Source organism: Brassica napus, chromosome C7 (assembly GCF_020379485.1).
Source record: "Brassica napus cultivar Da-Ae chromosome C7, Da-Ae, whole genome shotgun sequence".
In the NCBI taxonomy this organism is placed as follows: Eukaryota; Viridiplantae; Streptophyta; class Magnoliopsida; order Brassicales; family Brassicaceae; genus Brassica; species Brassica napus.
Genome location: NC_063450.1, coordinates 30,160,849 through 30,232,937, shown reverse-complemented (window position 1 = coordinate 30,232,937; position 72,089 = coordinate 30,160,849). Strand labels below are relative to the sequence as shown.

At 33.7% G+C, this 72,089-nt stretch overlaps 4 protein-coding genes and 1 long non-coding RNA gene across 7 annotated transcripts; 3 read left to right on the top strand and 2 right to left on the bottom strand.

The window, feature by feature from the left end:
• Positions 1 to 24,154: 24,154 nt before the first annotated feature.
• On the top strand, positions 24,155 to 31,375 carry LOC125590549. Its single transcript, XM_048764146.1, has 4 exons — positions 24,155 to 24,491; positions 25,053 to 25,107; positions 25,221 to 25,289; positions 30,219 to 31,375. Exons 1-4 carry the CDS (start codon positions 24,155 to 24,157, stop codon positions 31,249 to 31,251), a joined length of 1,494 nt encoding a protein of 497 aa, XP_048620103.1. The 3' UTR covers positions 31,252 to 31,375.
• A 346-nt stretch (positions 31,376 to 31,721) lies between these two features.
• LOC106358418 (serine/threonine-protein phosphatase PP1 isozyme 7) lies at positions 31,722 to 34,391 on the top strand. 2 transcript variants are annotated; one of them, XM_013798217.3, is made up of 4 exons: positions 31,722 to 32,293; positions 32,374 to 32,933; positions 33,015 to 33,236; positions 34,104 to 34,391. In XM_013798217.3, exons 1-4 carry the CDS (start codon positions 32,119 to 32,121, stop codon positions 34,122 to 34,124), a joined length of 978 nt encoding a protein of 325 aa, XP_013653671.2. In that variant the 5' UTR covers positions 31,722 to 32,118; the 3' UTR covers positions 34,125 to 34,391. The 2 variants fall into 2 exon arrangements, with proteins under 2 accessions (XP_013653671.2, XP_013653670.2); XM_013798216.3 differs by having other exon boundaries at positions 31,724 to 32,293; positions 34,086 to 34,391.
• A 629-nt stretch (positions 34,392 to 35,020) lies between these two features.
• Positions 35,021 to 43,454, bottom strand: LOC111207768. The gene is made up of 3 exons (XR_002660030.2): positions 41,663 to 43,454; positions 35,795 to 35,835; positions 35,021 to 35,689 (listed from the first exon to the last, which is right to left on the bottom strand). It is a non-coding gene; the product is annotated as an uncharacterized LOC111207768 (long non-coding RNA).
• A 1,884-nt stretch (positions 43,455 to 45,338) lies between these two features.
• On the top strand, positions 45,339 to 51,623 carry LOC106356529 (probable inorganic phosphate transporter 1-3). 2 transcript variants are annotated; one of them, XM_013796267.3, is made up of 3 exons: positions 45,339 to 45,564; positions 46,096 to 46,518; positions 47,005 to 51,623. In XM_013796267.3, exons 2-3 carry the CDS (start codon positions 46,115 to 46,117, stop codon positions 48,206 to 48,208), a joined length of 1,608 nt encoding a protein of 535 aa, XP_013651721.2. In that variant the 5' UTR covers positions 45,339 to 45,564; positions 46,096 to 46,114; the 3' UTR covers positions 48,209 to 51,623. The 2 variants fall into 2 exon arrangements, with proteins under 2 accessions (XP_013651721.2, XP_048618492.1); XM_048762535.1 differs by lacking the exon at positions 45,339 to 45,564 and adding an exon at positions 45,585 to 45,857.
• A 10,482-nt stretch (positions 51,624 to 62,105) lies between these two features.
• LOC106356528 (probable inorganic phosphate transporter 1-3) lies at positions 62,106 to 65,884 on the bottom strand. The gene is made up of 2 exons (XM_022705509.2): positions 63,447 to 65,884; positions 62,106 to 63,339 (listed from the first exon to the last, which is right to left on the bottom strand). Exons 1-2 carry the CDS (start codon positions 63,842 to 63,844, stop codon positions 62,175 to 62,177), a joined length of 1,563 nt encoding a protein of 520 aa, XP_022561230.2. The 5' UTR covers positions 63,845 to 65,884; the 3' UTR covers positions 62,106 to 62,174.
• Between the last annotated feature and the right edge of the window lie 6,205 nt (positions 65,885 to 72,089).

Here is a 72,089-nt window from a genome sequence, read left to right as displayed (position 1 = left end):
AAAAAAACTAGATGCTCACATGAATAAACTAACCTGTCAGAGCAGTTATAAGCTGATGAACTATCACCTTTCTGTGGTCAATTAAGAAAAAATAAAAAAGGGCAAGGAAAAGGGAAGATATTCAGAAAATTGAAGTTGCGACCTTTAGCACCTAAAATGAGTTCTACACCTTGTTCGGAAACTCGCTAGGCGCAACGCGTGCGGTTGGATAGGGCCTAGCGCCGAATCAATAAATCGGATATTGTACGTGGATTAATTGGCGAGGAGTTTTAGGTTAAATATATACTTTATGTAATGTTTTAGCAGGAATTGCTCATAGTCTAGTGGTTACTTGTTTCTTATATTCTTCTCAGCACCCGGGTTCGAATTGCTTAGAAAGCTTTTTTGTCATTTTTCGGATTTTAGGTTAATTAATAGGAAAATGACAAAAATAACCTTGTCTTCATCGTAATCCTGCATTTTCTCTCCCAAAGTTACAGCCGCCATTATTTTTTTTATTTCGATTCAACTGTTTCTTTCTGCTATTCTTGTAGGTTTTAACTATAATTTAACAAGTATAACAAATACGTATGTGATTTCGAACACAAAACGTTCGAAAACGATGATTTAAAAAAATGTCCGATTAATTGACCGTATTGCACCAAATCGCGACGGTGCTATAGCGCAACGCGAGTTTTCGGCGAGTTTCCGGCCGCGGACACCGTGTTTTCGAACAGGGGTTCTACATCACACCAAATAAGTAAAGAATGAATGTGAGGGAAAATAAGAAGGAAAAAAACAAAGCAAAGATTAAACATAAATTGAACCTAATAACTAAAAAAAAAAAAATTCACAAACTAACAAAATTTCATTCTCTATCCTCTTTTCTCGTCCCATCTCTTTCTACCGTCTCTCTAAAAACTAATTTTGTTTTTGGTTATTTAATAACAAGTTTAAACTATATTTCCTGTATTTAGAGTTTTAGTCATATTAGTTATTTTTGGATTAAAAAGTGAAATAAATTTTATAGTAACACATAATCTGTTAAATGAGACAAATATAGATTTCATATTTCAACTACAGATATTTTTATTTTAAAATAATAAACCTGAAAAACTAGATGTCTAAAGTTAGGCTCAACATATATTTTTTAATATAATTTTCAGTTTTAAATATATAAAATATGTACAGATATTTATGAAATTAGATTTGGTTTTAGTTCAACTATTTCTAAATTAATTTCTGGTTTTGAGATTTTTTAGGTAAATTATGATAGTTATACAATATAATTTGAGTTTTCAGATAACATACCAGGTAATTCAAGGTTTTCATATAGAAATGTGGGTAAACTACATTCCCCATATTTAGTGTGGTAGTCGTATCAATGTATGAATTCAAAATTGAAAATCTGTTTTATAATAACACAAAATGTGTGTAAATGGAAAATATTAAAATTTATATTTCAATTTAAATCAAACTAAAACACAAAAAGACTGAAAAATGAGACAAAACAGGTTAAAACAGATATGTGGAACATTTTAAAATTTTAATACGAATTCCAAATAAAACAATTAACATATTGGGACCAAAAATGAAAATTTTAAAACACTAAAAGTATATAATCCGCGCGTAGCGCGGACACGGACCTAGTATGAAATAATGATAACTAGGTGACTCACCCGTGGAAATGAATATTTACGAAAAATTATAATTTTTTATAGGTTGTTAATATTTATTTTTGTTTTGTTTAATTTTATATTATTATAATTAATGCGGTTGTTTATGGGTTATTGATTTGTGATATTTTAGGATACATGATTTTTCAAAATATTCAACTTTGTTATAATATTTATTTCTAAAATTTTAATCTGAGTGTCTTATCGTTTGTATGGTTATTTTAATTATAGTTTTGTATATTATTTAGTTTGGTTTATTATTGGAGTTTGTGATTTTTTGAAAATACACAAATCACTTATACTCCATCTGGATTTTAAAAGATTGATATTTTAAGATCTATACACATATTAACAATAAACAAAATACATACTTTGGTAATTTTGTTAAGTTTATTTGTTTCCCTATAAAGTTCTATCACTCATATTTTTAGTTTTAATTTTATTTACATTTTAGTTTTAAAGCAAAATGTATTAGTTAAAGTTAAAATATCAATTTTTGTATACATAAAGCTAAAGTATCAATCTTTTGTATACGTAAGAAGTAAAATTTATAAACTATCAAAATTCTAAAACTAAAATATTTTTTTAGACCAGTCTAAAATTACATTATCTAAAATATAACACGACATTAAAAGTTACTAACTGAAGTGAAGATTTATCATTTTAATCAAAATTGTTAATCTAAAATACTCAAATGTTTTTTTAAAGACATAAACACAAATTCAACTAAAACAATATAAAATTCAATTAAAACACAATTCTGTCATCATATCATTGGGGTAGGCTCAATTCTACGGAAATGAATGATACTAAGCGTTTACATTCTTCAGAAATCAGTGTTGATAGCAGGCTATCGAAGATTAGGTTGGTATTAACACTGAAAATATTAAATTGTTCAGTGTTCCAATGGGTTGGGAATATTTTGGTGATTATAGTCAGCATAAACACAGGAACTAATTTCTTATGCAATATCGGTTAATATTTTCAAAAGAAAGGGAACCTGAATTCTAATTAGCATCTTCTCGAGATCTCATACTTAATTTTTTGGAGTTCATGGAGGGGAATACAGCTCCTAATGGATCTTCTTCTTCTTGGCTACGATGTTTAGTTAGCCAATTAAACGTATTACTATGGTACCTGTTGGTTCACTGGGAATTGGCAATTAGATGGATATAAAGGTCTACTTTCTTTCTATACATCATTCACAGAACAAGGAACATAAGTATTTTACTGTTGAATTATCTGCTCATTACTCACGTTTGACTGTTCTATACATGTATATTTAGGTTTGTAAATTGGTTCATCATGAGTGGACTCTTCTCAATCCCTATGGTTGTCACTTAGAAGGTGCTGCTGCGACTCGGTTGGTAGACAAAAGGGTTGGAAGTTTATACTTTCAAGAAAATAGAGGTTTAAGAACATTTTAAACGGTTTTATGATGGAGAGAAAATGGTTTATTGTCGATAATATCTCTTATCTCAACCGGGGCTTCTAGCTCTAGTGGTAAATGACTCATGACTGTGAGTTCCGTCAGCCGGGTTCGAATCCCGGCCACTAGGGAATTCATATGCGGAACCCCAGCGCCCGAGACCGAAGACCGTTCACGGTGACCCACATGGTGACCAACTCGCTGGTCCTTGGTCGTTTCGGTCTCTAGTCTGGACCACTTCGGTGGGGTCAGGACACTCGGTTATCAAAAAAAATACATCTCTTATCTCCTCTATAAGAATGGACACATACTGGTTTACTTTGGTATAAATTGAACAGGCTGGTTCTGGAGGTATGCTACTCTTTACGACATGAAGTTTATAAAGGATCTGAAAAATGCAAATTGGGAAGATAATGGAAGATGGTTTTATTATTACAACCATATAGGTGGTGGAAGGTACAATATATTACATATTCTGGACATAATCTATGTATATTTATATTCTGGATGTAAACAAAACAAAAACCAGATGCAAATTAAATGTGCAAAACTATTTAAAACTTTTTTGTGGACAAACACTTCCATTTCGGGTAACATAAAATGTGTATTTGGTTGTTTCAGTAAACATGCAAAACATTTAACAAATACAACTGATTCAGTGATATATTACCTATTTTATATTATAAACATTAAAATGATTATAACAATACAAAATATGTAAAAAAAAATATGGATTGCGTTATTTTATTTTCAAGTCACTAAAATAAAGCTAAATAAGTCATTATCATACTTTGAAGATAGGGTTAAAAAACAAGGACTGGGCAAAAAGAAAATCGAATCCAAAGAACCGTATCCGATCCGAAAAAGTAATACGAACCGGAACCGAAATTAATTAAATAACCGAATGGGTTCAAAATTTTGGTATTAAAGAACTAGAACCGAACCCGATCCGAACTGAAGTATTTCAGGTACCCAAATGTATCCGAAATAAATTTATATATCTAAATATATCCATTATTTTAGATTTAATATATATATTATCCAAAATATATAAGATATTTTGTATTTGTCCAAAATACTTGAAAATATATGCAGTCGTCAAAAGTAAATGTCTAAAATAGCTAAATAATATTCAAAATACCAAAAATATTTGAAATATCTATTGATTCTCTAACTAAATATTCAGGCTAAACCAATTTATATGTTAAGCTTAAGTATTTTGCTTACATTATTCAAATTATTTTGTAATATCTTATTTTGTTTTTATATTTTGAGAAGTTTAAAGCATATAATGAATTTTAGTATTTAAAAATAATATTTTAAAAGCATATAATACATTTACACTCTTGCATTTATATCACAATAGTGAACTATTAGAAATAATAACTACTGTTATGCATTTACAATAAATACATCATATATTTCTTCTCTTGCAAATTTAAAATAATAACCATGATTCATAAACAGTGACGTAATTCAAAGTTATAACTTATAGAATAAAATGTTTACGAAATAAATAATCTCACGCTTTTTGATATCACTCAAATTATCTGAAGCAGTGATTTTTACTCTATCAAATAAGAGGTTCAATTGTACTACTTAGGGATCAAATCCGCAAGGAAATATGACACACAGTAGATCCTAATCAGCAGTGATTAAGTTAGGTAAATTATTTTAAAATAAACAAAGCGAACAAGGTAGTTGTTCAGTTGATTGGTTTGAGGTTTGTAAACAATTAAGGGAAAACGCTAGATCTAGGGTTTCTATTCAGATAATCATGGTTATAGAGGTATAGAATATTTAGGCTGTTAATCCTAGAACTTGACTTCTTATGAGAAAGTACAGCTTTTGTTGTTGAATCAATCCTATTGACTAAGTCTAATATCTCCCTCGTCGCTTGTTGATACGGATCGAACGTCGATCAATGCTATGGTAAGAGCGTTGATCGATGTTCTCCTAGGAAAACTTTAGCGAGTTGATCGATAGGTTCACTAGTAATCTCTAAATCAGCCGTCGTTTGTTTCTACCAATCCTATCTCAAGGGAATCTATTCTGGTGCAGAACCTACCGTAATAGTTGTCCACTATCCTAAGTTCAAGGTTTTAGTTAGCTACTCCAGAACACATGCATTAATAACAATTCCTTGAAGGATATTTATCACCTTAGCAATTCTATATTTGGGCTAACCTTCATAACCTATTTGAACCCTAAATCTAACAGATGAATTACTCAGGCATAACAAAGTAAATCATAACAAATAACTGAATAAAATGCATAAATAAAATAGAGTTAGAAATACTGGAATTCCAATACAAATTTCTAAAGAAGTCTTGGATCTTCTCTCCAAACTACTAAAAACTCTATTTAGGTTTGCTGTGAAAAGTAAGAAAGTATGAAAGCGTGTGTTGCCTAAAACAATGACAGATCACATAAATATAAGGTTAAAGTCGGCCATGGGTATTTCTGTAAATGTGTGTGACTTAGAATTTAAGTCGGCTGGAAACCTAGTTGGGTCTTGCGCGCTTCACTGTCGATCGACGGCACATGACTGATTCGAAGTGCGTCGATTGGTGTATAACTCTGAATGTCGACCTCCAGACTAGTTCGATGGTCAGCTACGAGCTTCCTCTCATTTTATCTCTAAAATGCACCAAAATCACCACATTCCTCAAAAACACTCATGAACATGTAGATATCTAAAACGACTTCAAAACATAATAATTATATCCTAAAAGACTAATATACAATGGCTAAAAATAGGTAAAATTCATGGTATATCACTTTCAAAGAGTGAGTCAAGATCTAGTCTTAACTTACAACTTCAGCTGTCTGCGCGGATGTTGTGTTAGTTTTACTCTTTTTTTTTATAAATTGTTTAAATACATTTCTAAATACATAGCTTATTTGGATATCTTTAGTTACATACACATCATAACAAAACTAACCTGAATACAAGATGACTCGACTCGAACTCCGCTCATTAATTTACAATATCCAAACAGAGCCTAATTTTAAAACCCAAAAATTCTGATATCTGAAGAAACCGATTCATATGACTAACTGATTATCTAAGAAAATAAAAAAAAAAATTGTTAACCGATTTGAATTTTTGTCATAAATGGAAAAATTGAATTCAAATTTGTAGAATTATTATGGTTAACACGTAAAATAAATGATATCAAAATATTTTTTTTAACGCTAGATAATTATGCTATTACAAACTATGAGAAATATTAAATTATAGAGCCATATTTCTACCTTCTTTATGAAAATTCACGTCTGACTGCATTGTCTAAGCCGCCCTATGGAATCCACGCTTGATGGTAGTCCTTGCGTCATGCTGAAGATCTCTTGTAAGCATATTCTCCATTAATTCATATAATTTAGTTTTCTCTAGGGATCGAAACCCAGACTTCCTGGTGTAGAATCATTAATGAACCCTTAGTTAAACTACCGGACCAAGGAGGCTTCCACAAATGATATCAAATTATTATGGTAAAAACAATTAATGAAGTAGTTATGAATAGTGAAAAGAAAGTAAAAGATGAAATAAAACGGTTAAAAATATATAAGTTCTATTTTACACTTCTATAATAAATGTTATCAAATTATTTGGAAAATACAATAAATGAAGTGGTTATGATTAGTTTAAAGAGGAAATGAAAACGATGTAAAAACTACTTAAAGTTAGGTAAGTAATGTTTTGTACTTCAGTTTTAATAGAATAATTTATAATTAATGTGATTCACTATAGAAATTTATGGACTTAAATTTTTTTTTTTGTCCACAGGAGTCAAATATCTATTTTCCTTTTTTGTGGGCAAAATAGGTCTCTTAGATGACTCGTTCAGACGACCAAATGAATGCGCAGACGCTTCTCAAATAAGTAGGTTAAGCTATTTTCTTTTATAAAAAACTAGGGCTGTGACTGAATAACACAACTAGCGCTAAATATTATAGGTGAAAATTATTTACTTCAGCTGAAATTCTACCAATCAGGTGAAACAAAATTTAATAATTTTCAATAGTCTTACGCTGGTTACTATTCAATAAAGAGGAAATCCTTTTGCTTTTGTTCCTCATGGTTTTGTGGAGGAAAAACGTTACGCTCATTTCCAACTTTTATTCATTTTTACTATTACATATTTATCCGTTACCAATTACACCCTAGGATTATGGCCATGGGCATAGTATTGTTTGATATACAATTAAATTCAAAATAATATTCTAAATCAAATTTTGATTAGAATTGTATTAAATCTGAAAATAAATATAAATAGTTGCGAATGAAAATAAAAATTACTGAAATTTGCAATACTTATAGATAAAATATTATAATTAACTAAAACACTTTTTAACAATTGACCTTAATCCAGTGCCCACCGTAGCAGCTATACCATATTCTAATTCCTCAATAGCAAGATGACCTAGTTATTCTTTTGCCATGTAAACATAATAAACCAAAAATTCTAGTAGAAAAAGGCTTAAAAGTTAAAACATAAATTTTATGGTTAACTGAATATAAGTGTCAAGATACTCACGTTTGTATTCTGAATCAAATTAAGGTCAGATGTTTGAATGGTCAGGTTCATAAATAGTCAATTTTTCTTTGTCAAAAAAGAGGAGTAATATATCGAAATTATGCTTTATAGAATGCCCTTTTACAAAAAAAAATGCTTTATATAATAGATCATATATATTTATTGTTACTTGGGTTGTTGACCATGATTTGATTCTCCATTTATTGGGAAGAACTAAGCTCTTAAAGAGGAAGAAAATCCACTGGCATCTTCAATGTGAATTGTGAATCATGCAAAAAAATTAAAAGAGTATCAAGATAAAGAAGAGAACATTTAAGTAACTTGGATAAAAATAATTATAAACATGTATCTATTTTCTTTTGCTATACTCATCACCCGAAAGCAAATCGACAAAGACGACTAAACTGTAGAGAAAAAAAAAAGAGTAAACAGAATAAACAAATTGATTGAAAGTTTAGAAAAATAAACCATTTGAAACTTGCCATGTTTTAGGATTTTTGTAGTTGAAATGAATTTTTTTGAACGTGGTGATAATAATTTGCTTTAATTTAGGTATTTAAGATTTTACATTTTCAGAAAATAAAGGATTGGATTTTTGTTTTTATGATTATGGAGAAACCATTTTCTTTTCTGAAAAATCTGAAAATTTTAATTAATTATTTTCAAACAGAAAAAAAAATTCAGAAATGACACATGTCACCTGGAGAATTGTTAAGTGACTTCTACTTTATAATATAAAAGATAAGGAATCCAAACCTAGCTAACGGTAAAGATCCCTTATATATTAATTAAAGAACAATATAACATTGAGCTGTGCCATGTGCTATCATTGAAATAATTCTTAGAGTTTTAGAGAAACATATTTTAATTATAAAAAAATTACAATACATTTTATTTATTATTTGGTCCATCTAAATATGTACTATACTTTTCATTAATCTATACATAAAATTAATTAGTAATCTACAAAAAAAATATTTTTCATTATTTTCTTAAATAAACTACAGAATTACCTATTATGATTTTACACATATATATGAAAATTAATAATTTTGATTAATAAAGACTTGATAATTTTTTTACATCCTCTATCATTTTGTTTAAATTTATATTATTAATTATGTTTACCATATAATTAAATTTATATTTTTCGTTAATTTTATATTTTTAATTTTTTAAATGATAATAAATTATAAAAACTGGTAAAACTTACACGTTAAATTTTTTGTGATCATTGGTTTCAAAAATTTGTTATAAAAATAAAAAATGTTCATAACATGATATGATTAAGAAGTTTCATTTACTAGATATTCAAGAAATATTATAGATATATATGAAAATTGTTTAAATTAAATTATATACCATATAAAAATATTTAAATTTTAAAATTTTAGAAATATACTAAGTATCATATTTTTAATTGATAAAGTTTAAATAGTTTGACAATTTTAATTTGATCAAATTATTAAAATATATTTTACATATTTTGTTATTATTTTTAAAATATTTAAAGTATTTTTTATTTCATAAATATTTTATGTAATACCTATCTCCTTGCATGGCAGAGATTATTACGTAGTAACATAATAAACTACTTCCACTCGATCTTAATCTTATCCCGTTGGTGTCTAAATCAAGCATCTTCTTCTACCGTATCATTTAATCGCTATTTAAAGAGAATCGTAGTAACATAAGTTATTATATTCTGACATCGAGGAATTTGAATTTTACATTCTTATATCTCTTGTGTTGTTTAATTGATAATTATGTGTTGTATGGGTTTTGTATGATTTTTTTTTTCTAAACTGTTCATGATAACTTTCCTAAATATGTACTAATCCTTCCAAAACAACTCGAATTTTCCAGGTTCTCCGTAATAAAGACTTTGCAGTTTCTTTGCATATGTGAGCTGAAAACAAAAAAAGAGAGCTTTATATATAAGTTTCTCCATATTTCAATTGTTTTATGAAGTGAAGTGATCATGGATATGCAGCTTGAACAAGAACATGAAGATGAGCTTGTAGCCGAGGAAGAGCTTGTAGCTGAGGAGGGCTTGAAACGAAATAAAGAAGCCATTATCAGGAATATGTTAATCACAATCCAAGCTGAACCAATTTCAAGATGATCGACGAATGAGCAAGTTGCTCTTGTGCACTCTTTTTCTGTTGTCCTGTTTTGTTCCAATGGGTTTTCCCCATATGGTTTTTAATGAGGCCATGAGTTTACTTACATATCACTCATTATTTAATCGAACACTATGACCAGCAAGGCACCACTTTTATTTAAAACTATTTTTTTTCTCAAATTTAAACTCAGTCTTTGTTTCTGTTTTTGAGGGAGCCTTATTTTTAACGTTTTTGCTTGTTTTCTAGAGCTTGTGCATGTCAAGCTTCTCCCTCTTTATATTATGGACGGAAATGATGTAATTAGTAACCCTTTTTTCAATCTTTTTTTTTTGTCATCAACATCTACTGACTCATACTGACTCTGTAAACCAAACTGGTAACTCTGCATCCATATGAACGACGAAAGACAGTTGTTTTCTGACACTGCGTGCTAAACTATCCGCCCTCGTATTCTCCGTCCGAGGTATATGAATGATCTATGAGTTTATGAAACTTTCTCTAAAAATCTTTATGTCTTCCAGATACACTTCAAAAGCTGGCCATTCTTCTGGTTCTGAAACCATATTCACCAATTAAGAACAATCCGTTGCAAACGTGATCTGGTACTGACGCAAATTCCTCATACACTCCATTGCCCATATCAGCGCTTCCACCTCCAAATGAAGAGGTGAGAGAGTTCCCTAACATTTCTTGCCCCCATTAATCCATCAAAACCCTCTAAGGTGTTATACAAGCCTTGTCCTGAGTAAGACTCCTTGTCTTTCCACGAGCCATCTGTAAAACACCATCGCCCTGGGATGGATGGTAGATTCCTACTCTCCACTGTTTGTGTTGCTCGATTTATATTCAGTAATTATGCCTCATCCCAGAGTGTTGACTATGTTTCTGCTATTTTAAGTGTTTCGCTGGGATCAATGTCAATATTAATAAACACTATGTTTCTGCCTTGAAAATCTTGAGTCTCTGATTTGCTACTGCAAGGATTATCAACCCAGTTCCAGAGATCTATCCTAGGGAGATTCTCATTAAGTGGTATCAGAGCAATCTCTGGGAGGAAGTATTCTAATCTCTCTTTTTTGTTTCGGTTTTCTCAGATTAGGGTTCATAAGTTTTCAATCTGTTCTAGACTGATTGTTTTGAGTAGAACTGTTCTGATTATTGTTGTGGTCGAATTTTTATGGGTTTTCGAAATGGTTGCAGGTTTATGGTTTGAATTTCGAAATTGATCTAGAAAGTTTAGGGTTGATATTCGATTAAACAAGAGTTCTATATTGATTTGAATCTCAATTTGATCTGTTTCTGTTAAAATTAAGATTGATCAATCTGTTTTCTGTTTTCTAGTTGTAGCTGAGTTGTTTTCGGTCTGATCTGAATTATTAGGGTTTGTGATTCTGTTTTTCGAAATTGAGTTATTTGTTAGGATGATCATTACCTTAATCAATCTGTCTAAGGTTGTTTTGAATCCGTTCTTAGTTTCTTTTTTTTATTATTACTTCTGAAATCTATTTGAGCAAAACTATGAAACTGATTAGTCCACAAGTCTGAATCCCTTATATATTAATTGAGAAATATTACAACATTGTTTTGTAGTCACATGTCACCATGAGAATGAAATTCAGAATTCTTAGAGAAATTAGTTGGTCCATCTTAACTTATAATATACTTTTTATTAAACTAACTATTAAATTGATAAATAGTGTACAAAAGAATATTTTCTCACTTTCCTTAAATAAAAGCTACAGAATTGCCTAATATGATTAACTTATATATGACAATCAATGATTATAAATAATAAATATTTGGTAATAATTTTTGTATCTTAGCTCTTTTTTGTTTAATTTTATATAATTAAAAGATATTAAACAACCACATTAATCATATAATATATTTTTTTATTTATATGTTATATTTTGAATTTTTAAAGCGATTATAAATTACTAAAAACGTTAAATGTGTCACAGTAAAATTTTGTGATCATTGGTTTAATATATTTGGTAATAACAAGATACAAATGATCATAAATCGTATGAATATGAAGTCTCATTTACTAGACTTTCATATTATATATTAATATAATTTAAAATTAAACTATATAACATAGGAAAATACTTAAATATGATAATTTCTAAATTTTTATTGAAAAAGTATTGAAACCTTAATATTTTAATTTTGAAATTTGCATTCAAAAAATCGCACATTATAAATTTTGTGTCATCATATGAGGATGAATTCTCAATAATAAATATGTATATTAAAATATACTATATATTTATGTCCATGTCATTGAAATTTAGTTATATACCATATAAAATAAATAAAATGATTGTTTTGATTAATTTATTTAAAAAGTATCGTAAATAAATAAGATGTATTGTTTTGATTTATGTCTTTACTCTAATTTAATTATATACATAATACATAAATGTATACAAATAAATAATAGTAGATAAAAATTAGTTTTATATATAACTTTCATCCCGCACAATTGCGGGGGTCTTAAACTAGTATTTGTTTATTCTAGAACTAGTAACTAGTTCTAGAATACCACTTACTTCACTTATTCAATATTTGTTTTCTCATTTCATCCATCTTAACGAATCAAAGCTATCTCTTATTAGAATACCATTTACTTTACTGTTAAGACTTTTTACAACAAGGATGAAATGAGGAACAACCTTACAAAGCAAAATATTAACAAAATCGTTTTTTATTTGTTAAGATCACAACCAATTTAAATGTTAAAACTAGACCCTGACCCGCGCGTCAACGCGGATATGAATTTTTAGTTTTTAATTATTTATTTTATTAAATGATGTATTTGTAATATTTGTTCATATTATATTCGTTAAGTAAATATTTTTTTTTGCATCTTAAACTATCTATTTTTTTACGAATGTGTGATATCATATAAAAAAATATTAAAAAATGAGTATATAGAGTTAATTAGATAATTGTAAAAACAGAAATTTTCTTTCGTGTGCGATATCATATAAATAATGATCCACCCAGATTTTTTTTATGTGTAATTTTTATTTATTTTGACCATTTCTTTAAAACTATATTAAATTTTACATAGTTTAATTAGAATATTTTTAATATATTTACCTTTTTATTTGAAATGCAACTCAATATTTTTTTAAAAAATATAAGAAAATATTTAAAAAATATTTTTAGAATTTGTTTGAAAAATATGAAAATCACATTTTAAATTAAAATTATCCTAAAATATGATAAGTTTTGATGTAAACGAAAACTTAAATTATGTCAAAAATAATTATATTCAATGATAATAACAATTTAAATTGATTATTTTTTAAAAAAAAATTCAAATTTCAAAAATATTGTTTGAAACAAAATTCATTTATCTTTCGAATATAAAATGAAAATATTATAATTAAATAATAAAAAATATAAATAAAAACCATAAATTTAGCAAATGACAACTGAGTTATACTATGCTAAATTTTTTTTTCTAACTATTTAGCAAATGACAAATGAGTTATGAGCAAATAATACCACATAATTTTTTAAAACATAGTCATTCTTAAATATTTTTTGAATAAATAATTATTTTTAAATTTAATCAACTGAAAATAATATTCGTACAATTGTGTGAGTCAAATTCTTGTTTTATTGATGCATGTTATATATTAGTGCTGCATGTTTTAGGTAATATTTTAATGATGCACGTTTTTTAATATCTCCATTATTAAAATTATGCACGTAAGGATAACTCATGAGTTTTTTCGTGTATTAAATGACATTATGTCCAAATTTATTTAAAGATATTTTATTAAGGTAACCGAAAAAGACAAACAATAAAATAGAAAGTTTAAATTCATTTAAGTATATTTCATCAATGTAACTGAAAAGACAAGTAATAAATTAGGCAGTTTTATTCGTTTTAGGATATTTCATAAATGCAACTGAAAAAAGACAAGTAAAAAAATATGGAGTTTAATTAATGAAATAAGAACATTTTCAAATGGGTACTTCTCTTTTAATAATATAGATATCTCACCGAATATAGAAACTACCAAATCGAGCATTGGCTATTATACCCTAAATCCACAAAAACAAATGCTAGAAAATATCCCTGATTATAGATACTAAAACATCTCAATATATTCTAGCATTATATGGTAATAATACTATAATCTATTGGTAGCAAATATATAATATCTATAGTTATTCATGTAGACATCAAGGAATAACAATTTTTTAAATGGTAACAAATCAATGTTAATAGTTAATTAGATAGTTCATAATCATTTCAACAAATGAATATCATTATTATAATATCAACACCATTAAAACATAAGCACAATTTTAGACTCAACTTGATTCTAGATGAGATATTTTGTTAAAATTATACACTATTAATTTTTCCAATTTTCTACAAATTATATCTACATATATTAATATTAATATCTATCAAAATATCCTAACAATTTTAAGTTCACGATTCCCCATTTATACATATATCGACAATTATTTACTAAATCTCCACAACAACATTAATAACAATATTCCCCCATATTTTTAATCTTCCAAATTTTAGATATTAGGTCTCATATATGAAACAAGTTTATGAGAGAAATAACTTTACACAATTTCTCAAATATTTTATAAAAATGCATCCTATTATTTAATATAGAAAAACACATTTTAAGATTTTCCATTTTATGTAAATTAGTAATATAGCTAATCCTGTACTATACCATTAGAATTAGAAGAAGACAACAAATAATCTTATATTTCGAGATAGGATTAATGTACAAAGAATCGATTCTATTAAATTAGGAACATGACCAGTTGATATATGTTTAGTCCAACTAACTATTTTTTCATGTTATCTATTTAAAAAATAAACTATAAATATTGTAACTTCTCCTCCTCCCTTAACTCTCGGACACGCACCACCTATTTAGTCAAAATGTAAATTATAAAACCATTCATTTTCTATATAGTAAGTTACATAAAATAATGGTTTTCTATGGTATGTGTTACAATTTAGCATAACTATAACTATATATATATGTATATTATTTATAGTTTGTATTGAAATATATTTTTGACAAACTAACGATATGATTAAAACATATCGATGTATTGATGTATTGAATTGAAATATATTTATAGTTTGTTAGTTCAAACTAACTTCTAAACAACTCAGTTCAAACTAAAGAGATAGTCCTATCCATGTATTGAACTGACGATATGCATTCCTTCATCAATTTGACCCAATGAATATCAAATCCTAATTTCAATAATAATGCCCTAATAAAGTCTCATTCCACTCTATCATACGCTTTACTCATGTCCGTTTTGATTGCCATATACTTTCCTTGACATGCTTTATTGGTCAGTAATCCATAAAACATTTCCTGAGCGATAAGGATATTATCGGAAATCAGCCTTCATGCCACGAAAGCCGATTGAGTTTCTGATATGAGCAATGGAAGATAGATTTTCAATCGCTGGCATAAAACCTTCGAAATATTCTTTAGTTTAATTCTGTGATACTAATTTTTCTTCTTGATAACTATTGATATTAATTTCCATTTTATTTGGAGAATTATAGAAGTTTACCACTAAAAATAATTAAATTACTGCAAATTATTGATTGTTTTAATTCTTATGTGGATCTATTCTATTAAAACAGCAGTGTGACCCATTGATATAAGTGTGGTCCACTATTTTAATACAATTATTAAAACCTCTTATTAATCATTTAAGATAAATATTATACAAAGAAAAACATATATATGACTGAAAATACAAATATAAAAATTTAATTTCAACAAAAAAGTAAAACAAAAAATATACCCGCCTTTTTAAGGGCGGGTCAAAATCTAGTAATTAAATAAAAAGAAAGTGTAATTTTATGGTAAACTAATTAAGACACCTCAGAGGATAATCAGTCCATAAACAACCCTAGAAGCGATCGATTCCACTGAGTTGTTTAGAAGTTATGAAGAACAACTAGGATCATGGATAGGACTATCTATTTTTTTTGTGCGACAAAACGAACAATCCAACAAATCATAAATCCCAATAAGAAAATGAAAACTACTTCGAATTTTCTCCACTTGACGCCAATTAATATTCCCTATGTCCACATAAATACTCCATCATCGTCATATTATCCCCCTCTTCCTCCTCCCCCTCAAGGTGTATCTACCATTGTTGTGTTTTGGTTCATACGTACCCCATCATCAACAAAAATGTATCCAAGGTTTGTATTCTTATTTTGGGGCACGAGCTGAAATCGCGACTAAGGAAAAAAACAAACTAAGTAGAACTATATATATATGTAGAATCTCTAAGCATGAGTCAGTAACACAACGCAGGCATTACCAATCCAACTGATTGCATTTGAACTGCAATTCGTGGCTAAACAGCTTCGGAGAATACCTAGCGCGGGCAAGGTCTAACACTTCTTCAGATTCTACGTCAATCGATTTCCTTACACAATCATAAATAAAGAACATAAGAGTTATATCTTGGTAAAATCGAAACAGAGACGATAGGATAACGGGTGAAGCCAGTAAAGGATGAAGGCAATATCAATCCAAGACTGAGACTTGTAAATTATTTATTAATACAGCTTTGATTGCATTCTCGATATTGATCGGTTATCAAAAGTTAGCGGCGTTTTTTATCTAGTTAGACAATTAGACAAACCCAAATACAATTTAAACTAGTGGAGCCGATGTAGGGATTAGTTTAGGACAATGATTGGAAATGAGAAAGAGAAATTGAAAGGTCTAAAATGTGTCCCACCCGCCATTCTCTTACTAATTAATTCAAACATATACGTTAATAGAAAAATAAAATAAAGATTATAGGATCGCCTTAGTCTAACAGCTCATATTTCCCTCTTGACAATGCACCAAACATCACCACCAATAAATCCCCTCAAATGTTTCAGATTTTAATAAGATATTTTAGTTTCATGTTTTACCGGTTTTAATATTTGAAGAACACTGAAATTAAAAAAAAAAATAGAGTGTGTGTTTCAGTTTGGTTTTGGTTTAAATTTATCAATTTAGGGATGTTAATCGGTATGCAACTTCAATTTTGTTTGAGAATTTGAATCTTGGTATATGTATCCATTAGTAAAAGGTCCATTAGTTAATACAAAACTGGAAACTGTGCTTTTAATTTGATTATTGCAGGAAAAAATTTCAGAAACTAACCGCTGCGTTATTGACATGTTGCTGGCCAGGCAAAAGAAGTAAATGACAACTCATCAGTATGCACCAGGGGCGGTCCCAGTGTATTACAGGGTGTGGCATGTGCCCCACTCTAATTTTTTTTTGTTCATTGACATCTATCGTTAAATTTAGTTAAGTACACTTACATATTAAGCTTTTAGTTATAGAAATGGTCAAGTGCCCCATACTTAAAACCATCTTGGATCCGCCCCTGGTATGCACTGCAAAACAGATTCTTATGTTTTTACTGCTTTTACGTTTTTGGCCGAGGAAAACATGGTCTAGCCGAACAAATGCACTTTGGTAATAACATAAATTTCCTTTTTAGAAATGAATTCACACTCATATATATATAAATGAAATTCAGCATTAAAAATACTCTCCTATATAATTCAACAAGTTGAAGATACCATAGTTAGGAGTAGACTTCTAGTTAACTCAAAAGTCATATAATTTGTGCTGATAGATGTCACCTTTCACTCTTTCTTAAACTTACCATAGTAAAAACAATAATTTGCAAATTGATCTATATATCATTCATCTTAAAGCCTTACGAGTTTATACACCCTAATATGCCGAACGTGATAAAACAAAATACAGCTGCAATAAACTAGAAACATATCTCAAAACTTTTTCAACTAAGTTGTTAGATCCTAAATAAAGACGCACCTTGTGATTTAAAAAGCTATATATTAAGATTTTCATCAGTCTCCTTTAAATAATTGATAAGAATGTCAATGATCCACATTGGATCCTCGATGTCATGGCGGATCTTCTCGAACTCGACGGTCCACACTACGCGGCTACCATTGCCCTCGTCTTCCGCAGGAGTGACCGTGATGGTTGCTTTGAACCTCTTGTAGCTATCCGAGACTAGATTCCCACTCAAACTCAGCGTCACTGTTCTTTTCTCCTTCGCTACGGTGAAAGAACATCAATTAGTTAAGGGGTTTGATCGATGATAAAGAAATATATGTGAATGAATTGTGGAAGAATTAAATGATTTACATATTATGCGAAAAGTGCTACTTATGTCGTCGGCGAAAGATGTAAAGAATTTGTCGGCCGGAGACTTGATGTCAAACTCCCCGGAAGAATCCCCATGGAGTGCCATGCTTCTCTCTCTCTCTACGTATTTATAGCAAGAAAGTATATTTTTATGAGGTAAAACTACACTCCTTTCGGTGACGGTGTTTATATATATAGAGATAAAATTTGCATTTACGCTTTTTGCTTAACCCTACACTTCTCATTTTTTCGCCATATAGAATTTTTATCAATATAAACCGATGTATCTGTCATGAAATAATTAGAAGACACGCTCTAGTCTTTTCCTGCATGTAACTAAGTTTCACAAAATATGCGTGCATATCAGTTTATTAATTGGACGATATCGAATATTTCTATATATAGCCAAATGCTCCAGCATTTACAATTTTAGTCCACCCACCTAATTAATTCATGTAGCACATGGGAAAATAAATAAATTACGAAGACCAAATTAACTGATATCAGCTGCCTAATGTATAAACGAACTCTAACCAAGCGAATTTATGTCGTAATTGATTATCGTTTAGTATCAACAGATTGATGTGTATGTGATGAAACTAAAAATGGTTATGACTAATGAATATCATGATATTACTAGTTACAAATGCTCTAGTAACTTTTTTCCTGTCTGCAACTGCAACACATATGTGCGTTTCACAAAAACGCTTAGTACATCAGTTTATTGGATACTAACCAGTCGTAGTCTTGCTTGATGCGCAAGAAAAGTAATAAACTTTGTCACATACATGGTTTCATTTTTTTTAATATTACTTTGGTTAATTTTTCAGAAATTGTAATAGCAAAAAATAATCGTTTGCAACCTGGGTCCGTGGAACCGACGGGTCTGAAAATGTAAAATTAGCCGGCGCAGGCGAAGTGAGCGGTGGTTCCTGTTGGAAGGCTTCACAGGAGAAAATCCACTACAAGTCATGGTCACGTGTTTATCACCGTCACTTTCCACAACGGTGACCAGGGATTTCTCTCCCAAGATAATATTAGAGGCTTTAGAGCGAACGTCTAGTCAGTTTACTTTATGTAAATTGAAGATTGTGCTACAATTTGACTGTCGCTTGAAAAATGTTTAGGTTTTTGTTTATTTACTTTTAGTTGTGCTTAATTTTTAGTAACATATTAGAACGATGAGTATTTGGAAGAATTAATATATAATTTCTTCCTTTAACTTCAACAAATTAAAGTTGAATTTCTGATAAAATTTACAAATTTTGAGCAATTGCATTTTGATTCTTTATAATTACATTTTAAAGGAAACTACATATATATATATATATATACGCAATGTTTAAAAAAGTACATATATATGCTGTGGGTAAAGAAATTAAAATGGTTTACATTGCTGATTTTTCAGGTGATTTCAATAACCAACTTAGAAATTAGTTATAGAAATTTTTATTTGGCTTGGCTATGAATACCACTACAGATAAGACAAGTTGAAAATACACAAATTGTGTTGATCAAATTGAAGATTGTATGCTCTAATTTGATAGGTACATGAAAAAATACAGAACTTTTTCTAACAAAATTTCAATTGGAAATATATACTAACCTGTTCTTTTAGTTTATCCAAATGACGATTAAGTGATGCTCAGAAAAAAAATTGTATAAAGGAAAATTGGATGGTCCATTGGAAAAGTATGCGAATGTTACATATCTTTTGGTAATATACATATTTTCTTTGGAGTTCTTAAAGCATGATTAATGGGGGTTATTAGAGTGGGTTCTTAGCGGAATATAAGTTAAGAGACGGTTTCTTATATTCCGATAAGAACCTTACTCTAAGTCAAATATAACTTTAGTTAAAAGTTAAGAGACAGTTTTTTATAATGTGCCATTGAAGACGATAGTTTGTGCTCATTTGTTTCTTAACAAGAAAAAACATTAAACAAAAACTAGATTCTGACCCGTCCCTCTAAGGGCGGGTATATTTTTTGATCCACGCTTAAAAAATGCGGGGTTAGTAGTTTTTGTTGAAAAAATTAATTTACGTAATGAAAATTATGATTTTTAATAAATTATAAATTTTCCTTTTTATCAAAATTTATCTTTAATTTATTTCTATGACTTATTTTTGTTATTTTAAATATGACTAAATTTTTGAAAACTCCAAATAATTATGATCCGTATTATAATTTTGTTTATTTAACCCGTTGTTAAACTTATTTCACACTGATTTTATTTTTATTATTTTAGTTTAAATAAAATATTTTATATTTTTAACTCGATCTGTATTGATAAAATTCATTTTTGGGTGTTTTAAACTTTTTCTATAATTTTATTAAATTTAGTTTATATGATTTTTTTAAATGGAACTATTTATTAAGAAATTAAAATAATTCAGACCCGCATTATGGTTTTATTAACTTCATCATTTTTTTATTTCAATTTGATTTTATTTTAGTGATTTAATTTAATAAATATTAAACTTGTATAAATAATATTTGTCGATAAGCTTGTGCTTGTTTGGAAAGAATTTGTTTTTCCCCTTCCTGGCGGTATCAAGAAGCCAAAAAATTAACGAGTCTTGAAATGGTTACATCTTAAAAGTACTATTTATACTTATTATTATTAGAGGAGCTACGGTTTAACATAAAATTATTAATATAGATGATAATTATTAACAAATATTAAATTAACTGTCATTGTTCTACAGTATTTCGTGAATTCAAATTTATATTTATTTTTTTCACTATATATAATATATTCGTGAATTTTAGTTAGTATAAATGAGAGTTATGGGTTCCTAGAATATAGGAAATAAAAAAAGAGATTATAAATTAAACGTAGAAAGTTAGTTATTATTAGTAATAAATAGTTAGACATAACATTTATCAATATTTAAAAAGTGGTTTTGGTTGTTTAGATGCAGTTATAAAATAATTAGTTGGACTAAACCTATATCAATAGGTCATCATCCTAATTTAATAGATTACTAGATTTTAACCCGTCCTTAAAATGGCGGGTATATTTTTTGTTTTACATTTTTGTTAAAATTTAATTTTTATATTTGTGTTTTTATTCATATATATGTTTTTCTTTGTATAATATTTATCTTAAATTATTAATAAGAAGTTTTAATAATTGTATTAAAATAATTAGACCACACTTATATCAATTGGTCATGTTCCTGTTTTAATAGTATTGATTAGATTTAATTGTTCCTCATAACTGCATGAGTCACCAAAAGTAGTTTTTTCTTGAGATGTACCAGTTTTTCTTTTAAATGAACCAGTGGCAGATCCTTGCATTATACGATATAGAAAACGTGCTGTTTTATTTAATCTGCTTAACTTAGAAAGTAATTGGAACCATTTGTTTGTATCTCTAAAACTAATTATGTGGGCTGATACGAATTCCATGAACTGAGAATAGTTTTGACCAGTGAGTATATATAATGAAAAATAAACATCTGCAGATTTTTAAGTCACTCAACTTACTAACTTTAAGCCCTTTTTACAAAAAAAAAAAAAAAACTTACTAACTTTTGTTACTATATGAGTATCCAATCTATCATCATATACTAAAAGGCACATATAGAGTGATTTTAGCATGTCCACGTCGACAAATTTATTTGGCCAACCAAAACATTTCAATAATACACGTTGGATCTCCTCAGTAAGCTGTTGATTTCGTATGGGCTCTGATGTGTTCCGATGGGCTTCATCGGTTAGCATTGGGCTGAGCAATCCAGTTCAATTAAAAAAAAAACCCCGAGATGGATAACACGAGGATCTACGCCTCTCGCCTCTATCTCTTCGTCTTCACTGTTTCTTCTCTATCGTTTCAGTTCTCTCGATCCTCATCTCCACAATCAATACTCCACTACATCTCGATCCATCAATCTCTTCTTTATGATGTTGATTCCGTTTACTCTTTCCCTGCTACTTTATATACTAATTTTCTCTCCTGAGTGCAAACCAAACCCTAAAACTTCTCTAACCTCAATTGGCGATGAAACCGAATGGAAAATCCCCTATCACCTCCGATTATGATGCAAAGGTCATGTTCTTCCGAGATGTCTCACCGGGTCCCCACGAAACCCAGCTGCGTTTCCGCTTGATTCATTTCTGGGAAGCTTGGAACCCTCTAAAGAAGACGCTTATTGGCCTTGAGATGCTTCTAATCGACGAACATGTACTTGATTTCACCAAACATATTTATTTAGATTCGTTGTTATTTAGATCGTTATTTAGATCCCGCTTATATTTAGTAAAATAGGAAGAAAACTAATCGTTGAAATGTGAAATCTCCAATTTTACTTATGTATCTACTAAATTAAAAACAACGATTTGATTGTGAGTGTATTTTCTCGCAGGGCACTGTTATCCAAGGGCTTCATTTCGCCAGGACGTATTGAGAGATATTTGCCTAAAATGAAGCCTGGATTGGTTTACAGACTAAACAATTTCTATGGATCAAGCAACAAATCGGTGTATCGGGTTTTTGATCATGCCGTGACGGTGTCGCTCTCATGGAACTCTGAACTGTCCGTTCTTGAAGACAATCCCACCCCTTTTGATGAAGACAGATTCCGATTTCATTCCTTTGAGGATTTTCAAGCTAACTGCGATCGCAAAGGAGACCTCTACGGTAATCTCTGTTATCCCCCACACCATCTCTTTGTTGCAGTGCTTGATGTGGTACTTGTCTTTCTTGCTGCTCAGACATATAAATCTCGAATTTTGCTTAAAATGTGTTTAGATTTGTGATAAGCATTCTCTGAAACCATTGTCTTTGTCAGTCTCTGAAATCACTCTTTCAGAATATAACGTGACAAATTAAATTCCCTAATTCTGTTTGTAACATTAAGAAGCACATTTTACTACACTCGGGTCTTGAATTGTTTTTTTTTAGGGTTCTATCGTAGCATAGTATGATTAGGATCTGTTAGCTGCTTCAGTATTGTGTGTTTCGGTTTTGTGTGGTCATGAAATAGTAGATTACTTATTTCTACTCTTCTTACTTACACACTTGATGAACAATGGGATAGATGTTGTTGGACACATGAAGCTGGTTAATGGACAGAGTATTATTGAGACCCCAGTCCTTGACGAAGTGGAGATAGCAAGGGCGAGGCATGTCCTGGTTCATGTGCAGTCACACGAGTATGTTTTTTCTTATTTCTTATACACCCCTTCTCTCTACTTCTATTAATCATTCAGTGATGATATTTTGCAGTGGACCTATGATGAAGCTCTACCTTTGGGACCAGGCTGCAAGAGACTTCTGCAAAAAAAAATCAAATCATACGAAAACACCCCCACCGTGTTATTGGTCATGACCGTTAAAACTAAGAGTCTCGGAGGTTGCGCTTTCTATCTTTAGTAAAGCTTTCTTACAGTTACATATCTACTCTTTGCGTTCTTTAAATGGGTTTTTCTAAATACAACAGGTACTCTTGTCCTCACTTCAATGTCCTCCTCACGTGTTTTTATGGACTACGACGTCCAACCTACGATCGACTACTACTGGTAAATATTTAAGGATGTTTACATGTACTCTTTCCCTACATAACGCAATATGAATGACTGGCTTGATCAATGCTTACTACTCTGTCTCAGGTTGGGCCCTAATCCACAGAGTGCTGAGTGGGTTAATGCAGAAGTTGTTACTAAACGTGAGACACTGACCATAGGAGAAATATACTCCTACATCAAGCAGGGGTCTACTAAGGTACAACTGGGTCTAAATAATTCTTAGTCATTGATCCAAAGCTTTGAGGCTTATGTAGCTTTGCGGTGCAGGAGGCTTTTTTTGAGTGCACGGCTACGATTGATGATGTAGTCCATGGCTCAACCTGGTATTACATTTCATGCAGTAGCTACCATACTAAGGCTACGAAAGGCCCAACTTCGTTGATGTGTTCGAAATGTGGGAAAGTCAACATAGCTGGAGTAGCACAGTATTTACTCTACACTTTGTACTCAGTAACGCTTTGAATGGTATTAGCTTCTGATTTTTTCATGACAGGTACCGTGCACAGATATTTGTCTATGACAACAGTGAGCAAGCGGTTTTTGTACTGCTTGGTGATGCTGGTTATGAGTTGACTGGGAAGCATGCATCATAATTGGTCAGCAGCTATTTTGAGGTAACTTTCATCATTCGGTACCCTCAAATGTTGCGAACTGACGTTGTTGAACTTGACTGTCAGGCTAATGGAAACCAAGGAGTTACCCAAGAGGTGTCTGTGCCGGAAGCTTTAATCAGCACCATCTGTCAAAAACATAACTTTTGTGTGAAAGTTACAAAGCACAACTTAGAAGGGAAGTCTCGATCTTTAACTGTGACCAAGATTCTCCCTCTGGACACTCCAGCAGCAACAGAATATTCGGAGGAAACATTTGAGACTGGAATCAACGTGTGTGAAGCTTCCAAAGTCAGTGTGGATTCTGCAGAGGGGATAAAGAGAACTTGTTGCATTGATGAGATGGGGAAAGCTAAATGCCTTAAGGGTGGGAATTAGAGATTCCGTGTGGCGTTTCATAGCTTGCAAGGGATTGCTTTTAAAGTGTTTCTTTCCAGTTTATTATTGACTCATAGTTTCTTTCGGTTTTCTTAAACTTTTTTATCTACTTTGAACGCTTATTCTGCTTCTTAAGGATTACTTTGTTTCTTTAATTGTTTTGAAATCTAGACTTATAAGAAACAGGTCAATCATTTTTGTGTGTCAACATGTTATCATTTTCATATGTGGACGTGAACCTTAATGCATGAGTGCGAGGGAAGTTACTCACCACCACTTCCAAAAACACAAAAAAAAAATGATGATAGAATATTTCAGCAACCAACTTTCATTAAGCAACATAATTACTCCAGCTTTCATGAACGTGTTCAACGCCAAAATTTAGCTGCTGACCAATATATCAAGTGAGAACCAATCAAGTAAATGATATTTCCTTCCAATAACGTAAGAAAATATTTGCATATCTTAGGCCATGATTTCCTTCCGCATACATCCTTACACATTTAAATCATTCTTAGAAATTCTACACTGTCATTCCGTAAACATATAGATTCTTCCAGCCGCCTCAAACGCAGAATAAAGGTTTCCTCTGCTTCACCTCTCAGGTTCGTCTTCTCCGTTCTTTGTGTGCTTCACCTCTCAGGTTCGTCTTCTCCGTTGTTTGTGTACAGTGTTATTCCGTGAAATTTCTAAAACGTTTTCTATTTCCCAATTTCAGAACCGATACTGAAATCACCATTGGAAGTGTCTACGAAGCTTTAATCAACGCTAAACTACAACCAACTGCGTAAGTGTAAGAATTTTTTAAGCAGCCAACAAAATACAAATCTTAGTCCATCTCTCTAACTGACAATCGGTTTGATTCTAAGGATCGAAATATAAAAGGAATGGAGAACCCACCTCCTCCACCCCTTTCACAAACTGCCGGTAAAACAAATCCTTACTTACGTATTATCCTATAGAAATATTTAATAAGTTGTTGTTTTGAGTGATCCTTTAGAAATTTGATAACTCAAACATTAATTTAGCACCAACAATGTTTTATGTTTTAGTAGTTGACTCAATATTTTTTGTTTTATAGTTGGTTATCCACCTAAGAAAAGCACTGTCAAAATTTTACTCTCATCTGAAAATAATATATATATATATATGGAATAATTTGTTAATTTATTCACCTAAGATTTCTTTGAATATTGTTATCTTAACATTTGATTCAATAATTTATATATATCATTTTTTTGAATTTCTAGGTTTTATTTACACTATTAGAATAATTTGGCAGACAATATAGTCACATATTGAGTGATAGAAAAATATATTGTGCTCGCTCCATTAATCTGTGAGAAAATCTATATAACATCATTAAAAGAATTCATAAAATGTATTAATATCTTGAATTTAGCAGTTAATTACATGACAACATCTTATTTTCACACACTTTTCTAATTTTCGATTGTTGCTGGTTCATAAGGTACTAAGATTTTTAAAGCTTTCAAATGTGAGTTTTGATAATAAAAGAACTAAACTAAATAAAATCTAATTGTCATGCTATTATATATGTTGTCCGTGCTACATATATTTTGATGTATATATATTATTAGTTAATTTAAACATAGGTTAATTATTTATAGTTTGCTTAGAAATTTCCGATAATGTTAAACCTTAAAGTAAAATAACATCACCATCACTGTTAAGCCCATTACACCTAAACCCAATATGTAACTTATACTTAGAAATTTCCGATGATGTTAAACCCTCAACGAAACTGTAACACGTTAGGATAAAAGTCAATTCAACAGAAACAAATAACTCTAAAAAATTAACATCCATGAATAAATGATCATTTAAACCAACGTTAAAAGACAATAAAAGCATCTACTTAAACTCACCCTATTTACCACATTTACACAAAGTCTTCAGCCCCCACAAATACCTCAACAATGAGTAATATACCACTTATATCTCATCGGATTTCACATCAAACAAGATCTACAGGTGGAAACCCAAAGCGAACCCTCCAGATCTACATCCTCAGACCCAATACAACACAATCCGTGATTGATTTTCAATTTCTATCAATGATCGACAGCCAAGGTAATTTAGTGACACCATATCTGAAATCATGGAAGATATGTTAACATATCACGACATTGACCACCCCAATTCAACATACCTTATTGAAGAAACCAAACAATACGTGATGAATGAAGCTAGAGCCAACATCAATACCTTCGCTAATGATCTTCAAGTTACTCTTACTATCAAAGATTACAACCCAAATGCAACATCAAGACTAGACGTTGATCTGATCATTACTGATTTAGAGGATACTAATAGGCCTCCAACTACGGAAGAGGAAATCGATATATGTATCGTATGCTTCGGAAATTACAACCAACACAACAATCTTTGCACCCTTGCTTACGGCCATAGTTTCCATTTCGCATGCATTGACCAGTGGCTTCGCAGAAACATAAGTTGTCCGATATGTAGAGAAAGTAATCTATGATGCCAAGCTTCTCTGAAAAAATAAAAAACAATTATTGAATTCTAAATTGCCATATCAGTTTTGTCTTCATGTTAACTTCATCCTCCTAACCTAATGTTACCGATTACTTGGTGGCGTTTATCTATTTAAACTAAAATACCATTTTTAATAAAGATGATGTTTTTTTTAACTTTTTCCTATTGTTAACATATACTTTCAAAACTAAACATTAATCTAATATCATGTATTCAACATTTTTATGTTATTATCAATTTTTATTTAATTATAAAAATCAATTACCTCAATTAATTTCTGAATTATTATTTAATTATAAGATTATAGAAACACACAAAAAAACTTTGTTGAAATTTTTTAGGTATGTGTTGGTTTTGCAGGAAAAAACCTTCGCTTTATCATAATCCTTATTAAATAAAATATATGGTTACGAGTTATATAGATAAACTTAGTGTATTAATTTCGGCAAAATATTATCATTTCCTAACTAATTATTCTACACATTATTATCGTTATTAGTTTATTTAGATCATAGTTACATTGTAAAATGACTCAGATAATATACGAAGACTGGGAGAGATCTATCCTGATATACGAAGACGGGGAGAGATCCAAAGAGAGGAAATAAAACTATACAATTATTTGTTTGCGGTCCCTACTTTTTTAAATAATCTTCTTCCTCCCATCTTAAGCAATTGCACAAGCATTATATAACATATTTGGCAATAATCTTCTACTTTAACGTTTTTCCTTGGTAACAAATCGAAGTTCAGTCAAACCCTCACGTGGCCACGTTTTTGTCGGTCGGACGAGTTCACATGGTGTAGTCTTGCTTCAAGCACCTACTAACCTTTATATATATGTGTACCATATTTTATACTTACGTTTTTAAATTAAAATTAAGTGTTACCATATTTGAAATCCCATATCTCATTAACATTAATTTAGATTCACTGTATATAGAAATACATATACTAATATGTATAAATAAATACGTGTATCACATGACCATAAAAATATCAAATTAGATTAATACTATACACTAAACAGTGTGTTGTGTTTTCATTATGAAATTGGATTAATACTATATTTAAAGGGATGCTAAGATTTTGAAATTGGTGTCCCAGTTATGCTTCTCAGAAACATAAATCAGAAAAAGGGATTATGCAATGGTACACGAATGATCCTAACCCACGTTGGCGATCGCGTGCTCAATGTCGAGATTATCACTGGCTCCCACATTGGAAAAGAGGTCCAAGAATTGTACTTTGGTATGATGAAACAAAGTTACCGTTCACATTACGTCGGTGGCAATTTCCTATCAGATTGTACTACGCAATGACAATCAACAAAAGTCAAGGCCAGAGTTTAAAATATGTCATCTTATATCTGCCTAAACTGGTCTTCTCTCATGGTCAACTTTATGTGGCCCTCTCACGTGTCACAAGCAAAGCAGGATTAACGATCATCAAAACCGAAGATTCCCACCAGCTGAAAGAAATATTCAAAGGTCTTTCTCCCGACAAAGGTAATTTTAAATAACTTAGTAGTTTTCACTCCCATCATTTTCATAGGTCTTCTGATAAAATATTATATTCACATATTAACAATGCCCGACATATCAACCAAGCGATGATACAATCCAATAAAGAAGAGACTTACACATAGGTTTTTCTCCAGCTAAGCCAGATACAAACTTTTTTATATAAATAGCAATACTACTGTATTTACCTAAATTTATACTAACTAACTTATTCTTATCCAATTTCAGGTCATTCCTTTCTTATGACCCTCAACACAACTTCTGATCTGCGAAAGACTTAATATGTTTCTTACATTATTTATTTTACTTACGACTTTTTTTTCCTTTTAAACAATTACGTAAACTCAATATTCACCAATTTTTCAGACATTTTGGAACACACAATGCTTCAATTTCAAACAAAAATATTGAAACTTATAATCAAAATTCGACTATGACACACTTTTCCGTGCATCGCGCGGAGAGAACCTAGTGTGCTTAAAACTATTTCTTACGTCACAAATAACCAAACAATGAAGTAACTATTTTTAAACATTATATTGTATCTTAGTGACGTAAACATGCATGGAATGCAATATTTTTTTTTATATTACTAAATTATAAATATTCGGAAAGTTTAAAAACGTCGTGTTTATGAACCCTTATTCAAGTTTTTAAAACTCTACTAAATTAAATTATTCTAATATTTTTCAATAATGTGCGATCAAAACTCTTTCTAGTTAGGCTTTGGTATAAATCTTATGGCCTACTGGCTATTTAAAACCGGAAAACTTTTCTAAATAGGTGAACTACAAGCCTTTTTGTCAACAGAAAGCATTGTTGAATTGTTTAAATCGTGTGTTAATAAAATGTAGGGTTTTTTGCAAAATTGACTCAAAACTTGGAGTCAAACAGAAAACTAACCTTTTCTTTTGACTCTTTTTTTTTTGAGATTTTAACCCTACACCTGCATTTTATCTACGAAAATGCCATTAACATTTTTTTTTTTTTCGAAAATGGCTTCTTTACTGTCTCAACCTCATCTTCTTCAAGTATTTACAATATTGCCACTGCAATGAATAGTGGCAACAACCTTGTACGAACTGTTTGGAGCTTTTAATGCCCTTTAATGCACGTAAATCTCTTTACACTCTTTCTGTTTCAATTGTTATGAACTAAAAACAACATTTCTTTCACTTTCTCTCTATATTCATCCAAAAAACTCAAGCTTTTGATTCAAAATATTGGTTATGGTTGACAGAGCCATATTTCTTTCGTTTTGACTTACGGTTGCTTTCGTTTGAGGTTCTGGGTGGTTGGAGAAGACCCTGTGTGCAAACGAAGTCATCTCACCTAGTTTAAGGTACAAATTTGAATTTTTTTTCAAGATCTGTTCGCGTAGAAGACTTACTAGTAAGTCATCTGTATGTAGAAGACTTACTGATGAGTCTTCTGGTCAAACGGACGACTTAAATTAAGTCGTCCAGCTTTGTTTGTTAAAAAAAAAACACTCTAGACGACTTATATATAAGTCGTCTACGAGAAACGGGCTAGTTTTGCATTTGACCGAATCGTGTCAGATCTTTGACTATTTCTGGACGACTTATAATTCAGTCGTCTCTGTGAAAGTTAAAATTTCAATATTTTATGAAAACTTGACGACTTACATGTTAGTTTTGTAATTGAAAAATAAAACTTCATAATTTAACTTTAACAAGACGACTTAATATAAACCTCGCACTGCCTGAGGTGTATATGAGTGCAAAGGAGTGGAACCATTTGAAGTACAATAGAGTCGCTTCGGTGGCTATGACGAACTACAAGACGCTCTTTGAGAAGCATGATAGCGAGAGGTTTAGGGAGTTTTTGGAGGACGTGAAGTCCGGGAAGAAGAAGATGGCGGCTGGCGCGTTGCTTCCTCACAAGATAATCAGTCAGCTGAGCGATGATGGTGAAGTTGGGGCGGAAGTTGCAGAGCTTCAGTGGGCGAGAATGGTGGAAGATGTTGCCAAGAAAGGCAAGATGAAGAACTCGTTGGCGGTCTGTGATGTGTCCGGGAGCATGGCGGGTGTACCTATGGAGGTTTGTGTGGCGCTTGGGTTGTTGGTTTCGGAGCTTAATGAAGAGCCGTGGAAAGGGAAGGTTATCACCTTTAGCGAAAACCCGCAGCTTCATCTAGTCACGGGCTCAAGTCTGAGAGAAAAGACTAAGTTTATCACAGAAATGGATTGGGGGATGAACACGGATTTCCAGAAGGTGTTTGATCGGATCCTAGAGGTTGCTGTTGAGAATAACTTGAGCAATGACCAGATGATCAAGCGGTTGTTTGTGTTCAGCGACATGGAGTTCGACAGTGCAGTGCATACAGAAAACAGTGATATGGACAGTGATTCGGAGGTAGATTATTACTCTGCTCCTTACGAGGAACGGTTGAATATTGCAAAGGAACGGTCCAAGAAGAAATGGGAGACAGATTATGAGGTGGTTCAGAGGAAGTATAAGGAGAATGGTTTTGAGAATGTTCCAGAAATTGTATTTTGGAACCTAAGAGACTCGTCGGCGACACCAGTGGCGGCTAAGCAGAAAGGAGTAGCTTTGGTTAGCGGGTTTTCAAAGAATCTACTGAATCTGTTTCTAGAGGAAGGTGGGATTGTGAATCCTGAAGATGTCATGTGGCTAGCTATTAAAGGTGAGGAGTACAAGAAGCTTGTTGTTCATGACTGAGAAACTTCACTTGCTTAATCTTGTTGTACTCATCAGTTTCTTTGAGTTTACTTTTCGAAAACTTGTTTTTCCATTTTGTGTTTGACCTTGTTTGAGGAAAAAGATGAACCTTGTTTATCTTGTTTTTTTTTTTTGAAGTACCCAAGTCTAATTAGGTATAAAATTAAGAAAATGAAATGATCTAGAAGTTGAAAGAAGAGGCATCACTCTTCGTTTCCTCTTAACTTTGGAATCTTCTCTTTTGGTTCTAATGGAAGTATAAAAGGCAAACTAATATTCTCCAATCTCTCTTTCTTTATCTCGTTATTCCTGTCGTGTCCTCTCACATCCGGTAGTTTCATAACGAATATGTTCTTGTAGATGGCCAAGTTGCTTCATATGATGCGAACCAATCAACAAACAAAGCTTATAAGAGTTGCTTTGAATCCAAAAACATTGATACTGTGAAGAAAAGAGAATCCTTTTTTCGCTCTAGTTACCCGCAGAAAGATCTTTAACTTCAAGAACGACGTACCGGATTTGGCCGCGAAAGCTCAACAAACACACAAAAAATGTGTTGCTGTAAACTAGCTTTACATATTTAGTTATTACATAATGTAGTTGAGTTTAGAACAATGTGGGCAGATGATTCACACATGGGCTTTTGCTAAAAGGGAAGAAGAATATATTCTTTTAACGCGGCTTTATAAAGCTCTTCCTTAAGTCACCGTTCGTTTATTCAAAGATCAAGCACAAAAAGAACATCAAATCTCCAAACTTTTTATTTGTTTTTTATATATTCAATAGCTTCTTTTCACTATAAATTTTATAGGTTTCTTGTAATTGTTGTTTCATCTCATTGTTGGTCTGTTTATTAAGGTTTTATCAATGGAAGCTGGTGCTTTAAACTCAGTGATCAATAGATTGCTTGAAGCTAGAGAGAAACCAGGAAAGATTGTTCAGTTGTTTGAAACTGAGATCAAACAGCTCTGTTTCGTCTCTAGAGATATCTTCTTGAGACAACCAAATCTCTTGGAACTCGAAGCTCCTGTCAAGATCTGTGGTACACTTCTTTCACTCTCTCTCTCTCTCTGACTCTCCTCTGAATTGTGTTCTTATGGAACCGTTTGCTTATAAAAACAGGGGACATTCATGGACAATACCCGGATCTCTTGAGACTATTCGAACACGGAGGATACCCTCCTCGTTCAAACTACTTGTTTCTTGGAGACTACGTGGACCGTGGCAAGCAAAGCCTTGAAACGATTTGTCTCTTGCTCGCTTACAAGATCAAGTTCCCTGAAAACTTCTTCCTTCTTAGAGGAAACCACGAGAGTGCTTCAATCAATCGTATCTACGGCTTCTACGACGAGTGTAAACGCCGTTTCAGTGTCAAGATTTGGAGAATCTTCACCGATTGCTTCAACTGTCTCCCCGTGGCTGCACTCATCGACGACAGGATTCTCTGTATGCACGGTGGGCTCTCCCCGGAGCTGCGTAGCTTGAGACAGATTAGGGACATTCGCCGTCCAACTGATATTCCTGATCGTGGTTTACTCTGTGATCTCTTGTGGTCTGATCCTGATAAAGTGGTTAGAGGATGGGGTCCTAACGATCGTGGAGTTTCCTACACTTTTGGATCGGATACAGTTTCTGAGTTTCTCAAAAGGCTCGATCTTGACCTAATCTGTAGGGCTCATCAGGTTTGTGTTATTGTTACTTGCGTCCAAAGCAACCCGTTTTGTATTTGTTTACGTTTGATGCAAGCAAAGATTTCGTCTCAGGTTGTTGAAGATGGGTTTGAGTTCTTTGCGAATAAGCAGCTCGTGACGATATTCTCAGCGCCGAATTACTGTGGAGAGTTCGACAATGCAGGTGCGATGATGAGTGTAGACGAGGATTTGATTTGCTCTTTTCAGATCTTAAAACCTAATGAGAAGAAATCAAAATTCAGCTTCGGAAGTAGAGGTGGTGTTAAAACTGGCTTCCCTTATCCTAAAGTCAAGGTATATATTAATCCCATAATCTTTTCAGTTTGTGGATCAAATGTATGTTTTTATTTGTGTTAAAGAATAAAAGGATTTATCAAAAAAAAAAAAAATTAAAGGATTTGATTGAATGATTTTGTTTTCGAAATATAATAATGTCGTACTGATCCAACTCTGTTTAAAAGTTTAATGAAATTCTCGATGATCAAAAAGAAAAAAAAAAAGAAGTCATATCGATATATAAATGCAATTTTCTATTAGACTGTTTTTCTGTTGTTTTTTCTATTATACAACTATTACAATAATCTTCGTGTATTATGTATATATGTATTTTTATTTTTTTTGAAAAAGGGCATATATTATTTAATTTTTTGGAATGATTTAACAAGATCTGATCTAAGCTTTAAATTCGCTTTTTCTTTTGCTTTCGAACTAGTAGAAAGATAAAACAATGATGGGTCAACTATGTTATTTTTTTTTTTGTAACTTAAGTCAACTATGTTATTAACCAAAAAAACTTAAAGTAATGCTGATGTTAACTTTATTCGACCAAGTTAACGCATTTTGAGTTTATTTTTCGTTAATAGGATAATTAAGTGTTTTTGTGCTATTTACGTAAGTTAAAGTTGCCTCCCTAAATTATATAATTCTATTTTGTTTTGAACAACTTTGAAAGTTTAAGTTTTGAATCTATTTTATCTTATGAATTCTATAGAAAAGATGAAAAAGCAACATTGTTAAATATGTGATTTTAATTTCTCATTATACATGATTTATATAGTCAGTCATACGTTTAGTGATACCATCATGTTACGAGGCAACTTCGAAATCTCTAATCATTTGATCGAAATATATTTTTAATTCCAGTCGATCCTGAGTTCGCAGAGTTCGAAGCAATACAACTAGTTGAGACTTGAGTGGTTCTGAAAGCGTACAAGTTTCACATACTGTTGTTGGTTCCATAGCACTGAGCATAAGAGCTACTTAGCAATCATGCTACCGTAACAACACCATATCATGGCCAGAGAGCAAGAGGATTTTTGAATTGCGTACTTTTGGAAGCTTCTGTTACTTTTTGGGTTGTTTATAACTTTGCGTGTTTGTTTCTCGATGTAGTTTTGTTTGTAATTGTATTAAATTTGAATAAAACCTGTTTTCTTTTCGACCAAACAACATACATCTTCCTAAAGTTACTTCTTCCGTTTTGGATCTTTTTATTCACAAGGCTTCTGTTAATGAGTCGCAAATAAGCTTAGATTGTTACGGTAGCATGATTGCTAACACAAAATACATTAGTCCAAATGGTGTTGTTACGGTAGCATGATTGCTATGGTGTTGTTATGGTGTTGTTACGGTAGCATGATTGGATGCTACCGTAGCAATCATGCTACTGTAACAACACCATAGCAATCATGCTACCGTAACCATATCATTAGTCGCAAATAACCGTAACAACACCATAGCAATACAACTACGATTTTTTTCTTTCTTTTGGTATCCAACACAAAATACATTAGTTAACCTTTGGAATTGGGGATAACTGTTAGGATATCTGTTTCAATTTGAACCGGATTTTTGGGATTTTCGAGATTTCGCAACAATGAACATAAAGTCACATTTCGGAAATCCGTTTCAATTTTTTGGATGCGTTCTGTTCGTCAATTTTAATTGTAGGTTACCTGATACTCAAAATACCCAAATTTCAAAAAAATTACCCAAAAATAAACAAAAATACTTAAAATATCTAAATTACATAAAAATCCATTAGTTTTTCAAACAATTAATCATTTATTCTATTTTTCATTATATTCTTAAGTCTTTTAGTTTTGAATCTATTTTGTCTTATCGTTCTATAGAACAAGGTAAAAAATCAATATTGTTGGATAGGGTGATTTGAATTTCTCACTATAACCTGACAAAAAAAAAAAAAAAAATTCTCACTATACATGATTTAAAGTCATACGTTTGGTGATAACATCATGTTACAAGGCAAACTCGCGGATTTCGATCCTGCAGTCGTCAGTCGATTAAAATTTATCACGTAAATACATTGATACTACAATCTCGAGTAGACGAATATATTTCTGTACAGCCTATGTTTATGGGAAACCTGATAATTCTAAAAGGCTAGCATTATGGAATAAATTGTAAGACTTAAATCCTATTACAAAAGGTTCTTGGTTTCTAAAGGAGGACTTCAAATGAGATAGTGGATAAAAGTGAAAGGTGGAAGGACCAGACAGAGCAGAAGCCCCCTTTTGTGTTTTTAGAACTTTTATGTCCCAAAACGATTTATTTGATCTAGTACACTTTGGTAGTTATTTATCATGGAGGGGAAAAAGAAATGCACACCTGGTAAAATATCAGTCTTAAATGGCTATTAGCAATAACAATGGTAACAACTCTTCCCCACATGAAAGAGCCAATACCTCATGTATGAAGGTTCTGATCATAGGTATATCCTCTCCTTCCTGGATACAAAAAAGGAACACCATATTTTCAGATACAACAAAAGGCTAAGAGGAAACCTGGAAGTTAAAAAGAATATTACAGAGACTTGGAAAATGTTTTCTCACCTATAAGTGGGAGCATGTTTAACCCAATGTCGAAGAGCCATCTGCAAATGAATCAGGAAAGGAGCATTAAGGTCACTGAAGTTAGATGAATTCATGACTAACCCAATTACAGATTAGGCAGGGGTCCGTGCGATCAATGTAAATCGGCTAAAGTCTTACAAAGCCGAAGAAAAATACGGAAACAGAGGAGTGTGTCACATAAGTGTATTGAATCTGTTATCAGGGATCCCACTCCTCTAAAAATCAGAGATGTCCTCTTTACAATTCATGCAGATAAGGCACCATGGTTTGGTGGTTTCTCAACAACTTTTTTCCAGTCAAATTGGGAAGTGATAGGCCTAACAATGGTCAAGGAGATTAATACCTTTTTTTTCTCCGGAATTCTATCACCATCAATGAATGCAACACACTTCAGGTTAATTTATGAGAGGCTAGATGCAAAAAGTGGCAGACTATCGTCATATAGCATTGTGCAATGTTTGGTATAAGGTTATTTTGAAACTCCTCTACCTACGTCTGAAACCAGTATTAGAGACTGTTATCTCTGAAAATGAATCAGTTTTTATCCTTGGAAGAGCCATATCAGAAAAAATGTTAATTACACATGAGGTTCTACAACACCTTAAGACATCTATTGGATAATTTCAATTAACTTGAGGAGCAAGTTAACTCATTAAAGCGAAGTTTGATAGGTTAAGAAAAAAAGAAAACATATCGAGCTTAGGAATGTTTCCATATTATTATTAGGAAAAGATGTAGCTTCCCCCTTAGGAAAAGATGTAGCTTCTTCCTATATAAAGAGTTCTCATGGAGAGATGTTCCATCAAGAGAAACACATTGAAAGGTTTAGTTTTGAGAGAGTTTCTAAATCTAATAAATAGTGCTAGTTCTTATAAAGAAAAAAAAAACCCATTGAAAGGTTTAGTTTTGTGAGAATTTCTAAATCTAATAAGAAGAGAAGTTCTTATAATCATTGTGTTTGTGCAACTTTAAATTGGTATCAGAGCTCCAGGTTTCGAAGGTCGTTTACAAGAGGAGTTGTAACTTCGATCAAAACATGGGAGACGATTCTCAAGCACGTGATAAAGGTTTTGAGATGAAGAAGGACATACGATGTCCGATGCTAACATCGACCAACTACACCGTATGGTCGATGTGAATGAAAGTGATGCTTCATTTATACGAAGTTTGGGATACGATTGATCCAGGGAGTAATGATGCAAAGAAGAACAATATGGCGATTGCTCTAATCTTTCAATCAGTCCCGGAGGCGCTAATACTTCAGATTGGAGAACATGATACATCGAAAAAGATTTGGGAAGCTATCAAATCCCGTAACCTAGGTGCTCATCGCGTGAGAGAAGCAAGGTTATAAACTTTGATGTCTGAGTTCGACAAACTGAAGATGACAGACACAGACACGGTGGATGACTAAGCAGGAAAACTTTCAGGCTTAGCATCGAGAGCAGCCGTGTTAGGAGAGATAATGGAAGCATCAAAGCTGGTAAAGAAGTTTTTTAAGGGAATTCCAAGAACAAAGTTCATTCACATCGTAGCTTCGTTAGAACAAGTGTTGGATCTAAATTCATTGGGATTCGAAGATATTGTTGGGAGATTGAAGGCTTTCGAAGAACGCATAAAAGAATAAACCCAAGATGAAGCTCAATCGAAGCTCATGTTTGGAAAGAATGATATGCAAGGTAGTGGAAGTCATAACAACTCGCGAGGAAGAGGCAGAGGTAGAGGTTATGGTGGAAGAGGAAGAGGACGAGGAAGGTCTAATGGTTTTGATGGTCATAACAAAGGAGGAGAAGCTTCAGACAAGACCAAGAAGGACTACTCTAAGGTTAGATGTTGGCGATGCGACAAGATGGGGCACTTCGTGTCACATTGTCCTACACGACCAAGAGAAGAAGCTAACCTAACGGAAACACAAGAAGCAGATGCATTATATATGCATGAAGTAGTATTCCTCAACGAAGAGAGAGTGTTAACTAAGAGGTTTGATGAATGCAATGGAAATACGAGTATATGGTACCTTGACAATGGTGCAAGTAACCATATGACAGGCAAGAGAGAGTTCTTCTCAAACCTAGATGAGAGCATCAAAGGCAAAGTCAAATTCGGTGATGGATCAAACGTCGAGATTGTTGGGAAAGGTTCGATCACGTTCATCGGAAAAACATGGGAGAGAAGAGCACTCAAAGATATCTACTACATCCCAAGTCTTAAACACAATATCATAAGTCTTGGACAAGCAACCGAGATAGGTTGTGAGGTTAATATGAAAGAAGACTTACTGATGCTGAAAGATCCCCGTGGATGGCTATTAGTACAAGTCGCAAGGCAACCAAACCGATTGTACAAGACGCCAATGGAGGTTGAATATCCGAAGTGTCTTCAAATACAAGAAACTGATGTTACATGGATGTGGCATGCACGGCTAGGACATTTGAACTTTGGAGTCATGAAGAATATGGTAGACAAAGAGATGGTAGTAGGGATGCCTCAGGTGATACACGAGAAAGATGTGTGCAGCGCCTGCTTAGTTGGGAAGCAAACTCGGAAGTCTTTCCCGCCTAACGCAAAGTATCGAGCATCACACGCATTGGAGTTGGTACATGGTGACTTGTGCGGTCCGATATCACCATCAACACCAGCAAACAATAGATATGTATTTGTCTTAATTGATGATTACTCAAGATATATGTGGACGATGCTGCTAAGAGAGAAGAGTGAAGCGTTCGATCGGTTCAAAAAGTTCAAGGAGTACGTGGAGAATCAAACGAAGCTACAACTCAAGACTTTTCGCACCGATAGAGGAGGAGAGTTCACATCTTCTGAGTTCATTCGTTTTTGTGAAGAAAACGGTGTAACTAGACATCTCACCGCACCGTATACACCGCAACAAAACGGTGTGGTTGAGAGAAGAAATAGAACACTAATGGAGATGACTAGAAGTTTGATGAAAGCTATGAAGATACCTAATCAGCTATGGGGAGAAGCAGTACGTCATTCAACGTATCTCATAAACCGCATTGCTAAAGGGTTTGGAAAACAAGACTCCATACGAAGGCTTGTATGTTAAGAAACCGAACATTGAGCATCTAAGGGTCTTTGGATGTGTAGCTTTTGCAAAAATCAACAATCCTCATCTCAAGAAGCTGGATGATTGATCAAGGATGGTGATCAACCTAGGCACAGAGCCCGGCTCAAAAGCTTACAGACTCTATGATCCGGTCGCGAAGAAGATAGTTGTTAGTAGAGATGTAATCTTTGACGAGAAGAAAAGTTGGGATTGGTCCACACTATCAACAAACGTAGACGAAGAACCAGGATCATTCAAGCTTCCTCATATTGATGTTACAGAAGAAGGAGATGGTGATGAGCATCAAGATCACCAACACCACGAAGAACAAAACAATAATGAAGAAGAAGTTGTAGATGCAAGTGAACAAGAGCAAGTAGAAGAGAACAACGATGCAAACCAAGACCAACATGTAACATCAAGATATGGCCGTAACATCAGACAACCAAAGCGGTTCGATGATTACATCCTACTTGCTGAAGTTGAAGGTGGTAGACTCTTGCTGACCATCGATGGTGAACCAGAAAGTTACATCGAAGCTGCAGTGATACAAGCTTGGATCGATGCAATGAAGGCAGAGATCGAATCTGTCATCAAAAACAAGACCTGGAAGCTTGTCAAGAAGCCGGCAGGTGTGAAATCGATAGGTTTGAAGTGAATTTATAAGATCAAGAGTAATGTAGATGGAACGGTGATCAAATACAAAGCAAAGCTAGTTGCAAAAGGCTATGTGCAACAACAAGGCATAGACTTCGACGAAGTGTTTGCATCAGTTTCTCTGAGAGCTTGGAACATAAAACTCGACCGTGTTCTCAAGGAGATGGAGTTAACGAAGTGCACCAAGGAACCTGCGGTATATCAAAAGAAAGAGAAGCGGAAGCTTCTGATCATAGCTATATATGTTGATGACTTGTTTGTAACAGGGACTTCACTCAATGTTATCAAGCAATTCAAAGATGATATGTCAAGAAGATTTGAGATGTCAGACCTCGGGAAGCTTACATACTATCTTGGTATAGAAGTAACGCAAGGAGCTGATGGCATTCACATCAAACAAGAAGGATACGCGCAAGGTATACTTGTCAAGACGCAGATGGAGTCATGTAACTATACTCATGTTCCGATGCACACGAGTTTGAAAGTATCAAAGGCAGAGGAGGAGCCTGAGATTGATGCAACATCGTATCGAAGCATCATAGGATGCTTAAGGTATCTTCTTCATACATGACCGGACTTGGCATTTTCGGTTGGTGTATTAAGCAGATATATGCAGAGTCCAAGAAAGAGTCATGGAGAAGCAGTGAAACATCTAATACGATACATAAAGGGCACTACAGAGTATGGTCTCTTCTTCAAACAGGATGGAACAACGGAGATTACAGGTTACAGTGACAGCAGCCATAACATAGACGTTGATGATGGAAGAAGCACTACAGGGTTTATGTTCTACCTAGGAACATCGCCGATCACGTGGACATCGTGCAAGCAACCCACAGTGGCACTCTTTTCATGTGAGGCGGAGTTCATGACAGCTACGGAAGCTGCAAAACAAGCAATATGGTTAAAGGAGTTGATGGTCGAGATCATGAACAAAGAAGACAAGAAGGTCGTGTTGAAGATTGACAACAAGTCAGCGATAGCCCTCACCAAGAACCCGGTGATTCACAGTAGAAGCAAACACATACTCTCGAAGTACCATTTCATTCGAGAATGTGTGGAGTTCGACTTTATCGAAGTGAAGCACGTACCTGGAGTGGAGCAGAAGGCAGACATACTCACTAAACCATTGGCAAGGATCAAGTCCGAAGCAATGCGCAAGTTCATCGGAGTTCAGAAGATCAACATACCTAAGATTCAAGTTGGAATTAAGGGGGAGAACGTTGGATAATTCCAATTAACTTGAGGAGCAAGTTAACTCATTAAAGTGAAGTTTGATGGGTTAAGGAAAAAAGAAAACATATCGAGCTTAGGAATGTTTCCATATTATTATTAGGAAAAGATGTAGCTTCGCCCTTAGGAAAAGATGTAGTTTCTTCCTGTATAAAGAGTTCTCATGGAGAGATGTTCCATCAAGAGAAACACATTGAAATGTTTAGTTTTGAGAGAGTTTCTAAATCTAATAAGAAGAGAAGTTCTTATAATCTTTGTGTTTGTAAATCCATGCGGGCCAGCCAATTAGGCCCAAAGTGGACAGTATCGTACTAATCGAATAATATAGAGTTAGACATGGGATTTCACAATCCCAACAATTTGGTATCAGAGCCAAGTTGACGAAAAATTTGCAAGAAGACCAAAATACCCATCGAGGTAGGATTGGGAGGTGTGTGTGGCAAAGATCAAGTCAAAAGATCCTGGAAGTCAGTTGTGGGACACGAGATGAATGTGATCTTTAGTTTGAAGGGGAGAATGTGATATAAGAAACTAAGTCCCACATTGGAGAATTAGACAAAGAGAGTCTAATATATAAAGAGCTGTCCAACTCTAATAGTATGAGACATTTTGGGAAGGAAACCAAAAATAAAACCATGTGGGGTTGCCTAAGGCCCAAAATGAACAATATCGTACTAATCGGACAATACAGAGTTGGACATGGGCTCACACAATTCCAACAATCCAGCGGCAATGAAAACAGATATGTCTAAAGCCTATGAGCATAATGACTGAGGATCATTACACCAGTTCTACGGTGACTAGGATTTCATGGTAATGGATTATGAAATGAATTAGAACAGTCTCCTATCCTATTTAATGAAGCAGTTTATGGATAAGTAAAACCTTACCGTGATATTGACGTGGAGAAACGCTGAAAGAGATGGATCACTTCAGAGAATAAGAATAGTAAGAAGCAGTCCTAGAGTGAACCATCTCCTTTTTTTCCAGATGGCATGATGTTTTTTTGCCTCACCTCTCCAAAGAATTGTCATACATTAATGAAGATCTTCCTGGAGTATGAATAAGTGCCAAGACAAAAGATAAATAACGCCAAGTCTTCCATCACTTTCTCTAAGAAGACCCCATTGGATATAAATGAATCATCAAAGAGAATATTTGGTATTTCAAAAGAAGGAGAGTGGGCAAGTACTTGGATTTATAGAGTATTCCAGAAGAAGAAAAAAGACCTATTTACTTCTTTAGTGGACAAGATACGACAACTGCTGCTAGCTGGCCAACTCAATTTTTATCCAAAGCAGGAAAATTGACGATACGTAAATCGGGAAAATTTTCATGTCTACACTATGTCTTGTTTCGAACTCCCTGTCAGTTTGTGCAAGAGAATACAATCAGTTCTCACTATATTTTGGTAGGACATCTCAGATGAAAAAAAATAATGGCTTTCATGGGATAATCTAGCAAAACCAACAGTAGAAAGAGGTTTGGGTTTCAAGATTATTCAATTATTCAATCAAGCTGGTTTGCCTACCACCATCTGGTATAACGACTTTTATTCTCCCAAAGCTTTGTTGGTCTATCCGAACGGGCCTAAAATAGATTGATCCTTGGAAACCGTAGCCTATCCTCTGTTGAAGTGGTTACAAAATGATTAGGGTTAGCTAGAGAATGGATTCAAACACAAGGGTTAGAGTCGACAGATCAAATACATGTACCTCGTAAATATAATCACCAATAACAAGTGGATATTCGAGACCCAAACATCACATGCAACACATATTCATCTCGGACGAAATCTCAAGCAAGGCATGACTTGCTTGGATCTTCACAAAGTCGTCAAGTCACCGATCCCGAGAGGGAACACATATATTGTTTACTCCTTTATAGTGGGCGGAGGCTCTAGTAGTTCGATCGGGAATCCTCATGACATCAACTCTTGAATTACCAATTTTGGAGTGTGCTCCGACTGTTTTAAGGCTTGTTGAATAATCAACAACAAGCATTAAATCAAGGAGATCTTTGGTATCATTTTTGATATCAAGCAACTCTCTTCTATGCTTGTTTATTATGCTTGGTTAAATGTGGTGCTGGGAATCTGAGTCATTATCGGCCGGTCCTGCCCCGTTTGACCTGCCGCGGGGAGGGTGTGGGTCGACCGATTAAAAAAATTTAACATGCGGTGCAGGTGTGGATTGACTCAATTTTAAGCATGGCGGATGCGGGTCGACTAAATTTGAGTCGCGGATACCCGTTAACCTGTAAAACTAATAAAAAAACAAAATTTTGTAAAAAAAATAAAAAAAATTCATAAAAATATAGAAAATATTTTTAAAAATTATATAATTTTAAATATAAATATATAATTTATATTATTTTTTATAAAACTAATTAATATATAATAAAAATAATTATTTTATTAAATGTAATATTACCTGCAGGTCCCACGGATTATCCACAAATCTCAACGAGGCGAGTGTGGGTATATCATTTTTTCTTTGCGGATCATACGGATCAGAATTTTTAGTAAAAAAAAAACGAATTGACCCGCAGATTGGCGGGTTGACCTGCAAACCTAGCTCTAGTTAAATGAACTCTCAATTTTTCATCTCATCTTTGTTGAAGCCAAATTGAGCTAACTTATTAAAGCTCATAATTTTTAATAAATGATATCCCATATACTATATTTGCGAAGTGATTTTGCCACATGTATTTTCTACAATCAATTTCACAAAACAAATATGACATGGCTACTGAAATTGATGACATGGCTTCCGAAAAAATATGACATGGATAATTTCATTTAATGTTGATTTATATTTTTGGCAAACTTATTAGAATATGATAATAATTCATATATTACAATTAATATTGATATTTCTTTTTGGTAAACTTTTTAAAAATATGGTAATAGCTCATACATCATCTATAAAATAAATATATTTATATATAACATTTCAAATTTTGAAATATTATTATTTTGTATACTTATACAATTTGTATTACGAAAGCTTTCAAAAATTTCCAAAATTTTTAAAAAATTTAAATATCTGATCATAAGATCATTAGTCTTATATATCTACAAATTTATACAAATTGATTTAATATATATCAAATCTATATTAAATATTAGTAAGAAAATAGTAAAATCTATAATATTTAATAAAATTTATTTTTAAATAGAAGTTAGATTTAAAAAAAAATTTACTGCACATGGTGCAGAAAAACACCTAGTAGTTACAATAAATAAAAAATTATTTAACTTAGTTATATAAACAAAAAAAGCCCAATTTCTACCAATCAACAATGATTGTTCTGGACTGGGCTTTTAAGTTTTTAATAAGTATATCAACTTTATGGAAAGATGACAATTCACTTCTTTCATCGGTACTAAGTTAACGTACTAGTCTTTTTATTCTCGTTTCAGGACAACGCTTATCATTTTATTCTTTTTGATTTGATAAATCATACTCCCTCCATTTCGTAAAGATCCACGTTCTAAAAAAATATTGTTTCAAAAAAATACATTTTTTACTTTTTCATTGTAATATTTAATGACAAATTATAAATTTCAAAAAAAATCAATGATGTTTATCGAATTTTTATTGGCTAAAAGTTATGGAAAATTGGTATTCACAAAAAAAAATGATTTACAGTCAAGTTTTAATATATTTTTTAATATGTGTGAAAAATTTAAAATATGTATCTTTTTGAAACAGAACGAGTAGTATTTTTCCATATCTTTTTTTTTTCATACATTTTATTCTAACGCTTATCATTTTTCTAAACATTTAACTGATACCAAAGGTTTAGATTTGTGTATTCAACTCCAATCACACCCGCAGGCCGCAGCGATTACCGCGTCAACCATATGATCATGCACAAGTTGTATGGTTGGTACATGCTATATACAATTCTCTTTTCTAGAATTATATAGTTCCTATGGATCATTATTGTCACATTCTATTTGCTTGTAGTTTGGGGATGTTTACCTGCTGGAAATAGCTGTTGGTGAGGACAAAGTATTTTTATTAGCATATAATTGTCTTAAATTATGCGAAGTCCTTAATCTACGTACGTCCATTGACAAATTAACATATAACTAATATAATGTGAACATATATTGTTGAAACTTGTGGTCCTCTGTAACAAATTATACCTTAATATGTATGGTCAACACAACCACGTCGATATAAATCTTAGAGGGGATACTAATCATTAAGAACACTGATATAATTAGTTGATTAAATAGTTGGACACAACATATATCAATGGGTTATGATTCTAATTTAATAGTATTGATACGAGAGTAGTTTCATTAGTATAACATATTATTGAGATTCTTATTATAATACAATTTATAAAAAACAAACAAGAAAGATATACATACAAGATATCTACTATATATATATATATATATCATGAATTTAAGAATATTTATCATACCATAAAAAAAAATGCAGTAATCGGTGATAAAACTATATCATTATATCATAATATATATGCTGACTATGACATATATATATAGTAAACGATTGAAGCGGCTTAGTTCATACGAGAATAGTTTCATTATCATTACGTATTATTGAGGCTTTTATTGTAACACAGTTTATTAAACACAATTAAGATGGAGTATATGCTTCTTTAGATTCCGATATGTAGTTACCTACGTTGACTTTGAGATGTAATTTGGTCTATAAGTAGCATTCGCATTTACCTCAAAAGTTCTAAGCATATCTTTCTTCAGTCGCTCTTAAAACCCGACAACCACAGGAGCCTCATCAGAAGCATAAAGGTTAGTTGATTTCACGAGTGTTGTGGATTTTCTTTTTCTGTATATAATTTTTACAAGTTTACCACTAAGTGTTCTGGCGCTCAAACTACTTTTCCGTAAGTCCATGCTCAAATTACTCTTACTACAGTCTACGATCAAGTAGATGGATTGTCGAGTTCCTACAGAACAAATCAGATCTTTATTAGAGTTCACATGGACGTGGTCGGGTGGCACAACCGATTGAAAAAGCGCTAAGCTCACCGAGTTCGAAAACTGCCACTGCACAAGTGTGGAAACATGGGGTATTTTACATGGTTTGTCATCTGGCCTCCCCCGATAAGTCGGGTTTTCGGGTCCGGACCACCGAGTTACAAAAAAAAACAAATCAGATCTTAGAAAACATAAACATTAAAATATCTAGAGACGTTTCAACTGGATTATCGTCAATTCTTATGCCACAAACGTTAAATCCTCTGTCTTCTAATGGAACGTGCAATATATATTAATATATGTATATATATTCGCTGTAATGTTTGTTTTTTGCCTTTGTAGATAATCTAGAAGAAGGCAAATGGCTGATAATCAGCAGCTAGGAGTGCTCAAAGCACTCGATGTAGCTAAGACACAGCTGTACCATTTCACGGCTATTGTTATCGCCGGAATGGGTTTCTTCACCGATGCCTACGATCTTTTTTGTATCTCATTGGTCACAAAGCTGTTAGGCCGCATCTACTACCACAAGAACGGAGCAGCTAAGCCGGGAACACTACCACCAGAAGTGGCGGCCGCAGTCAATGGTGTGGCTCTATGTGGGACACTTATGGGTCAACTTTTCTTTGGGTGGCTTGGAGACAAACTAGGCCGGAAAAAAGTTTATGGAATCACTTTGATTATGATGGTCGTTTGCTCTGTTGCATCCGGTCTTTCATTTGGAAATAGTCCCAAAGGTGTCATGACCACTCTTTGCTTTTTCAGGTACCTTTTAAATAATTTAGCTATAACTAAAAAACCTTATGGATTCTTTAAATTATATATCCATCTGATTTACAAAAAAAGAACTGTTTAAATATTTATTTTCATTTTGCAATTTCTTTTTGAAATTTCAATTTAGTTCATACCAGTTTGTCTAGTAAATAAATGGGGAAATCGGATCACTTTTTCCTTTTAAGTATGGATATTGTATTGATAAGTTAAAAATAGTGGTTGCCAATAAAAAAAAAAAGTTAATAATAGTTTTAACAGACATTATAATATGATGTATTATTATTTATTAAAATATAGTTATATATAAATTTCAAACACACTCGAGTGTAAACGTTTTTATTTATATCTAAATTCATTTGAAAAAAAATGTAATAATGAAACGAAATAAATGTCGTATGAAGACAATTAGTGTTTTTTGAGACGGCAAAACAATTGTATTGATGTGAATTGTGCATTTTTGGCAACTTTGGAAAAAAGGTTTTGGCTTGGAGTTGGTATTGGAGGTGACTATCCACTCTCAGCAACGATCATGTCTGAGTATGCAAACAAGAAGACTCGTGGTGCGTTCATTGCGGCCGTGTTTGCTATGCAAGGATTTGGGATCATGGCTGGAGGCATCGTTGCACTAATATTCTCGAGCATTTTTGATCATCAATTCCCATCACCTATCTACAGTGTAGACCCTGTTGGCTCGACCGTACCTCAAGCTGATTACTTATGGCGTATCATTCTTATGGTGGGTGCTCTCCCCGCCGGTATGACCTATTATTGGCGAATGAAGATGCCCGAAACTGCTCGTTACACTGCTTTGGTTGCTAAAAACATCAAACAAGCTACACAAGACATGTCTAAAGTCTTGCAGGTGGATCTAGAAGCTGAGGAAGAAGTTGCTGAAAGGGTTGCTCAAAATCCCAGGCTTAACTACGGCTTGTTCTCCAAGGAATTCCTTAGACGTCATGGACTTCATCTCCTTGGAACTACTTCCACTTGGTTTTTGCTTGACATTGCATTTTACAGTCAAAACTTATTTCAAAAAGATATATTTTCTGCCATTGGATGGATCCCAGGTGCGGCTACGATGAATGCCATCCACGAGGTTTACAAGATCGGTAGGGCGCAAACCCTCATCGCGCTATGCAGTACCGTCCCAGGGTACTGGTTCACGGTTGCGTTTATTGACATCATGGGAAGATTTGCAATCCAACTAATGGGATTCTTCTTTATGACTGTGTTCATGTTCGCTATAGCTTTCCCTTATGATCATTGGATCAAACCCGACAATCGCATCGGATTTGTCATTATTTACTCCCTAACTTTCTTCTTTGCAAATTTCGGTCCAAATGCAACTACATTTGTTGTTCCAGCTGAGATCTTCCCAGCTAGGTTGAGATCCACATGTCATGGAATATCAGCCGCAGCAGGAAAGGCGGGAGCTATTGTGGGCGCGTTTGGCTTCTTATACGCAGCTCAGTCAAAGGATAAGACCAAGACAGACGCAGGTTATCCACCGGGTATTGGTGTCAAGAATTCGTTGATCATGCTTGGTGTTGTAAATTTTGTTGGTATGCTCATGACGTTTTTAGTACCTGAATCTAAAGGCAAGTCTCTTGAGGAGCTTTCAGGTGAAAATGTAAATGATGAGACGGCCTCGTCTGGGGTTTCTACCTCCGGAAGAAACTGAAGTCTCCTTAGATACGAACCAAATGCTATAGTTATTTCGTCCATTTGATTTTCTGTAAAATTTGTTGTTTATCTTCTTGTGTGAACAAATCATAATGTATTAAAGAGCTTCTTGTTTGAATAAGGTGTTATGTATTAACAATACAATACAGGGAATCAACGAAATATTTTCCACAATTTGGAGGTATCGTTCTGGAAGTCCTTAGTTGAGTGGTTGGCAAAAGATTTATTCAACTCTCAAATGCTGCAAAGTTATGTTAACACTATGACAAACGGATATTTACCCGCAATTATCAACATAACTTTGCAGCATTTGAGATTTTATTCAATCCTCAAATGCTTCAAAGTTAAATTAACACATTCATGTTCACAGACTAGTCCTGAGACCTTTTACAGTAAATCACCTTTTGGGGGTTTCTATGCTCTGAGATACCTTAAAGAGATAATTACTCAATTAGTGTAGAAAAGTTTTGATATGACTAGAACAATATACATTTTCTGAAAATTACTCAAATGTTGGTACTTGTAACACCCCGATCCGGCCGTCTAGGCCGCGGTCGAAGTCTTACGTCGTTCGGTCCACCACTTCCTGGCCGAACCTCTTAAATTTTTGCCCTTCATTTAATATATCATCCTTAGGTGTGGGCTATCTTAGACCTTAGCTAAATACTTCCTTAGTCATTCATAGCTTAGATCCTTTCAACATATACGCAGCGAAATATTCTCTAACTAACCATTGGTCTAAAACCAATCTAACACTTGATAGGTCGAATCACCTTAGCCTTGGTTAGTTTCTCAACTACCAACAAGCTTAGAGGTCAATTCTAAACCCAAACCAAGTCATACAATTCCGAGGTTCCATTTCCCTAAACCATTCAATCTAGATCTGTGCAATAATCACACCTTTGCCACATCCACAGAGCTCGTTAGCTCATCGGTCCTCCATTGATCCGAACTACGCTTGCTTGTCTATTGGACCATGACCACTCAATGATCTTACTCAATGATCTTACTTAAGGTCCTTACCTTGGTTCCTGGATTAAACAGCTCCCCTAGTTATTTGATGAGTAAGGACCTTGATTGTAATGCATATAATTGAACCGTTTCTCTAAATCTTTATCTGTTTCTCATGTTCTGCTTACATCCCAGATCCAGGTTGACAGCCACAACAGGCAATGACTCTTCAAGTGGGACGGCCTATGACGGTGTAAAGAAACTGGAGACGTCTCAGTTGCAGAGTCACCATCACAAGTACGTTTTCTTATTTATCATCTACTTGGGACATTAAACCCGTGTACACGCAGACTATTGAGTTTCTATGCAAAGTCAAAGTTGTTTTTACTGAAACTACAAACTGATAGTGCTACATCTCATGTGCCAAGTGTTCCATGGTGTAACACATAAGTGATGTAGGTGTTGTCAAGTTATATTATTAGTCGTCAAGGTGGGGGCTACAATCCTGTTGATCATATGCATGGACCAAGTTGTGCTTCTTGCAAGTACCATGTTGGTGATTCCTCATCAACGCGCAGTAATCTCCTAGAGCTGTAGATGAGAAGATTGTACCTGCAAATGTTGTGCACCAACATCAGACACTGACCAGCTGGAATTCATCAGTGAGAATAGTGAGAATGTAGATGAACAACAGAGGTCATCACCAGGGAACCCATCCAAGAGGTCATCATTTTATGTTTTCCGAATGAGGGTTAGGACACTTAGTCCACCATCTAATTAAGGATTTCTCTGACTTCTGGTTCTTTTACTCATGTGAACATTTTGAGTTTTTAATATTACATATTTTTCAATATCCCACTCTATCCAGTATCCAAAATCCAAATGCTATGAGAATGAGATTGACAATTTCATTTACATTATTTTTTGGTCATTGTTAGTGAAAGTAACAATCACCTAATACAAAAAAACAACTGTAGTAGACATCAGTTGTAAGTTGTAACCAAGTCTCTTAGTAGCCTAACTCTATTTAGTTAGTGATACGATGACTCCAGATTTGTTTAGAACGACACATACTTGACACTACTCTCTCTTTCACTCTCTGCAACATCTATCTAAATATTTTCTCACCTATTGCTACTCATTTTTCCTAGAGGACCACATCATCTTTCTCCAAACTCACGTCAAGAACCTCCGTTAACACACTTTGAATCTGTAGGCTTCAACATGATATATGTTGATAATAACGGGAATTTTTTTGGCCTTCATGTTCTACACTTGCAATGCAAGTAAGCTTGATTTGAGTACCAGTTTCATAGCAGCCTAGCAGCATACCACTACAAGAAAACATGCATTTCCCGACTGCAAAATCAGTAGCTAATCAGTCGCAAAATGTACGGTTACGACTGATACATGTAGTCACAAATCAACGTGTCACAAAAACTATCAGTCGTAAGACTGATTTGAGACTAATTTGCGATTAATGTTATTGGTCATAAATCCGTCGCAGTTCAGACGCCAAATTTTACGACTGAATTACGACTTCTTTGCGAGAACGGATTGTAGTCGTTATTTGGTCGCAATATTTAGTGACTAATTTACTACTACAGTTTTAGAATCACCGTTGCTAATTAGTCGCAAAACGAAAAATTAAAAACAAAAAAAAAATTAAAATTAAAATTAATAAATTTATTAAAATTTAAAATGATTTATATATATTAAACTGGTTTAAATTAAAACTGAGACAGATACATAATTACATAAATACAAAAAGAAAAACTAAATCAAAGACCAAAACTATTTGGTCAAGAAAATGAATCAAAACTTAAATCTAAGCCGCTGTTATTAGCATACGGGAGCTAACACTAAACCTAAATCTAAACCTAACATAAACTTCGTTTGTTTTTTCAGCCGCCACGCGAGCAAGGAATTTCGCGGACGTGAGGAGCCATTACGGAGCAGACGAGGAGAGGGGGCGTGATCGAGCAGAGGAGGAGAGGACGTGTCATGGAGCAGAGAAGAGGAATAGAGACGTCACGAGGAGAGAGGCATTGGAGGAGATGAGGCGGAGAGTAGGCTGTCGTCGTCGCTGTCGTGGGCTTCATGAGCTTCTCCGTAAGGTCGTCGGTTTGTCAGCGAAGAAGAATGATGAGTTAGATACAGAGGAAGATATCAGAGATGATGAGAGAGATGAGAGTGAAAGAGATTGTGAATTCTCGTGAGAGGAGATGAGATGAAGACACGTGTGAGGGAAGGGATGAAGAAACACGCATCGGATGGTTATAAAGGTGATTCGTGTGATGCTTTGTTCAACCAATAAGAAAAGAGGAGAGGGATTATTAACTAAAGTTTATTTTGTTTTAGTTTAATATTATATGGAGGACAATTTCTTTTAAAGAAAATGTATGTAGGAAATGTTACAGCGAAGTTTTAGAAAGGTTAAAGCAAACAATTTATTTTTATGATTTAAGGTTTAGACTTTAAAAATATAAAGTTTAGTGTTTATAGTTAATTAAAGGATATAAGGTTATGGTATAGGACTTAGATTAAATTTTGAAAACAAGTATATGATTTGAGATAAAATTTTGAAAGATTAAGTTTATAGTTTTATATTGAAGATTTGGAGTTTAAGTTTTGAGACAAAAAAATTTATAAGACAAATCTGTAAAATGTATATGTTTAATATTTGGTGTTTAGCTTTGAAAATGTTAGAGGAGTTTAGTTTTAAATTTGGAATATAGGGTTTACGTTTAGGTTAAGGGTTTTGTGTATACTAGTTATAGATTTAATATTTGAGGTTAATTATTGAAAATTTAATTTTAAAGATTAAATTTTTATTTATAATATTTGGAGATTAATTTTTAGTTTAGTGTTTATGACATAAGGTATATAGTATATATGAAGTTTATATTCATGATTATTTTATGATTATATCATTTTGAAAAAATATTTTAAGTTTAAGTTTAGTTTAGATAATAAGATTAAAAATATTAAGATCATAGTTTTATATGTAGATTTAAATTTGGGGTTTAGGGTATAGATGCTAAAAACAGAGTTTAGGTAATTAGCGACTAAACTGCGACTATTTACTATGTTCGGTAACTGTAGTCGCAAAACAGTCGCTATACCTCAAACATATTCTTAAATTTATGGTATAGAGTAAGTAGTCGCAGAACAGTCGCTATTTTAATGACTATTTTGCGACTATAGATTCCGACCACAGTAAATAGTCGCTAATTAGTCATTAATTAGCGACTGTTCTGCGACTGATTTACTTAGTCGCATATTAGCAACTGATTTGCGACTGACACGCATTAATAACAAAACTGTCGCGAAAAGATCGTAAAACAGTCGCAATATTTGGCGACTGCACAATCAATCGCAACATGTAGTTGGTAATTTCATGTTTTCTTGTAGTGTACGGTGTCGTCACACGTTTCTCTTAATACCCCTACACCCACTTATATATTTTGTTTTATCAAACCTCAATGCATTCATTACCTTTCAGGTTCGTAATGTTTCCTATTAATAAAAACACCTTCATATTGATTTTCCAATATATGGAAACTAATAATACAAATCCAAACACGACGCAAATTGATAACATGGCCCAATAAATATCAAGTTAGCATAGACTTCCTCCAACACCAAAACCAAACTTCAATGCACACAAACAAAAACAAGTCCATGCTGAAACAATATAACAAATCATAACTTCCCGTCCGAACAACTAGCGCTTCCCAGTTTGAACTAAACCCAAAAACTATCACCAGTTCAGTAACAAAACATCTAACCCCAACTAGACTTAAGATTTTGACGAATATAACGACGTTTTAACACAGGTCTCACAAAGACCAAAAACAAAGTTACCATCCCGCGCGAAGCGGACACACCCCTAGTTATTTTAATAAAGATTTTGGACACTTAAAAAATATGTAGCAACATTAAGAATATCACACCAAATTCTCATTAATAACTAAATATTTCCAACATATATTTTACGTAGTAATATATTTATTTATATATTATAAATGAAATCTAATAAACCTTCATAGTAATAGACATCAAAATAATTAGAATATTTTACAATTATTAAATGGATATTTGCAACAAATTTTATATAATAACAGTTTTGATATATAAATCTACTATGAAAAATAAGTTTAAATCAATTATTTATCAGATATAAGACAAATTGTACAAACAGATTTAAGTCTTGGCATATAAATTGAGAACTGAAAACCAAACTGAAACAACATTAAAAAAATCAAATCAAATCAATGTTCACAAATATCTTACCTATTCCTATATCACTGGAACAGAAAAATAAAACCAAATTGAAACCAAACCGAGAACCAAATGTGTACCTGAATATCTTAAATACAGTTTAGATATCTTAAATATTAATTATCTTTAGTTTTAAAATTATCAAATATTCTAAAATACTATTTATAACCCAACAACCCAAAAATGGATTACCCTATTACTTTTTATCCGAGATATTTAAAGTTGTCGTAATTTCCCGATAGAACTTATCACTTAAACTAGTTTTATTCAAAATATTTAATTTTATTCGAGTTATCCTATATTGTATCCAACAAAATCCAAAATTTTACTTTTACCCGAATTATTCAATATAATCCAAGAATGGGAACCAAAAACTAAATCGAACTCAAATTCTATCAGGTCCTAAAGTTATTATTCGAGCCAAACCAAAAACCAAAATAAACAAACCAAAACAAAACCCAAATTCATAAATAACCAAATGGTTTCTATATTTCTTGAGTACTAAATAAACGAAAATCACAACCAAACTGACACAAATCGAAAAAAAATAGAACTGAACCGAAAACCGAACGCCTAAGGCTAAACATATTAGTGAACTGACGGGTTAGTAAAATTTTCAATAAAAGATAATTCCGCGCTTTCAAAAAGTGGATAAAAATCTAGTACTACTTATATATTAAGTTTGGGATTTAGAGTTCACAATAAAAATGATTTAATTTGACTTTGTTTTTTGAAATTTGTTATAAGTGTTGTATTTTTTTTATTTTTTTTTTGACATATTTTTTTATCTAAGACTGTATGATTTAAAATTTACGATTTTACATATTTTCATGATTGTTTCGTGGCTAATAATTGATTTGATTTCCACAATTTGTTTTGTCGCTAATCATGTCTTATGTTTTTGAATTTCCATAAAATATAAATCGTAGTTAAGTCACGAAAGTCTATGTAATAGGTGCATTTAAAAAAAAAAAAGTGGATATTTTGTGATTATTTGGTGCTACAAAACTATAACCCCAAATTTGTTGTAGCTATTTCATGATTTTTTTTATTTTTTTTCTTGTAGTGACATTGATTTGTTTTTATATTTTTTCCAAATATATGTCAAAATAATCACGTGGATTGATATCGCAATAAATTTTAACAATAAAATAGTGTTCAAAAAGGTTATTTGGACATTGATGATCACACGGAAAAATGGTTTATTTCCCTAATAACTAGTTGTTTTTGGTTTTTTTCACATGAACTTTTAAAATCATGCAAAAAATGATATAAACGACGGAAAGATGAATTATTCCCTAATGAACTAGTTGTTCTCGGCTATTTCATACACTAACTTTTAAACCATGCCAAAAATCAACAATTCTATTTTTTTAATTATATATACAAACTATCGATTTTAAACTAATTTCCCTAAAACCGTAAATGGTGTTGTTTAAACGTTAATTTGGTTTATGACAGGTGGAGAGCCGGTTTAATTTGGATTGATAAAAACAGAATACTACGTCTTCTTCTTTTTCTTCAAAAATCATTTTACTCTTACTTAGAATAATAAAATTTTATTTCCAATTGATGATCAAGAGTCGAATGATTTCTGAAGAAGAAGAAGAAGAAATTGAACCGATTATGCACCTGTCATAAGCTAAACTATGCACCTGTCATGAACAAAGTTAACGTTTAAATAATATCGTTTACGGTTTTAGGAAAATTAGTTTAAAATCGATAGTTGGTGTATGTAATTCAAAAATAGAGTTGTCTATGTGGTTTTTAGCATGATTTAAATGTTCGTGTGTGAAAAAACTGAGAACAACTAGTTCGTAGAGAAATAAGTCATTTTTTCGTTATTCATGTGGTTTTTAGCATGACTTAAAAGTTTTTGTGTGAAAAAGCCGGGAATAAATAGTTTATAGAGGAATAAGCCATTTTCACCGAGGGCAGTAACACATTGAAGTACTCCACATCATAAACATCTTCTTTTTAGTGCACCAACCAATAGGATTGTGTTATTTCATATTTGATATCTTTTAAAAAAAGAAACAAAATATTGTCAAGTTATATTATGTTCTTAAAATAAAAATGTAAAAAATAAAAAAAAGTCGTAATTGTTATAAATCAATTGGTGGATGTCCATAATCGGCCCGGTCCATAACCGATCCATACACTTAGAGAGAGAGGCGGCCCAACCCTAGAGAGAGATAGAGAGGCGGCCATGACCTTAGGAGAGAGAGAGAGGCGGCTTATGCTTTGGAGAAAAGGAAACTCTATTTCTTTTTCCTTGTAATTGTTATCTTTCCATTATTATGTATTAGTAGTTTTCCTAATCCTTGTTGGTTTAGGTTTTTGGATACTTTCCTTTTCTATGACTTGTAATCCTTATATAAAGGAACCCATGTTATGATTAATAAAACACAGAAACATTCAGTCTCTAAACCGTTTGTTTCACAACACGTTATCATCACGATTGTTCTCTGCAATCTAAGCTAAAATCGCCAATCCCTTAAACCTAACCTAGCCGGCGACTTTAACCTAATCCCGACGAACCCTAATTCGTCCTAACTTGCGTTCCAGCTCGTTAGCAACCGATCAGCTCCATCCCTAAGGTGTTCCTGATCCTAGACGACCTCAGCTTCCGTTCGCATCACAACCAGCTCGTGTTCCCGATCAACCAGCTCGCAATCCCGAACAGCCGCTTGCAAACCCGATAGGAAGCAGCTCGCGAACCCGATAGGAAGCAGATGCGTCCCGTCCCGTTCAGCTCGTATCTGACGACAGCCAGCTCGCGTCCGTCCGTGTGCAGCTCGAGGTTCATCCGTTCTCTTTGGTGGTCCGGTTTCATCCCTACAAACAGAGGTATACTGATTAATCTAAGAACATAATGATCAAACCCTAAAACCCTAATCCATTATTATGGAAATCCAATGTTCTTGATGAACCCTAAAAATTGGTATAACCTAAAACTGATCATCTTATAATCACTAGATTTAAATCGATTCCATTAGAACATGTTGATTGATTGTTCTGATCTGAATTATGAAAACCCTAAATCTTGGAATCAAAAACCCTAAAACCCAAAAGCCTGAAATCGATTTTAAAATTGTTCTTGCTTGATTGAATGATTGATGATCTGAGTTTTAAGATTAATAGATTGATTGAATCTCGAAACTAAAATCTTAAGGCCTTGAAACCCTTAACCTCATGTTGATAAAATCGGCCACTTAAATGTTTAAAACCCTAAATCTCGTTTTAAATTCTTAAAGGCCTTGAAACCTTAAATCTCATATTGCTTAAAATTTGAATGATTGATTTGAGGTTTAGAATTGATTACATATTGCATGAGAGTTAGGTTGCTAGATTACTCTGATTCTGAAACCCTAAAATCTAGCCGCATATTAGCAACCTTGAAATTGGTAAACCCTAATTGATATGCAACTGAATGATAAGATTGAATGCATCTAAATTGATTATCCTTGTTTGCATTATATTCTGTTGTGGCCGTGTGATTTTGCTATGAACCATACTGAACGGCCGTGTGGCCTAACCATTCCGATGCATTGTTCATACTCGCGGCCTTGTGCCCTTGATAGATCACATTGTTTGCATCATGTGATTGAAAGCCGTGTGGCTTAATGCATCATAGCTTGGCCGTGTGGCCTAGAGAGACACCATATCTGAATGGTCGTGCGACCTTGCTTGCATATCTCATGAATCGATCTCTAGGATCGTTGTATCACATTACATGGCCGTGTGTGTGGCCTAAGCATCACATATAGACCTTGCATTCTCGACTTGTCTCGCACCATGGTCGAGTAGTAAATTGCTTTGATCAAGAGACTTATGAAATCATATGCACTGATTATTTGAATTGGTTGCATGAATTCTAAATCATGAATTGATTGATAATATGATTTCAGATGCCGAGATTTGAGCCCTTGGATTATGTTATCCTAAATCTCTCTAGAGATAATTATCTAGAATGGGCAATGAACACTTCAGTTGTCCTGAAATTAAGAGGACTCGAAAGGAGTATCATTCAGGGTAATTATGCAACTGAAAGTGAAAAGTATAGGGCCATAACAATTATGCGCCATCATCTCACTGAGGATCTAAGAAATCAGTACCTAAATATTGAGAATCCTCGTGACCTTTGGACAAAATTAAAATCCAGATACACAATGGTGTTATTACCAAAGGTCAGACATGAATGGAAGAGTCTCAGATTCCAGGACTTTGAGTCCGTGGATGAATATCATTTTGCTTTGTCCAAAATCGTTTACAAACTGAAACTATGTGGTGAAGTGGTAACAGAGGAGGATTTACTGGAAAAGACTTTCCTTACAGCTGATCCAAGAGATCTATTGTTACAACATATCTATAGAGAAAAAGGTTTCACCACCTATAATGATCTACTCTCATGCCTAACTGAGTAGAGTAATCAGTTGCTAAAAAGAAATAGTGAGATGAGATATCTTGAAGCAAATAAGACTGATATGGATCAGGATGAATCCAAGGCAGCCGTGCCCAATGTAACTGATGGTGTGGCCGACATGTCTATTGACTATGGAAAGATCTCGACATGCTAATTGTGTTTTAAGTCTTTGATTTGTGTTTTGCTTTAAACCTAATTGTCATTCACGATTTTATATATAATAATAGAATTGATTTGAGTTCATTACTATTATATCTTGCCTGATCTTACTTGATAATGTGAATGATTGATAAAGAAATCGCCTAAAAGGCATTATGGTACGATATAGTAGCCTAGTAAGAAATCTATGGCTAAGGCATTGCCTAAAGGACATTATATACACCCAAGAATATATGACCCATTGAGTTAATATGGTTTCCAAATAGAAACAATGGGCAAAAGGAAACAAGTTCCTTCAGATTTAAGAAAGAAAGAAAACGCCTAAGACCTTTTAAGAAAGTGGTCAAGACTATACCTATGTAATCTACTGATCGAAACTATGCTACAGATCAGTATGATAAGAGGCAAGAGCCGTGGTGATCATACTGATATATCCCACGAAAATTATACACTTTATGGCAAGACCGGATTAACCATCCTAGTCTAAACTTGATGCAAAGATTGATATTGAGAAGGCACAAAGAGTTATCCCATAAGATCTCACGTTGTGAAACATGTACACAAATGGAAACTCGTTAGGCTTTATTGTCCTAAGCATCACGAAATTATAGTATGTTCATGAGGGGGAGAGAGGATAAACCCGTGATACATGATCAATACTACAAATTCGTGAACCATGGTCTATGACCATGATATAAACGGCTTGGCCGTGCAGTCCATTACCTATAAGGATCGGACATCCATCCTAAAGCTTAGGGACATCATGGATTTACATATATATAAAGTAAAAATATATCAGGCCATATAAGTGAGCATAGATATTTCCATCTCAGATTGAATACGGGTCATAAACCAGACATACACCATCTTAAGAGACTTTGAATAAACCACCACAGACATGTGCCGTCTAAGATGGAACTTCAGAAGAGGATTGAGAATATATGTTGGATAAGAGTATGACTTTCTCCCACGACTTCTAAGAGACCTTGAGCCAAATATGGGTGATCAGAAAGTGGCCAGGTACACCGATTGCATGATCAATGAATCCGACTATCCAACATTAAAAGGAGAAAGCTATAAGCTGGTAAAGAGTAAAGAATGATAAGAAACAGAATGGTATCAACCATCATTGTCTTGGCAAAGATCCTCGGATTAGAATTATAGACGTCCAAAAAAAAAGATTATACATAGCCAGCTAATCGAGATGCCAGACACTGACCCGAAAAGAAAAGAAAAGAATGACTAAGTCATAACTAGCTTAGCACCAAACGAAATCTGATTTCCTAGAAAGAGACACAGCCAAGTTGCTACAGAGTCTATACAAGATAGACCAAAGTGTTCCATAAGATAAGGAACCTCGGAAAGAAAAAGAGAAAGGTGCATAGAATACAAATCCGAGGTCATAAGGAAACCAGACCAGACATTGAGAAAAGGCTGCGCAGCTAAACATCTAAGGTACCAAACCATGTAGTTTGGGACGTCAAGCTACTAGGTAACAAAGGTCCTGGATAATGAAATCTCAAATTGATTAGATCATGTCTGGAACACAATGGAACCATATATAAGTGTCGACACATAAAGATATATTTGTACATAAGAGAGTAGCACTTGAACATAAAGATATAAACGAGGATCAATACCCACAAAAGAGTACTCATAAAGAATAAAGATTAGATTGAAAAGATAAACGTGGGGTTTAAAGTATCTATAGAGAAAGATATGCGTATTGGCCACATACATATATACAGAAACGCCATCTGATATAAACCAGTGAAATAGATGGGTCTTGTGAGGGAAAAGAAACCGTGAGATATGGTACATGATCACGAGGTCTAAAGGTGTTCATGTTTTCTACTAACAGCATTCGATCATAGCTTGTTACACAAGGATATTCACAGAGACCATGGAACAGATTATAAGGAGATAAACTCCTATGTGTAGGATGCTGCTACACAATTTCGAAATTGACAAAGGTATGGTCATAAGAAAGAAATTAGATTGACATATAAAGATGTAGTAAGCAGCATATGGATCACTGGATAAATGACAGCATTGTTCCTAAGCTGTTCATGGACTGAAACAAAGCAGCTGCATATAGTATATAATACTAGTAAAGGAGTTCTATAAGAACGATTAAATTCAGTCCATATGTAAACTAATAAAGAAATTTGAATTCCTTGTGTTTATACTAAACCAACCTAAAGAGAGATTAAAAGGTTTATACAGATCTGTGACACTAGCATGGACCGACTAGATTGTAGTACAGGCTAGTGGAAAAGAAAGATCAGCCCAAAGAAAGGTAATTTGGATTGCCTCAGCTTGCTACCTCGGACATGTTCTCTGGATAGACCAATCCAACATCAGATCCCTTAGATAAGGATCCGGCATAGCAGAACAGTCTGCTGCTGCTGTGAGGCTGAGAGGAGACATTTAATCTATCATTCTCGATCGGATACCAATAGGTTGGAGTCCATAAGAATGTGTGATCGAAGTCCATGACCTAATATATATTCATTGTGTGATATGATCCACAGCAACAGAGGTCATGAGACGACATCAATATAAGGATAGGACTGCAATGAAAAACGAATATGGCATTGCCTAAGGCAATAGAGATTGATGACCACATGTGAGATTCATGAGTGTATTTGGCCACAGTGCCATAGTTAGATAAGATTGTAAAATTCATTACAACAATGATCATTGATCAAGTCATGATCTTAGACACTCATGAGACAAGTTATGAACATGTATAAAAGAAGTCTATGACTCAACATGGATCGATCAGATTAGTGCATAGTCGATGGTAGTATAGAGAAAACTCATACAGTCCGTTACCTATCAATCAGCATTTTAACATCGTCATAGGCGGCTAATAGCCAAAGAGAGTATCCGTGAGGATTTTTTGGTCGAGGACCATAGTCCTACATGTCTGGCCAAAGTATAGAGTGGTCGACAGCAAAGGTTCACTTCTTGACCATGTACACACGATGTCAGAAGACATGAGAAACGACCGGAAAGATCAAAATGGTCCAATTACGGTTCAGTAATGAACTTGGCCGATTTGATTACTCCCTTCCTGCACGTCCAGGAAAGATCACGCATCAGATGCGTAGACTAAAGAACCTACACTGAGGTTCACATCAGGGGGAGCAGTACGTGTTGTACTCTTTTTTCTTCATCATGGTTTTGTCCCATTGGGTTTTCCTGATAAGGTTTTAATGAGGCAACATTAAGCGTATTACAATCCCTGAATGGTTATGGCATCCAAGGGAGAGTGTTATAAATCAATTGGTGGATGTCCATAACCGGTCCATACACTTAGAGAGAGAGACGGCCCAACCCTAGAGAGAAAGAGAGAGGCGGCCATGACCTTAGGAGAGAGAGATAGAGACGGCTTATGCTTTGGAGAAAATGAAACTCTATTTCTTTTTCCTTGTAATTGTTATCTTTCTATTGTTATGTATTAGTAGTTTTCCTAATCCTTGTTGGTTTAGGTTTTTAGATACTTTCATTTTCTATGACTTGTAATCCTTATATAAATGAACCCATGTTATGATTAATAAAACACAGAAACATTCAGTCTCTAAACCGTTTGTTTCACGACAGTAATTACAAAAAAAAATATTTTTAATGTCGTCAATAAAACACTAAACCCTAAACCCTAAACACTTGGATAAATTCTAAATTCTAAATAAAAAAACACTAAACACTAAAACACTAAACTCTAAACCCTAAATCCTAAATCATAAACTTCTGAGTGTTTTAGTGTTTAGTGTTTTTGATTTTAGAATTTAGAATTTATCCAAGGGTTTAGGGTTTATCCAAGAGTTTAAGTTTTACGATTTTAGGGTTTAGGGATTAGGATCTAATGTTTTGCTGACGATGTTAAAAATATGTTTTTTTTTTAATTTTTCTCTTTTGTAATTACTAGTATATTTTTTTATTTTTTTACCTTTTTATTTTAAAAACATAATATAATTTGACAATATTTTTTTTTTTTTAAAAGATATCAAATATGAAATAATACAATCATATTGGTTGGTGAACCTAGAGGTTCACCTTATGGGGTGAACCCAAGAATAAGTCCATTAAAATCTGAAAAAGAAGTTTAAACAAACCAAAAACAATATTACATCTCAGATCATTTCTCAACCTCAGTTTCACCGGATAGCTCTTCAAGGGACTTTCCTTTCGGCTCAGGGACAAGGAAGGTGAAGAGCATACCAACAAAGTTAATGACACCAAGCATGATCAGAGAGTTCTTCACTCCGATGCCCGGTGGATATCCTGCATCTGTCTTGGTCTTGTCCTGTGGCTGAGCCGCGTATAGAAAACCAAAAGCTCCCACGATGGCTCCAGCCTTACCTGTTGCAGCTGATATTCCATGGCATGTGGACCTTAGTCTGGCCGGGAAGATTTCAGCCGGTACAATGAAGGTGGTCGCGTTTGGACCAAAATTTGCAAAGAAAAAGGTGAGAGAGTACATAACAACGAAGCCGATACGGTTGTCTGGTTTGATCCAGTGGTCGTACGGGAAGGCGATGGCAAACATAAAGACAGTCATCATAAAGAATCCCATTAGCTGAATCGCAAATCTTCCCATGATATCAATAAACGCAACCGTGAACCAGTAGCCGGGGACTGTACTGCAAAGTGCAATGAGTGTTTGTGCCCTAGCGATCATGAAAACCTCGTGGATTCCGTTCATGGTTGCTGCCTTTGGGATCCATCCAATAGCCGAAAAAATATCTTTTTGGAACAAGTTTTGGCTGTAAAATGCAATGTCAAGCAAGAACCAAGTTGAGGTACATCCGAGGAGGGGAAGCCCATGGCGTTTGGCAAATTCCTTGGAGAACAAGCCATAGTTAAGTCTAGGATCTTGTACGATATCCTCTGCTCGTTCTTCCATCTGAAGCTCTACTTGTAAGACCTTAGACATGTCTTGTGTTGCTTGTTTGATGTTCTTTGCCACCAAAGCTGTGTAACGAGCAGTTTCGGGCATCTTCATACGCCAATAGTACGTCAAGGCTGCGGGTAGAGCACCAAACATGACGATGATTCGCCAAATGTAATCAGCCTGAGGAGGCGTTGAGAGAGCTCTGTTGACTGCATACGTTGGGGCTGGGAACTTCTTGTCGAAAATGGAAGAAACGGCAAGTGCCACAAAACCTCCCGCCAAGATACCAACACCTTGCATGGCGAACACGGCAGCGATGAAAGCACCACGAGTCTTCTTGTTAGCGTATTCGGACATGATGGTGGCAGAAAGTGGGTAGTCACCTCCAATTCCGAATCCCAGCCAAAACCTAGACAAAATATGCTTACATATATCAATATATTTTTGAAAAATATTGAAAGTTTAGATTAATTTATAAATTACCAAACCCGAAAGAATATATGACGATAATTGTACCTAAAGAAGCAAAGAGTGGTCATGACACCCTTAGCTTTGTTACCGAAGGAGAGACCGGATGCCACGGAGCACACAATCATCATGATCAAAGTGATACCATACACTTTTTTCCTTCCGAGTTTGTCACCGAGCCATCCAAAGAATAGCTGACCAGCAAGAGTCCCACAGAGAGCAACACCATTGACCGCAGCCGCCACGTGAGGGGGAAGTGAGCCAGGCTTTTCTGACAACGGATTGAAGTAATAGAGGCGGCCAAGAAGCTTGGTAACTAAGGAGACGCAGAAGAGATCGTAGGCATCAGTAAAGAAACCCATACCCGCAATGACAATTGCGGTAAAATGGTAAAGTTGCGTTTTTGCGACATCGAGTGCCTTCAATACTCCTAGTTGTTCGGCCATCTCAGCAGCTCTCTTGTCTCTCCTGCTTTTACATACTAAAAGTTTATACCATTTCCTGAATATTTGTCATATAAATATTTGTGTTGCACGATAGATCATTTTTGACGTTGGAAAGAGTAATTTGAGACGCACTTTTAAACTGAATGATATTTCATATTCTATAAAACTAAGCTCGACATAATAGCCTTACAGAAACTTAATTTAACACTATCGTTTGTTATGAACAAACTAGTCTAAAACATATAGTCTTGAACAATAATTTATAGACATTATAAACGATACCTTAGTTTTTGCTTTGATGAAAAAAATTTGTAACTAACCTCACCGTCACACTACGTCAATGGTGATGAAGTAAGAAGAAGGAATGAGAAGTAGTCGAAAAAAGAAAGAGAGAGTTGGTTGTGCCGTGGTGGTTTTGGTGGCTGAGACGACGGCAATTTATAGAAGCAAACCCTCCGGCATCTTGTGGGTATATCCACATTTTTATAATTTTAATTTAGCTTCCTTCACTTTCTTGAAATTTTCTATTTGCTCTTCTGGATATGGTGTATTGATGGGGTCTACATATCAATTTATTGTTTTGTATAGTTATTATTACTATATTTCCCGTTACATCTACTGAATTTTTCGCCGTTTTGTATAGATTAATCAAAGTCGACTTTGTTAATAAAATGTCAACTAAGTTTCAAAAAAAAAAAAAAAAAAGTCTAAGACAATAATTTTGAAAGTAATTTTTTAAACGTTTCCTTTTAATTTAAGTCTTGGATTTGTCAATAAAATGTCGACAACCAGCTTTGCCCAAGGAAAACTACCGAAAGTAAAGTTAAATTTAAAAATAAAAATATAAATCCTATTAAAGTCTAAGATATCTAATATCTCTTATATATTAAAGAAACAATGTCATTTTTCACACTATACTGGATACGTGGCAGTATCACATCGATTTAAATTTGAGTATATTGACGTGTCGGCTTCATAATCATTTAACAATTAATGTGTTCAAAGCACTAATTTTTTTAACTCCGTCGCAGACAATTTAGTGTGTTCACACAATTTTTTTAATCAGTTCATTTTTAGTTTCTACATTTTTAACTTTAGTATTAGTAAACTGAAATTCTCTATGTGCAACTACTGAATAATAACATTTTGAAAGAAAAAAATTACAAAATCATTAAGATTCGCATCAACTAAAATGTTGGAATGAATTTTTTTTAGAAATTGAAAGTTTCGTATATTGTCGATTAGCCATAGTTGAAGTTTCTATACACGAAGACAATACATAATTGTGATTGGTTATGAATTAAAGAAATTGAGGTTAGAAAATCACATTGAGTCGAACTTTTAGTTTAACCAAATATTGCTTTTCTTTACGGAGTTTCATATCATGCCAAGAATTAGAAACATAATCAGATTGATAGAAAAAATCAGAAAAGCTTTAAAATAAAAAAAGTTCATGATTGAAAAACATAATTCAAGTGCCGACCGAAGAGATCAGATTATTTTCTACGCAACTCTAACACTTTTAACTCGATTGTACCGTGTTTTTATTATTTATTAAGAAGTTTTTATAAGAAGATACACATTATTGGTTATAGATTACGTCAGTTTTTCAACATTCCAACAAAAATGACACGACGCCAAACCGTTTTTATTGGTATTCTTAAAGTATGGTCCAATAATATGTATGTTAAATCAGCCCAAAATATTTGTTTTACATTTATTTTATTTTTCTTTATATTATTAGAAGAAAATAAGTCTGGGTAAAATATATAGATTCGAAAAACTGAACCGAGCTAGATTTCAAAGTAATACAAAAAACAAACTAAAACATATTAAGTACTCATATGGATCTAAAAGTTTAATATTCAGATAACAATATCCGAATCTGATCCAAACTAAAATATTCTGGATGCCAAAATTATATAAATCACAATTATATACTAAAATATGTTAATTATTTTAAATTTTATATCTATTGGATATTCAAAAATATAAAAATATGTAAAATTTATCAACATTGTCACAAGTAAATATCTAAAAATAATAGAAAATATTCAAAATACAGAAAATATTTATTTGTTCTCCATCCAAATATTTAAATTGAACTAATTTTATGTAAATTTAAATATTTAGTCTTACATTATTCAAATTTTTATGTTTTATATTTTTATATTTTTGGATTTTGAGGATTTAACTATATTTAGATTTTTGAAAAACATACATAATTAAAATGGGTACTCGAACTCGAATCTGAACCGAACTCACATTGATTCGTACCAAATCCAAACCAAAATTTGTAAATATCCGAATATTATTTAAATTTATAATTCTAAAAATCCAAAATCCAAAAAGATCAACTGAAAATGTACATCCCTAAAAAAGCTATACAACAAATCCTTTAGTATAACATACAATAAATAATTTAATAATCTATTTCATTCCACGCACACCACGGATTACTAAATAATCTTTAGATATGTGGGAAACAATCTTGTTAGGGGGGTGTATTTAATCTAAATTTTGAGGTGATTTGATTTTAATTGATGTTTTATATGTTTTTAAGAAATTGCAGAGAATAAAATGATTTTTGTTAAACCACTTTAGAATATCACCTAAAACCATGAGATTTGAATTTTAATTTTTTTAATTAAGAAACTCCACCCAAACACTCTAAAATTACTTGAAAACTTGAAAACTCCACAACTTAAAATATTTTCAATAACAGTGGATTTCAGAGTAATTTATAAAATGTCAAGTTCAATAACACTGGATTTTAAATGAGTTTTTTTTTGTTTTTGTCATCAAAACAGACTCATACTGACTCTGTGAACCACACCGGGAGATCATGATCCATGTGAACGACGAAAGACGGTTGTTTCCTGACACTGCGTGCTAGGCTATCCGCCGTTGAATTTTGCGTCCTTGGTACATAGATGATCTCTGATCTAATGAAACTCTCTCTCAGGTTCTTGATATCTTCCAAATAATTTGCAAATGCTGGTCATTCTTCTGGTTCCGAAACCATCTTTACCAATTGAGAACAATCCGTTGCAAACGCAACCTGAAATTGACGTAAACTTTTCATGCATTCCATTGCCCATAATAAAGCTTCCATCTCCGCATGCAGAGGAGTTAGACAAGCCCGTACATTCCTCGCCCCCAACAAACCAGCAAAACCTTGTAAAGTACTAAGCCTACCTTGTCCTGAGAAAACATCATTCTCCTTCCAAAAGCCATCTGTGAAGCACCATCTTCTTGGAATCGAAGGAAGGGTTGTAGGCTCGATCGGTAAGACTCTCCTGTTTTCCTTGGGTACCTGTTTTCCTTGGGTACCTGTGCCTCAGCCCAGAGTGTTGATTATGTTTCTGCCAATTTGAGCGTATCTCGAGGATCCATATCCAAATTACTAAAAACTTTACTATTCCTTCCTTTCCAAATATACCATAGTATCCACGCGAATTGATGATCCTCCATCTGCGGGTTGACTCGCCAGAAGAGATGATCCACATTTGTGAAGAGGGAGCTTGTGGGGAAAATGGCTGGGTTTGAAGGTACCTTGGAAAAGCCCACACCTGAATTGCTGGAGGACACTCAAAAAACACATGGTTGATCGATTCCTCTTCCGCTCCACATCGTGCACAACATATATCCCCTTGTATTCCTCGCGCTTTCAGATTCTTCTTTACTGCTATACACCCTGTCACTAATTGCCATAGAAAATGTTTCATATTTGGGGGGCACCATATTTTCCAGCAGAACGCCTTCAATGCATCAACTGTAGGTCCAAACACTAAAGGTGATATTTCCCTATCTGGGTAGATCCGTTCTATCTGATATCCTGATTTAACTGTATACCTCCCATTATTTGTGAAATGCCAGCCATCGCTGTCTACCATCTGGGTTCTACTCAGTGGTATGCTTTCTATGATTTTCACATCCTGGGGATCCATTAAATCCCGGAGTGCCTGGGAGTTCCAGGTTCGCGAAGTAGAATCAATAAGAGAATCCACTGTAAGGTCTGGGTATAAATTGTGTTGATTTTTATTTGCTGGTCTCGGGCGAGTGGTTGGGAGCCATGGGTCATTCCATACAGATATAGATGATCCTGATCCCACCCGTTTAATTAGTCATTTGCTAACCAGAGATCTAGCAGAAATAATACTCCGCCAGCCATATGACAGAGAATATGAACGAATCGGTTCCAGAGGTGAGGCGTTCCTGTAATACCGACCTTTGAAAACTCGAGCAAATAAAGTATTTGACCTCTCTATCAGGCGCCATAACTGTTTACCAAGCATCACTGTATTGAAATCAGTGATATCTTTAAAGTCTAAACCTCCATCCTCCTTATTTATACACACTTTATCCCATGATTTCCAGTGAATGCCTCTTGTGCTTCCCCTTGGACTCCACCAGAATTGTGCAACCGTGCTTGTCAGTTTTTTTGCAGTTGCCTTAGGTAAACGATAGCAAGACATTACATGATTTGGTAATGCCGTAATCACTGATTTTATAATTACTTCCTTTCCTCCTTTTGAGAAAAATTTAAAAGTTCAGCCATTAACTCTATTGTTTAGCCGATCTTGCACGAAGCTAAAAACTTGTATTTTGGATCCCCCTAGATTTTCTGGAACACCTAGATAAGATCTCATGCCTCCAATATTCTGGATTCCTAAAATATCTTGTAATTCATGTTTAAAAGATTCCTCAATTTTGTGCCCAAATTGAATGGAAGACTTTTCAAAATTTATAAGTTGACCGGATACAACCTCATATTCCTTCAAAATCCTGAGAATAGTTTCACACTCTTCCTTTTGAACCTTACAAAAGAAAAGACTATCGTCCGCAAATAGCAAATGAGATATCGATGGACATGCTCTAGGTACCTTCATACCCGTTAAATGTCGTTCTCTCTCCGCCTTTTTAATATTTGCAATCAAAGCCTCAGTACACAAAATAAATAAATAAGGGGACAAAGGATCCCCTTGTCGTAAGCCCCTATGAGGAATAATAAGACCCCGAGGTTGACCATTTAATAGAACAAATATTGTACCGATGATATACACTCCATCATTAAAGTAATCCAATGAAAATCAAAACCCATCTTCTGTAGTAGAGCCTTGATAAAATCTCATTCCACTCTATCATACGCTTTACTCATGTCCGTTTTAATCACCATATATTTTCCTTAACAAGCCTTATTAGTCTGTAGTCCATGAAACATTTCCTGAGCTATAAGGATATTATCTGAAATCAAACGTCCCGGCACAAAAGCCGATTGAGTTTCTGAAATGAGGGCAAGTAGACAGATTTTCAACCTCTGACATAAAACTTTCGAGATAATTTTATACCCAACATTACATAGACTAATAGGCCTCAGTTCTGTCATCTTTGTAGGTCTCTCTGTCTTTGGGATCATACAGATATTCGTAATATTTAACCTTTGATCCATTTGTCCCGTATTTACCATATCCACCAAATCTTTTTTAATGATGTGCCAGGCATGTTGAAAGAAAAGAGATGTCATGCCGTCTACTCCTGGTGCCTTCTCTGGGTGCATCATAAATAAAGCTTCTCTGACCTCATCTTCCGTCGGTAACCTCAACAATCGTTGATTCATCTGAGGAGTAATGCCACGTGTTACCTCTGTGAGGAAATCATCAAACTCCGTTGGTGAAGTAGTTGTAAAGATCTCCTCAAAATAGTCTACTGCTACCTTTTCCACACCAATATCCTCTGTAATCCAATTTCCTGCAGCATCATGGACAGAGCCGGTCCCAGTATTTATGAGACCAGAAGCAAATATTAATAAAATGGCCTATAAATTAGTTGATTCTAATATTTTTTAAAAAGTTAAAGAGGAAGAATCGAACCTACTTCCTCTTGTCCACATAAGAGCATCGCAACCATTAGTGCTGTAGAGAACTTTTGTAAAATTTGTGGCCGCTAATTAACATAATCTCACGGCGGCCGGAAGCACAAGCTTCTTCCGCTTCCGTCCAGGGCCGGCACTGATCATGGAGACCTACAATCCTATTACGGACCCGTCTTTGTTTGGTTAAGGAGTGGTAAAACTTTGTATTAAGATCCCCCGATGAGTACCACATATTCATGCTTTTCTGGTGCCAATACTCCTCCTCGTCTTTATATGCTTCTTGTAGCTTCCTAGACACCTCCAAAATATCCTCCTGAGATCTAGTGTTATCCATTTGTACCTCCTCAAGGGCTTTCTGTAGCTCACTTATTTTTTCCTTTCCATATGGTGGATTTTTTTTCCGCCATGTAGCAATGTCATGTCTACGGTTACTTATTTTTGCCACTATCCCATTTTCTCTTCCGTTACTATTATCTGACCAGCCCATTGAAATTGATTCAAGAAGATTTTCTTGACCAATCCACCTTTTATCGAATCAAAATTGTCCTCTACTCTTGGGAACTTTATCCTCTAGATAAGCCACCACTGGGCGATGATCAGATGCCACCATCCTTAAATATCTGTATAAGAACATGGAAACAAAGTATGCCACTCCTCATTTGCTAGGGCGCGGTCTAGACGGCATCTGATCATTACTGCCCCCTTTCCTTTTCCTCTTCTTCCTTGCCAAGACATTTTGTTTCCCCGGGCCGAAAACTCCAACAAACCGCTGTTTCGTATCATGTAATTAAAGGGGATAAACGAAGCCGCACTTCTCAAAGCCCCTCCATCTTTTTCATGATTTCCAGTAATTTCATTTAAATCGCCAATAATGAACCAGGGTTCGGATCTTGAAAGTCCATACCTAGTTAATCATTCCCAAACTTGTTCCCTCATTTTTTGGACCGGATCTCCATAAACAAATGTTAGAAACACCCTTTTCCCCAAAGCCACCGCCTCCACATCTATCATTCGATTACTTGAGTATAGAATCTTAACCTGGTACTCATTATTATAAAAAACGCTAATCCACCACTTCTCCCATTTGGATCCACTGTAACCAAATTATCGAATCCAGAGTGGAGTTGAAATCTCTGAACGAAATTAAACTCCTGCTTTGTTTCTGATAAAAATAAAAATTCTGGTTTATGTTTGTGTCATATCTCTCTCAGATAACTCATAGTCCATTTACTTCTCATTCTTCGACAATTCCAACTTAAAGCTTTCATAAAGAAAATAATTTTTTTTTTGACATCTCATAAAGAAAATAATTAAGGATTTGCATCCATAATATGAACAGTCAGGTATAAAGAGACCTGAATTGACCTTGTACCATCAATAGACCCATAATAACTATGATCCAAATGTATTCCACTATTTTGTCCCAATCAAATCTTCCTCCATCATCAAAAAATATCCAAGAGCAATCCTACAAAAACCACTAAACATAGCCTTCCATAAGACGTAGCCATCTCTTTCTTTTTTCCGCTTGGATTTTTTGTAGGAAACAAAAGCCTTCTTTATCCTCAAAATTTTTACTACCCAGCCCACATATTTGTAAACCAAGTAGCCTTTTCACCAGATTATTAGGCATGTACCAATTATAATAAGAATAATAAGTTCTCCTATTGGGTACACAATACCCAATGAATGATATCATAATGCATTTGAGCCATCCTTGCTTTATATACCCAATCTTCTGTGTATGTGTTTGGTTTAAGGAGACCAAACACAGTATCTTGCTTGCTGTGTATACCACAGACACAAAGCCCTTATCTGTACCACTTAACCACAATGCACCAATGATCCAACGACCATACCTACGAACTAAGACATGATCGACCCACATTGCTATTCCATAATATACCTCTGTTCTCTTAGACTTCTAAGTAAAGCAGTTCCAACAGAGCCAAAGATTACAACCAAAAATACAAATCAAACCAAAGCAAACTGACACGAGAATATTGGTGATACCATAATCCCTCCTTCTCCCACAAGCACTCAAACATACTTCAATACAATCAAAACCCGTGAGAGAACAAAATGTGACTGAGAGTTCGAAGTGAAACTCATACCAGCAGACGGAAACACCAATTTTATTCCATTTCTTAACCAAAATAAAGAACAAATCAGACAGCCATAAAATCCAGAATAAAGAAAAGACCAGAACAAACTTTAAACCATATAGAAATAAACTGCTCATAGAGCTTATTGAACTCATTAAAAACTTAATACGCTCTCCATAAGACAAACCCTGCTGACTTAAAAGCAATGCTAGATGTACTTGATGTTAGAATGAGAGAATTATTGAGAGTTTATTTATGGAGAATG

Coding starts and splice junctions, on each gene's coding strand:
- LOC125590549 (XM_048764146.1), top strand. CDS start 24,155: ATGTTGCGAACTGACGTTGTTGAACTTGACTGTCAGGCTAATGGAAAC. Junction 24,492..25,052: donor GAAAGCTAAATGCCTTAAGG/GTGGGAATTAGA, acceptor GTAAACATATAG/ATTCTTCCAGCCGCCTCAAA. Junction 25,290..30,218: donor GCTAAACTACAACCAACTGC/GTAAGTGTAAGA, acceptor TAATTGAAAAAT/AAAACTTCATAATTTAACTT.
- LOC106358418 (XM_013798216.3), top strand. CDS start 32,119: ATGGAAGCTGGTGCTTTAAACTCAGTGATCAATAGATTGCTTGAAGCT. Junction 32,934..33,014: donor TAATCTGTAGGGCTCATCAG/GTTTGTGTTATT, acceptor ATTTCGTCTCAG/GTTGTTGAAGATGGGTTTGA. Junction 33,237..34,085: donor TCCCTTATCCTAAAGTCAAG/GTATATATTAAT, acceptor TTTTAATTCCAG/TCGATCCTGAGTTCGCAGAG.
- LOC106356529 (XM_013796267.3), top strand. CDS start 46,115: ATGGCTGATAATCAGCAGCTAGGAGTGCTCAAAGCACTCGATGTAGCT. Junction 46,519..47,004: donor ACCACTCTTTGCTTTTTCAG/GTACCTTTTAAA, acceptor TTTGGAAAAAAG/GTTTTGGCTTGGAGTTGGTA.
- LOC106356528 (XM_022705509.2), bottom strand. CDS start 63,844: ATGGCCGAACAACTAGGAGTATTGAAGGCACTCGATGTCGCAAAAACG. Junction 63,340..63,446: donor ACCACTCTTTGCTTCTTTAG/GTACAATTATCG, acceptor TATTTTGTCTAG/GTTTTGGCTGGGATTCGGAA.